A 60948-nucleotide genomic window follows, 5' to 3' on the forward strand; every position below is an offset into this window, starting at 1 on the left:
GAAAGAGGCTGCCATAGGCGGCCAGTTCCCAGAGCAAGAGCTGGGGAGGGGGGCGGGGAGGACAAATGAACTCCCCCCCCAAAAAAGACAGAAAAGCTGCAGGTCAGGGTAACGCCAGGGCCAGGCTTGGCCAATTCTAGGTAGGTCCCTGGGGGAGCTCCCTCCAGCCTTTCAAAACCCAGCCAGCTTTCAAACGTCCCGGCCTGGGGAACTGCGGGAGGAGGGGCTGGGGAGGGGGAGGCCTCGGGGAGGGGGAGGCCTCCGGGAGGCTGCGGCAGGCGGACCTCGGTTTCTCAGTCTCTGTGCAAACACCACATGTGAGACCAGAGCTGCGAAGACCTTTCCTCAGGGCAGCCCAACCGGGCAACTCTGGGAACAGAGGGAAAGCTGCCCCTTTCCCCGTCCCTTCCTTGAATTAAGCGGGGTACCCCGCCCACCCGCCGCAGCAGGTGCGCTCCCGTGCTCCTCGCGGGCGCCCCAACCCCAAGCAGGGCGCTCTCCCCGCTTGCACACCTGGGGCCTCCGCAGGGGCCCAGCAGGGCAGGTGACTGTCCGGGATGGCGGTGTTGGCACCATGGGCATCCGGGCGGGCGGAAGCCAGACTCAGCCTGACGCAATTGGCGGACATAGCTATAAATAGCCAAGGAGAGCTTGAAATAGAAGTGGGGGGAAGGGAGAGGGTGGGTGGTGAGGGACCGGAGTCCTGGAGAGCGGCGGGAGGAGAAAGGGCCTGAGCGCCAGACACCAAGGGAGGAAACAAAGCCCCATTTTAGAGCGCGACCGTCCAGTGGGTGTTCACACCCGGAAACATTTGGGAAAGCAGGGTGAAGTCCAGCCAGCCCAATGCCCACGTTGGCGGGGGAGGGCGGGGTGGGGGTGGGGGTTCTGGGACAGGATGGTGACCAGTGCCGGCCACAGCTCACGGCCCGGCTCTCAGCCTTCGGCTCCCAGGTGACCTGAGGGCAGAGCGGCCCTCCTCCCGCTGCCTCCCAGGACCGGCAGAAATGAGATTTCCTTCCTCCGCCCCTTTCCCAGCCAAGCCCCTGGCGCTGGAGACCCCTCCAACACCCCCCACACACACACACTCCGCAGGGACCCGGCATCAGGGGAAACTAGGCCTGGCAGGAAGGAGGCTCCGCCCCCTGCACCTTTACCTGAACCGGTCTACCAGAACCTCCCTGGCTCAGCGGCATTGCCCACCTGCCCCAGGACACGCCTTAGCTTATGGGGGTCCCACGTATCTCGGGCTCTGGACATCTAGGTCAATACTGGGCAACCACAGGCCTGCAGGACTAAGACCCCACGTGGGCCCAGAGGGGTAAGAGAGAACCCCAGGGCTCCCTCCCTGAGTATCTACCCTCCTCTCCCCGCCCCTGCAAGTGATTTCAGACCTAGTTTCAGACCTCACTCTCTCTGAGGTTCCCCCACCCAGGCGCCAGTCCCTCTGCTCCTGCCCTCTGCTGGGGGTCTGCCATGCGGAGCTGGGCGGCAGGCGTTAGGGCAGATCAGGAACAAGGGGGTGGCGCGGGAGCAGCTGATAAGGCCCTTCCCCGTGAGGCAACCCTAACAGGAAACTCCAGGAAGGGCAGGATTTGGGGTCGAAGGACGGGGTGGGGGAGGGTACGGTCGGGGGCCTCACCTCACCCAGCCGGTGGCTGGCTGCCCTGCTCCTCCCCGAGGGTAAGGATGAGGCTGCACCGCCAGTGGGGGGACCGTGGGCGCGGCCCCACCGGCCAGAGCGGGGTTGTCCCGCTGGGCGGTGACGTCAGCCCAGGTGTAGGGGCGCCCAGAGCCTCTTGGCTGGGGCGGGAGCAGCCGGCCTCTGGGCCCTCCGGAAGCGCCCCCATCACACTCCGGCCCCTGGGGTCCCTCTCGTGGGAGCCCAGACCCCACCCTACCAGCGCGCACAGCCGGGCCAGCCCCGGGCTCCAGGGACCGGGAGGCTGGGTGTGGTGGGTGCTCCGCGCGCTCGCACTGAGCTCACGCCGGGAAGGCCGCGCCCACTCCCGGACGCCGCCAGCCCGGCCCGCCACGGCGTCCTTCATCCTCAAAGCGCCGCTGCCCCTGGGCTCCCGCCCCTCCGCGCGCCCCGGGTCGCGAGTGGAGGGGGGCGCGGTGAGCACCTGCTTCGCGCCAAGCCCGGGGGCATCGCGCCCCCGCCCCCGGTCCGGCCCCAGGTGGGCAAACACCTGCCGGGCGGGGACGAGGCGAACGCCCTTCCCAGCGTCCCGGGCCGAGCCACACGAGAGTAGGCCTGCCCGCTCAGGGGGCGCACTGAGAGCTCCAATCCGGCCTCGGGCTCCCACCTCTGCGCTCCCGGAGCCGGGAGCGCAGCCCGGCAGCGCCACCTGCTGCCCGCGCCCGGGGAGGGGCGGCCGGTTCGCGGGCCGGGACTCCCAGCCTCCACACATCCCGGGGGCCCTGCTGGCTGGGAGGAAAGCGTGGCTTGGGAGTTCGGGTCTTCAGCGGTCTCCAGCACCACGGCACCCTGCCCCACCCTCCTTCTGAGGCCTCGCCCTTGACCCATCTGCAGCCTCAACTGCCCACAGCCTCCACCTGCTCGGGGCCTCCCAGCCCCACCGCCACACCCTCAGAGACAGCTCTGCAGTCAACAGCCACAGCTGTTTCTCCAGCCAGATTTCATCCTTGGCCTTCAGACCTGGAAAGGCCCAGATGCTGGGTGCCACCTACAGTCTAGCTGGCATCTCGGCTCCCTCCCCTGCCCCTTGCCCACACCCCCTCACCTCCCTTCCCTGCCCTCACTCCACGGCCCTCCAGTAAGCAACACAGGCTGTGGCTCTTGACTGTTACTGTAGCCCCACTCCCTGCACCCCTCATCTGGATGGTGACGCCCACGTCCAGGCCTCCAGTCTCTGGTCTCCTCCATCGGCCCCCACCCGCACTCACCTCCACTGAGCGGCCTACAAAGCACCCGCCTTTTGCCAGTCCCTCTCTCTCCCTGGAAGGTGCCCCTGCCCTGGTCTGCAAGTGTGCTCCATGCTCATCCATGTCTCCCCCAGTCTTAGGCGCAGGGCCTCAGTCAAATCCCCCCCATTGCTGAGCAGATATACACACTTGTCCCCCTCCGTTGGGGGTCTGCCTCTGCCCCCACTGCCCAGCAGGGCATGGCACTCAGAGTCCCTGATCTCTGCCTTCATGTTCTCGTGACATTCTCCTGTGTGTGTGTCTGTGTCCAAATATCCCGCTTATAAGGACACCAGTCATATTGGACTGGGGCCCACCTTCATGACCTTAACTAATTTCATTTGGAAAGAACCTACTGCCAAGTAAGGTCACATTCCGGGGCACTGGGGGTCAGGACTTTGACATATCATTTTGGGCGGGACACAGTGCAGCCCATGGCGGGTGTCAGCAGGTAGACGCGCACACTTCAGGACGACCAGGAAGCCCCTCAGACCTTGCTCACGGCACTGCTCAGCAACCTGCTCTGGGAACAAGGCTTTATGGCCACAGAGCCGGCCTCCCCCGCTGACTAACTGGGGTCTTTACAGATCAGAGCAGGCAGCAGCTTGATCAGGAAAAGCCACTAGGGGCCGTCTGGTCCAGGGCTCCTGATCCGGCTTGCCATTCAGGATCCCCTTCAAATACAGATCCCTGGGCCCCACCCAGACCTACAGAGTCAGACCCTAAGGAGGGGACAGGGCCCAAGCATCTGTATTCCCAAAGTTTCTCCGGGGAGCCTGCAGCGCCTGCAGACTAGGAGATCTAGCATTTGGAGACCCCCAATCTCGTAGCCTCTTCCCATTGGATGGAGAAGGGTGAGCCGAAGCTGGCTCGCGGCAGGGCTGGGAGGACGGCCCAGTCTCCTGGCTCTTTCACTGCTACCAGCCAGGGGCCATGGGCTAGGGGTCCTTAGCCTGTCCTGCCCCAGCCAATCCAGGGACTCGAGCTGGGGAAGGCTGGATGGAACAGGGCAGAGGCTGGGGGGAGGGGAGAGGCCAGGGGCCGCCGGCATTAAGCATTAGGATGGCCCCTGGCCAGTGGTAAGTGCCCCAGAAGTAATCCCAGGTGACAGTGATTCCTGGTGTCTCTATGGTTACCTGGCCCTGAGCACCAGTGTCCACTCCCTCAGGGCCTAAGCCAAATGCCCCACAGAGGGGGCAGGGGGAGGGGCACTGGAGCCTGAAGCTCTCCCAAGGCAGCTCAGCCCTCCTGCTACTGCCAGAAAGAAGGGCCGCTGAGTGGGCTGCTCCCACGTGTGACGTCCTCCACCATTCTCAAGTCCCAGGGAGGAGAGCCCCTCTGTGAGGCAGAATGTAGTGGGAAGACGGTGGGCTTAGGAACAGATGGTTCTGGAATCCCAGCTCTCCACTTGCTCACTGGGGGACCTTGGACAAGTTCTTGTCCCTCTAGGAGCCCTGGTCTCCTTCCTGCAATCACTGCCCAGAAGGGCAGGAGGCTGAAGTGAAGAAGCGTGTGTAGCGCAGCCAGCCCGGCAGCGCGGGTCTGCAGGAGGGCATTCTCAGCAGTATTGGCTGAAGGCTTGGAAGGGCCGATGCCTTGGGAGGACCTTGCTGCTCCCAGGGGATTGGTTTTCTGAGGTGCCTTCCCCAGAGCAGACCCCCAGGCTCCTCTGAGACAAGCGATGCTGACCCTTGGCCCCATGAGGCTGGCCCCCTCTGCTGCCCTGGTGCTGCCGTCGCTCACCCTCAGCCTCACTGGGGACTGTCCCACCCACGAGAACCAGCTCAGGAGGTGAGAGGGAGCCACTGTTCTCCAGCCCCCGAGGTGTAGGAGAAAGTGTATCCTTCTGGCCAGGCAGCCCGGCACTGGGAAGGATGCTCTGGACCTCCGACTGGCCACGTCCCCCATTGGCTGTCGGACACAAGAGAAGGCAGCCAGAGGCGGGCCCTCTGCCCACAGTATGGGCAGTGAGTGGGCCCATGGGGTGGACAGACAGGGTCAGGCCAGAGACAGTGAGAGAGAAGGAGGACCCAGCAGGGCTCGGCTTGTGCCCGGGGTCGCTGTTGAGAGTCAGCTTTCTCCGCAAGACTTGTCATGTGGTCACTGTTATCCTCTGCCCCACAATGGAGGACAACTTCCTCTGGAGGATTGCTGCAGGTCCTGCCTTCAGGGGGTCCCCAGTCTACAGCAAAGCATAATTGGGAAAACCAAGTCCCTCGTTTCCCTGCCCAGGAACTCCCTGCTGGCACACAGCTCCAGGCGCCCCTCTGGGCAGAATCTGGGCAATAGGCAGGTGGCTGGTGGAAAGGACAAGGTTGAGGGTTGGCGTCTGCATCAGTGTCCTGTGGCTGCTGCAACAAAGGACCACAAACTGAGTGGCCTATGACAACAGAAATCTGTTGTCTCACCGTTCTGGAGGCCGGAAACCAAAATCTTTGGTGTCAGCAGGGCTGGTTCCTTCTGAGGGCTTTGAGGGAAGGCTCTGGCCCACGCCTCTCCTTGGCCTGTGTCTCTTCACACCATCTTCCCTTTGTGATCAAATCGCCCCTTTTTATAAGGACATTGTTGGACTAGGTGCCCATGCTATTCCATTACGACCTTGTCTTAACTAATTCAATCTGCAATTTCTCCATTTCCAAATAAGGTCCCATTTTGAGGTGCTGGGGGGTTATGACTTCAACACACCTCTTTTGAGGGGTTAGGGGTGCGCAATTCAACCTGTAACAGCCAGAACTCCTTGTCCCCATCATTGGCGTCATCATTCTCCAGAGTGCTTACCACTGCCTAAAGTATTATATGTCTGGATTTTTTTCATTGACTGTGTACTCCCATTAGTCTGTAAGCTCTATGGGGGTTACTTCTTGTCCGTTTTGTCTGCCGTTGCATTCCGAGCACCTACGGAGGGCCTGGCACATGGTTGGCATGCAATACTTATTTGCCAAGTAGATGGATGAACGGGAAGAAGGGCTAAGTGGAAAACCCTGCAGTTCCACCTCCCTGCAAAGTAGCAGACCACAAGCAGAACTGAATCTCCAGAGAAGTCACAGAGGTTGGTGTCACCATCAGAGAACTGCAAGGTGCAGAGGTCCTGTCACATTCCAGTTTCACTCCCACGTGTTGTCTGTGCAGGAGAAGGAGGCCTGTCCGTGACTGACAGTGGGTTACTGCAAGTTTAAGGCCCTGATGATTCCAGCTACACCTGTCCTTCCAGATGTGGTATCCTTCCTGGAGTCAGTCAGTACAACAGTCCCCACCCTACTCCCACACCAAGAGCACCAGGAACGGTGAGCTGTCCTTTGCCAGGGTTAGGGGTGCACCTCCACCATCTCACTGCAGGGTCACATCAGCACTTACGCCCTCCACCATGGTTTAGTCCACGCAGAGTCTGATTATGTCAGGATGCCACACCGTTCCATCATATGGACGATGTCTCGTTGATAGGCTGCACAGCCCAGGGCTTAGTGATATTCTAGACACTAAAATAACATACATGCCATAAAAAGAAACGAAACTGAGCTATTTGTAATGAGGTGGATAGACCTAGAGTCTGTCATACAGAGTGAAGTTAGTCAGAAAGAGAAAGACAAATACCGTATGCTAACACATATATATGGAATTTAAGAAAAAAAATGTCATGAAGAACCTAGGGATAAGACAGGAATAAAGACACAGACCTACTAGAGAATGGACTTGAGGATATGGGGAGGGGGAAGGGTAAGCTGTGACAAAGTGAGAGAGAGTCATGGACATATATACACTACCAAACGTAAGGTAGATAGCTAGTGGGAAGCAGCCGCATAGCACAGGGAGATCAGCTCGGTGCTTTGTGACCGCCTGGAGGGGTGGGATGGGGAAGGTGGGAGGGAGGGAGATGTAAGAGGGAAGGGATATGGGAACAGATGTATATGTATAACTGATTCACTTTGTTATAAAGCAGAAACTAACACACCATTGTGAAGCAATTATACTCCAATAAAGTTGTAAAAAAAAATAATAACATACATGGTTGCCAAAGGGATAGATCCCATGAAAATTTAGGAACTTGCCACACCTAAGTGAAATTTTGGAGGTTCAGTAATCTTGGAATGTCAAGACATCCCCTCCAAAGTGAAGGACACCTGGAGCACCTCAACACTAGGAAGAACACACACATTTTGATGGATATGTCAATCAGACAATTGTCTTTAACTTCAAGTAACAGAAACTGGAAAGAACAGCGACTTGAGATTTTTTCAATTAAAGCAGTCCAGAGGTAAGAAGTTCAGGACTGCTGTGGAGGTTCCAGAGTTTCAGCAAGAACTCAAATTATTTCCATCTTTCTGCTCTGCCATCATTAGCATGCCTCATGGTCCCAGATGGCTGCAGAAGCTCTAGCCGTCATTTTCCTATTACTGGCAAGAACTAGGAGACTAGGCCAGGTTGGGGTGGGGAGGAAAGACAAAAAGGATTTCCTGGAAGCCACCCAACAATTTCACTTCCATCTCATTGGCCACCCTGTCTACATGGGAAGCTGGGAAAAAGAAGGAGGAGGAAGAGAAGGAAGGGAGAAGAAAAGGATATGAACATCGGGCAGTTAACGTATCATCTCTGACCAGTGCTCACTGAGGGTGCTATTCTTATCTAGTTAGCAAGAGACCTGAGGGTTTGCCAGCTTTGAATGTGCTCCAAACTGAGGAGAAGATTTAGCTGAGTCTGCAGTACAAGCAGTTCTACCAGTTGGCACTTATGACTCAATGGATCCAGTTGTGCTTGGTGGAGATTGTGGAGCTCTAGCGGGTGAACGAGATAGGAGGGCCCCAGGGTCTTGGAGCAAAGCCACATCCTCTTACAAAATAAACCATGATTCTTTGAGACGTGAGTTTTGACTTTCCACTGGGCTCCACTTCAGACCGTGCGTAAGACCACGGGACATCTCATGACTATGTGATCTGAATGGCCCATTATGGACTGGGTGACACAAAGCCATAAAGTGGGGTGTACCCAGCAGTAAACCACCATCGGGGGAAGGGGGATGGACCTTCAGCACAGGTGAGCAGCCTGAGCAGGGGGATCACACCCTCAATACGCTGAGTCATAGCTCCCTGCTTCCCCATCTTCAGCCTACACCTGTGACCTTATGAAGTTTCTTAGGGCACTATTATTCCCATTCCACTAATAAAGAACTTGAGTCACAGGGACATTAAACAACTTCTCCAAGTCACCCAGCCAGTAAGTGGAAGAGCAGGGACCCGAAGCCCAGGCTACCGTGGGGACGTGGGATGGGGGGGTGGGGGTGGGTGGGTCGCGGGGCAGGAAGATGGATGCAACCTGGGGGGTGGCCCGAAGCTTGGGTAACAGTTTAGGGAAGATTACAGCAGCCAGATGCAGGCAGGGTCCCCAGGGGCTCATACTCCTCGGGAAGAATGGTCTGGGTCACTGTCCTAGGTAGAGATGCAACCTGCAGAGTGGCCGGCCACAGGCAAAGTCCTAACTGTCTACCCTGGCCACTTGTCCAGCTGTGGCGGCGAAGGCCCTGGCCCATATCTGCGTGCTTTTCCTCCCTGAGATGGGACACGCGACAGGACTTCCCCTCGTCCCTCTGTCTTTCCTCATTATTTCATCTCAGGTGGCTGGTGGTCAAGTGCACAATTTTCCCCCACAAGCTTCATGATCAGCAAGGCACCAGAGAGAGAGAGGCAACCTCCGCACAGCTGGCAGCAGCTGATGAGACTCAGGTGGGGCCGTAGGGTGGGGCGGGACCAGGGCCAAGGGCAGCAGCACTGGGCGGCGGGCGGGTGGGCGGGGGGTGGTGGTGGGGACGCAGCGTGTCATCCGTCTCAAGCGTCCCATGTGTCCCAAGCACCGTCTCCTCCATTCTTGATCTCAGCCAGCGGTTTCCACCACCGATGTGGTCCCTGGACAGGCACCCGTCCCTCCAGGCATCTGCCCTGTAGGGCAACCAAAGCCCAGCGCCTGCCCCAGGCTCTCTCCTTCCTTGGGGAAGGAGACGTCCTACAGACCTCTGTTTGTCTCGTTGACTGTCCCCGCGTCCAGGGCCCCATGGCTGCCAGGAGGCTGGATGGAGGGGTGTCGCGGGCTGGTCTCCGCCGCCGGGACGGGCAGAGAGTGGGGCTCAGGTCACGGGAGAGGCCGCTGGGATGCGAGGGCGCGGGGCTCAGAGGGTCTCGCTCCTTTGGCCGAGCCGGGAGCGCCCAACACCATGCCGGTCCTGTCCCCGAAAACTTCCCCTGCTGCCAGCTGACGGCTCAGCCTGACATGCGAAGCTTACTGAGCCTGGAGAGAAGCCAGTGGCCGAGGGGACCCGAGGAGGGGGGAGGGGCTGCGGCGTTCTGGCGACATGGGGCGGCCAGGGCGTAGGGGGCAGTATGGGGAGCAGGGGGACAGCGAGATGGGAGGGGACATCCCGGACGTGGGGAGACATCCCGGGTGTGAGGGGACAGTGAGGTGTGAGGGGACAGTGGGGTGTGGGGGGACATCCCGGGGTGTGAGGGGACAGCGGCGTGTGTGGGGACATCCTGGGGTGTGAGGGGACATACCGGGGTGTCAGGGGACATCCCCGCGCAGGCTCCAGGAGGTGGGTCGGTGGGGGACAGGGCTGTAGGGGCGGCAGGGGAGGCCCGGACTACGTTTCCCAGCAGGCAGCGCGCTGCGCGTCACTTCCTTCGGCGCCCGCGGCGCGCGTGTGGGAGTGAGCGAGCGAGTGTTTACTTCCGGCCGCCGCCGCCGCGAGCTGAGGGCCGAGAGAGTCGGGCGGCGGGCGCGGCGGTCCCCGCGCAGCCATGGACTGGCTCATGGGGTGAGTCGGGCGGCGGGGCGGCTGGGTGGCGAGGCTGGCGGGCCGGGCCGCGGGAGGGGCCGCGGGGCGCGCCGCGGGCGGCACCGGTCAAGGGCGTCGGGCCGGGCGGCGCGGGCCGGCGAGGGGCGTCCCCGGGTTGGGCGCGGGGCCGGGGCTCCCCGGAGCGGGGTCGGGGCCGGGCCGGGAGCGGGGCCGCGTCCGGCCTGCAGTCGGCGCCCGCGCGGAGCGTCGCGTCCCGGGAGCCGGCCCCGGGCAGGCAGCCACACCTCGCCGCTGGGTGTCGGGCGGCGGGGGAGGTCGGACGGAGGCTGCTCTCGCCGGTCGCCGCGGCGAACTTGCTTCGGAAAGAGATAACTTTGACGCCGGCAGAGAACAGCCCCTTAAAAAACGAGGGAAAAGAAGCAAAACCACCCAACTCTGCCAACGTCCGCCGGGGCGAGGTCGGCGGGGCCGGGGTGCGATCGGCGTCTCCGCGGGCGGCCGCCGCAGGGCGGGGTAGGAAGGAAGCATCAGCACCGGAGCCTGGGCTGGGCCCTCCCTCTCGTCGGCGTGTGTGTTGGGCTTGCTGGAAGTTAGATAAACGTATAGGACGTCACGTCGTCTTCAACAAGTAATTCTCCCTAAAAACATCACTTTTTTTCTTTTCTTTCTCTTTTTTTTTTTTTTTTTTTTTTTTACTTTTTGAGGATCGAGAAGGGCTGGCACTTTTCGCCCAGTAGCGTGGTCCTCCATCCGATCTGTGCCCAGCTCTGGTTTGTATAGCACCCCTCTGGAATTTAGTTACTCCGGGAGCTTGGGGTGGGAGTGAGGAAGCGGTTGCTGTGTCCTTGGCCTCGACCGGTGGAAGGGCTTGTCTGGACACTGAAGTCCGGGAAGGGAGGTGAAAGGTCCGATGTACGTTTCGTGTCAGTGTCTGTCAGGCCCTTTCGGGGTGTAAGCAGAGTGGAGGGTGCTGTCTGTCGGTGTAGTCAGGGACATGAATGAGACCCATCCTTCCCGGCAGGTTGGGTGGAGTTTAGTGAAGGGGGAGACCAGACAGCGTGAAGGATGAAAAAAGAGGCCAAAGAGTTGCAGAGTGTGACGGGGTAGACCTGGAGCCAGAGCGCAGGGCTGAGGGCGGCATGTGGGTGATGCAGGCGGCCAGCCGTGGGGCAGGGCCGCTCACCTGGCTTCTTGCAGAGGCAGCACTACCGTCCCAGCCCCACTGCTTGTTAGCTGTGTGACTCTAGGTGGTTACTTCTTCTCCAGACCTGCTTTGAAACAGTCATTTGTAAAGTGGAAATCATGGTCCTTGCAGCATGGTGTTGTGGAAGGGTCCTCTAGAGCGTTTACCACAGTGCCTGGCATTGGTGGATGCTGGTTACTGTTAGTAAGGAGAGATGTTTGTAGGAGGCCTTCGTAACCCACGGGCACCAAGCGTTGAGGGCAGACAGCTGTGTTTGCTTTATTTTGAACCATAGATGCTTGCTTTCTGTGTTTATCAGGGGGGACTGCTCTGGAGGCTACCCGGCCTCCCGGGAGTCGGTTTCAGGGAAGTAGGCTATTGACTGGCTGAGTTGAATTAACAGGGCTTAGGGTCCGAGGGACCAGCCCGATCAGCTGGGTTGCCGAGGGGGCAGCTGACTGTATTTTGTCTGTGTGTGGTTGTTATGTGCTCACGTCCATAAGAAGCAGGTACTCTGTGCCTGGAAACTGACCAGCAGTCCGTTTTTTTAACTGCCTGAGGTCTGTGCTTTATGGACTTCATTGTCATTGTTGTGAACAACCAGAAATTTTCCACAGCTGTAGACTTAGAAGGCTCTGGCTCTCGAGGCGCTTGTCAGGGCTGTCTGGGTAAGATCAGCGGAGCCCTTACCTCCCCGTCGGGGGGAGGCCGGGCCCAGTGTTGGAGGAAGACAGCTTCGAAAGGGACGGGCTTGGAGCCGCTGCCTCTGTGGTCTCTGCGGAGGGAAGGGAACATTCGCTGCCGACTGGATGTAAAGTAGGCAGTTCTGAAAGGGAACTAGAGATCTCCAAAGAGGGGTTAGGATGGAGTTTGCTTACCTTCGTGCATGTGTTTTTAAACTTGGTGGATTGCATATCAGACTTGGTGAATCATGACTTCTTTAACAGTTCCTTAACTATGAACCACCCCCCTTAAAAAAAAAAAAGTGGAACAATCTCAGTAGTCAAGTTCTCATCTTGTCCAGAGCATGTTTCCAGGGTGGTGTCTGAGTATGCTAGGGCTGGGAGGGCCCCGGTGTCCCTCTGTCCCTCCCACAAGTTTACTGAGTATCTGCTGTGAAGTATGAGGATGCAGAGACCCCAGCTCTCCCCCTCTGGTCCACCTGCCACTCCGCCTGGCCCCTCTTGTGAGCAGAGCCAGCCGGCGGCACGTGAAGGGCCTGGCTCCTGCCAGACGCCCTCTACACGCTTAGTGCTGGGACCTCAGTTAATCCTTAGCCAGGTTTCAGCCTGGAAGAATTGAGGAAATGTGTGATTTTTTACTGTTTCTTGATATTTTTATTAATTCACATCATTCAGTGTCAACCAGTTTGTTTGGAATAGAGTTCTCATGTTTTTAATGTCTTTTGTTCTTTTTAAAAGAAGTTTCTTTGCATTTGTTCGTCACGGGGGACAAAGTATGGGCTCAGCTGTAGTGGCAAACGGTGCGCCCTCCTCCTCCTCTTCTGATCAGTGTCATGACCAGAAGAGCAGTTTACAGATGTTCGAGTGAGACCACACCTTCCCTGTCACCGTAAGGGCCTTGCTGAGTAATGCTGGCAGCCTTATCTTCAGTCTCCCTGCCGTGTGTGAGGAAAGGGAGGCCTGCAGGAAGCCTGCTTGAGGAAGCTAGAAAGAAAGCCAGCATGTTACAGCTTGCTGCTGGACTTTGCTGGGGCTCACTTGCAGGAGAGTTTTGCGACGGGCGGCTCGCATCCGTCATCTTACTGTACGTTTCCTCTGCTTGGCATTGAGCACCGAGGTGTGTGGTAATTATTTTCCTCTGTTTTTACAAAAGTAATTTCTAACTTGAAAAGGGTTGCGCTTCTTTTGTAGGTCACCTCTGGGGTCCTTGGTTCTACCCGTTCTGGACAGCAGCTGACAGGGTGGCACCCTTGCCCAGAGCAGAAGCTGCATGAGCTGGGGCAGGAAGGGAGCCACCCCGCAGAGCGTGGTAGTTTGGGGAGAACTTTTGTCCTGCCCTCAACTGGCCGTGGCAGGCATCTGTGAGCGGACGATAGGCGTGTGGTTTACATTTTACCCGACAAAGCTGGGTCCAGGAGCTTCCCAGCCAGCATCTGGGAATATAGAAGAGGAAACACACTTCCTCCACTCCTGGGGGCCTACGGGGTGAAGTTTGCAGGGACCTGCCCGCCCGCGCCCTCTAGCCCAGCCCGCACCCTGCGAGCCCCTTGCTGGGGCCGCTCGGGCCTTGACGTCAGCACCTCCTTTCCTCCCCGGGGCCAGATTGAGTTGGGGTGAGGCGCAGGGTAGGGCTTCCTGGCTCTGGCCAGAGGAGACAGGCCTCCTGGCCTGGCGATTCACTCCGCAGGGCAGTGGAGTTGGCACTCTTGGGCAGTGCCCAGGGTGTGCTATGCGGTCGGGGGCTTTCAGGCCTGATGGATCTGCCGGCAGGAATCTTGTGCTCAGGTGAAGGGGATCCAGCCCCGTGGATGCCACCTCTGCGGGCATTTGAACCGGGTGTTGATGACTTTCCCTTGGCACTTGGCCTCTGGGGAGGGCGTCGCGGTGGCTGGCAGTCAAATCCCATATGAAGGCACACAGGCTGAGCTTGCTCGATTCTCTAGGGTTTTGGGTTTTTTTTTAACAGCCTCATTGAGGTATAATTTACCTACCATAAAGTTTACTTGCTTTAAGTGTACAATTAAGTAATTTTTAGTAAAATTACAGAGTTGTGTGACCATCACCACAGTTTAGTGTGAGAATGTTGGCCTCACCCCCGAAAGAAATCTCTTGTTCAGTGGCTCCCTGTTCCCTCCCTGACCCTAGGCAATCACTGATTTACTTTCCATCTCTACAGATTTGCCTATTCTGGGCATTTCTTATGGAAATGGAATGGAATCACAACACATGGTCTTCTGTGACCAGTTCACTTCGCTTAATGTTGTGAAAGTTCATCGGTGGTGTTGCTGGTGTCAACTGTCCTTTTTGTTGACAAATGATATTCCATGGTGTGGAAATACGCATGTGTTGCCTCTCCACTGACACCTGGATTGTTCCTGCTTTTTGCTAATCCTGAAAGATGCTGCTGTGACCCAGCCTCTTCCAGCCGTGAGCCGGACCACTTCCTGCCGGGAGACCTCCAGTCCCGACGGCGTTCACCGTCTGTCCTGGGCCAGACCCCGAGGTCAGGATCAGTGTCCCCGACGGAGAAGACAGTCTGCGCTCTGTCAGGCTGGGCAGGAGGAGCAAATGATGCGGGCGGCAGAGGACAGGCCGGGAGGGCGGCTTGGGAGGGTGCACAGGAGTTTTCCAAGCAGAAGGGAGGAAAGGTCGCGGCCCAGGAAGGAGGAACGGCATGCGCAAAGGCACAGAGGCACGAAGAGAAAAACTGCGGCCAGTGGGCCCTGGAACCTGTGGTTGTAGGGCACATGCAGGGGCAGCTGCTTTCCAGGCAGGCAGTCACTGTGGCCTGGGTGTGTGGCAGTGCTTGCCTGGGGCCAGGGTGCGTTCAGATCCCTTTAAAGAGGGCCACGGTCACACGGAGCCCTTGCAGAATGAGCCCCACGTGCCTGGACACTCTTGGCAACACGTCATTTCTCATTTGTCCCCCTGCTTGGGGTGTCTGCAGGGAACCCTTGCACAAGTGTCCCCAGGGACCCACCGGAGCACCGCAGGGAGGCTCTGCGGGGTGGGCAGGGCCCGGGGCAGCCGCAGTGCCCTGTTCCAGCCTCTGTCCTGGCTTCTCATCCCCAGGTGTCACTGTCTGCTGGGCTCACTGAGGCCTCTTCTCAGGATGCTGGGATAGCCGGGCGGCACTGGGGCGCTGGCTGCTGGACTTGTTGTCCAGAGCTCATGGTGTCCTGGGAGGGGTTCCCTCGAGTGGGTGCTGGAGGCTGCCTCTGTGGGGATGCCTCTGTTGATATTCTCGCTGTCCCAGCCTGTCCCACATTGTCCTTGCTGTGGTCCTGGAAACTTAGACGCACCCAAGCGCACGTTCTTGATTGTGTCGGGGACGGGCCTGCATGGCCTGGGAGGGAGGCCGAGCCCAGGCATAGGTGTGCTCGGGGGGCACCCTGTTTGCCTGGGTTGGGTGCGTCGGCCCTGCAGGCTGGTCTGGGAGCTGGTCTCAGTGCCCAGTGGTGACTTCTGTGCGTGTCCCCCGCCAGCAGTGGCCGTGTCCGGAAGAGGCGGTGGCGCGGGCTGTTCCCAGCTGACTTGGCTGGAGGGCCTGCCGTTCTTTGTCTTCCTCGTGTTTGTTTTTCTTTCTGCACAGGATTTCTCCCGGCCCGGGTACCCCCGGCGGTGTGCAGGGCTGTTCTGTGAGATGGACCCTGGGGACATGGGAGTAGGAACAGTTGGAACCAGAGGATAGAAGGCGGATACTTAAGGAGAAGACGAGGAGGTCGTTGGTGGGTGACTGGGCCACGTGTGACCCATGGTCCTGTTTGAGCGGAGCCGTGTGGCTTTGGGCCGTGGCCACGTTCTCGTCGCCTGGTTTTCTTCTCTTTGAAGAAGTTTCTTTTGCCGGTGGGAGAGAGCTGCTGTGCACGGTCACCCGTGGTGGAACATGCGTGCGTCTCCCTGCAGTGGTTTGCATGTGTGTCCCGGGGATGATGCCGCACGGAGGCGCGGAGCTCCCACGGAGGGATCCAGGCCATGCTGGGAAGCAGGGTGGAATCTGGTGGGCGGGTGCTCGAGAGCCATTTTAGTAGGGCTTCTGGAGCATCTTTGAAAAGGTGCCATTTGAGCTAAGACCTGGGGAGGTGAGAGATGGGAACAGGGCTCGGGGGCTGGATGGTTTGGGGTTTGAATCCCGACTACAGCTTCACGAGTCATCCTGTTTTACCTCCCCAAGCCTCAGTTTCATTGTCTGTGAAATGGGCATAGTAGTAACCTTCCCAGCGGGTGGTGGTGGGATTTTATGAGGTGTCCACCGTGGAGAAGGCCCTGTGTCCCCTCAGAGTGAGGTGGGGCTTACCTGGCAAGGCGGCGCCTGCATGAAAATTGAGTGCAAGGCCTCCGCACCCTGCGGCCCCCAGGCCACCTTGTCACTATCACCTCTGCCCTGCCCTTGGAGTGCTGCTGTGGCAAGGACCCAGCCCTGTGTCCCGATGCACGGCTGCCCTCAGCCCCGCAGCCCAGGCTTCTGCAGTAGGTCTGGCTCTCAGGGTGACTTGGGCAGAAGGCGAGGGGTCGAGGGGTCAGGGGCTTGGCCCCCTGGAGGCCGCTTGATCCCATTCCCTGCCAATGGCGCCTTCCATCTGTAACCTGCCTGCTCCCGGTCCCCTGGTGGTGCCACACCCACCTTCCCCCGCCAGATGCCAGTGCTGAGTGTCACTCTGGCGCTGATCCCGGGGTGGCGGGAAGGGCGTGGCCTGAACTGGCTCACCCGGTCCGCTCTCCCGCCCCCCTGGGTGCTGCGGGAGCGCCCTGGCCACCCCTCGTGTCTCCTCTCCTGCCGGGATGGCGGAGCTCGGTATGGAAGGTAGAAGGTGCTGTGGTGGCCTGCTGTCGGTCCACGCCTGCTGCACTGAGAGTCTGTCCTGGGCTGCCAGAGGGCCATGTGCAGAGGGCGCAGGCCTGGCCTGCCAGGCTGGCTCTCCAGCAGCTGTGTCCTCCTCAGATCCCGCACTCGGATCCCCGCGTTGGTGCGGTCCAGCTGTGGTCGTGACAGGCCTCTTTGGCCTGTTCCCCGGGTTCCTCAGGACTGAGGGTTGCAGAGGGGGCATAGAGGAAGCGGTTATCACCTGTCCCAGCTGCTCATTAGTGAGACGCTTCCAAAATAAATAGGCCTCTGGGTGGTGGCAGTTTCTATTCCACAGGGTGGGGCTGCCTCCCTCTTCCTGCCAGCCTGCAGGCTGATGGGAGCCACAGACCCCCGGGCAGAGCCTCTTCCTGCAGGCTTCTCAGAAGTGATGCTGGGCCCTATCTCCCACGGGGAGGGTGTTCTCGGGGCGCGCCGGGGGCTGCAGAGGAGGCCTCCACGCTGGGTTCTCTAGCTGAGTGTGGACTCCTCCTTCCCTACTTCCAGGCTGGCTCAGCAGGTGTCACGGCCCGAGCAGGTCCTCAGCGTGGCCCAGGGAACGCCCTCAGGGAGGAAGAGTGTCTGGAGGCGTGGGGCTGCGCCCACTCTGGCCCTCACTGCCTCAGCCAAGGCTTCTGAGTGGAAGGAAAATGTGGAAACCTTACGACAGGGGCTTCGGAGTGGCCGGGCTGTTCCCACAGGACGGGGCTCACCGCGCCTCCAGAGTGCTCACTGCCTGCTCAGAGATCTTCGTGCTTTTCAGTGGTTTGGGTCAGGCCTCTCCTCGGGGCAGCTCTCCCTGTCGGGCCCTTTCTCTGCACCCCTATGGGCTGCTTAACCCGGCTTGGCTTCCTTGGCTGCTCATCAAAACAGACCCGTGACTTGTTTACAAGGACTCTTCTGATTCAACAGATGGAGATGCCGGCCCAGTGGCCCCCGGGCAGGGCGGGGGACGGAGGTGCCTGGAGGTGATGTTTACTGAGTGGGGTCCCCCCAGCCCAGCAGGCGGACGGGAGACAGCCGGACGCCCCCACCACTGCAGCTTTATCTCGGTGGGGCCTTCCTAACAGCTGCTGGGGGCTGGGAGCAGAGGCGTGGGGAGTGGGGTGGGCAGGAGGACCCAGCTCGTGGCCTTCATAACGTCCCTTACCCCGCCACCCGCGCCCCGTAGGAGTGGGAGGGAGCCAGTTCCCTTGCCGGGGCGGGTGGAGGGCATGGTCCCACACGATCCAGAGGCCCCTGACGCAGGCTGGGGGGCCGCCAGTGAGGACAGGCGAGGTTGGCGTTCTTTGTATGTCCCCGTGTGCATTAGTGCTGGTAGGGACCGGAGGAGAGGTGGGCTTAGCGGGCACTCGGCCCCTGCACTCTGCTGGCCTCGGTGGGCGGGGGGAAGACGGCACTCTCGGGGTGTCGTCAGCCCGCTGGAAACTGAGTCTCTGGCTGCTCAGAGAGGGGGACCTGAGGCTTTGAGTTCTCTTCTCAGACTGTTTCCTGTGGCCCCGCGTTGATGCCGCGAAGGGACCCAGAGACACTGAGCCTGGCGGCACCGAGTTGCTTTCCTCACCTACCGGGCTGTGCCTGTGAAGGGCCAGCGCTGACTCGTGCCCACTTTTGGCTCCAGGGACTGGTGCGTTGGCAGCTCGGGACCTGGTCCCTGCGTCAGGTGAGGGACCCTCCCGTTGCCGTCCCCACGAGCGGGCTGCCTGCCAGTGGGTCTCCACCTGGAGCGGTCTCACCTTCCAGGGACACTGGGCAGGACCTGGAGGTGTGGTGGGGCGTTGCTGCTGGCCCCTAGTGGGTGGGGACCAGGGATGCTGCTCGGCATCCTGCAGTGCAGGTGAGGAAGGTGTGGGTTAGTCTGCGTCTCCTCGCGGGAGGGCTGGAGCGGGAGCTGCTCGTGTGCGCGGGCCGCGCGGGCTTCCCTAGTGCGTCGTCGGCCTGCTCTTGGCTCCGTGGTCTAGCTTCTTATGCCTGGGGTGAGTTCTTTCTACTTTAACGGTATTAAATCCCAAGTATTAAGATGATAGAACTTGTTCTTAAAGAGACTGCTGAGAGCAGAGGGAGGGACTGGGAGTCGCTGGAACCCGGGCAGCGGGTGCTGTCTCACCGGCCCCTCCCGGCCAGCTGTGCTTCCCTTGGGCATGAGTTCTGCTGGCAGATGAGGGGACGGTGGGTGCGGCTGTGCTGGGAACCTGACCAGGGAACACAGACGGGTCGGGGCTGTCTGTGCACCAGGAGGCCCGAGTGAGCAGTGGGACAGCGAGTTGCATGTGCGTGTGTCTGGGCCAGGAGAGCCCCGGGACCTGTGTGTGCGTCTCTGGGCTGTGGCCTGGGCAGGGCTGTAGGGACAGACCAGAGCTTGTGCGCCCTGCCCTTTTCCTTCCTGGCTGCGTGTGAGCCCACACACGTGCACACACACACACACACACACACACACACAGGCGTGGGGACTGTGTGCGCCGTTTAGTTGATTCTGTTGGGAAAGAAATTCCATCCGTGCTGCCATCACGAAGTGTTCAGGAGGCCCTTGCTGGTCGGGGCTGCGTGTGGTTGCCGAGGCCGTGGAGAAGATGGCAGGCAGTGGGCGCAGTGGTGACACGGAGAGCTTGGAGCAGTGTCGTCCTCCAAGGAGCCCAGGTGAGCTTGGGATGCCCCCAGGCCCCTCTCGGGAGCTCTGCACGTCAGGAGTTCAGGGCTGAGCCGTCCCGAGCCTGGCGTTCACCAACCCTGCAGAACACTCACGCGCGCCACCCTCTTCCCCGTCCCACTGCCCTTGTTCTCTCTTAGCTGTTGAAAGTGACGAATGAACAGAAAAGGAGTCAAAAGAAGAAAATCCAGGCCTTGGATCACCCCCTGGGCTGCCGTGCCTTTCACTCCTCCCCGGGTGCCTTTCACTCCTCCCCGGAGGGCTGGCGTCCTCTCAGAGGAACTTCTTGCTGAGAGTGTGGGGCGGGTCATGCTTGGTGACTTTCCTTCCGTGTCCTGGATGAGCTGCGTGGCATCCAGGGGCCGGAGGGGCTTCAGCGGGCGTGCAGGGCTGAGCCTACCCATCTTCCTGGGAATCACCGACACGGGGTGTGCACTGGGGACCGCTGGGGCCGCGGCTTTTTCACAGGACAGGGCTCGCTCTCTGCCACGAGAGGAGTGTTTTCTGTTGGCCGAGGGTCCTGTGCCCTGCTCGCCCGACGATACCTGTAGCAGGTGCTTCCCATTTCGGGTGTTCGTCTTCTCTCCCAGACCCACAGGTAGCCTCGCTCCCTCGGCACGGGAGCAGGCGGGTAGGCACCAGGGCACCCCGAGCCAGCCTGTGGGCAGCTGGCTGCGGGGCATCAGCCCTGCAGGGTCCGGTCCCAGGAGGGGGTGCCGGCCAGGAGGGCTGAGCGCCCACTCCGTGTGCTGTCTGCAGGTCAGGTGATCTTGAGGTCACGATTGCTTTCCGAGCTCGGGCACCCGGATCAGGGGAGGGGGGGCTCCCAGCCCCTGCCCTGCAGACTGGTTTTGGCTGGGACATGTTTTCTGGGAGGTGCCTGGTATGTGGCAGGTGTTCTTGTGACCGCAGTCAGGTTTACTAGCTTCAGGGATGCAGACGTGCTCACGCCCCATAGAGCATTAAAAGCACCGAGTGCATGCGCTGGTGGTCTCGCGGGTCGTGCCCGTCATCACGCAGGCTGTCCCTGCTGCCTCCCTGCCCGGCCTGCTGCCTGCCTCCGAAGCAGAGCGTCGGATTGGATCCGGGTTGCCACCTGCGGTGGGCCCTGCGTCTCAGGGTGCTGTTTGCAGAGCGCTGCACCGCCCCACATCCGCTCTGTGCTGTCCGAGTGAGACCCAGGCGCTTCTCTGGACGTGGGCACTGCAGCAGGGACTGAGAAATGCCTTGTGGTAAAAAACCCTTGTTTTCTAGTACATTCTCATGTTCCCGCTGGAAGGCCTCCTACCTTTTTGGCTGAAGAAGTGCAGGGCTCAGCTGAGTTCTGTCAGGAGCTCCCGGCATTTATAATTCATGTGAAAATAAATGTGTCCTCTTGTCATGACCTTGCTGGCTTTCATGCACTTCCTCCCAGGCCAACCTAGTGCAGCCGGGTTTTAAGGATGCATGATCGTCAGCCCCACGAGGCAGGAACGATCCGTACATCCTTGCTCGTGTGAAGCCGCGGCGGGGTTGGGGGGAGCTGTGCTTCCTCTTGGGGTGCTTTGTTTTTTCTTGTGTGTCACCTCCTCATGGGACTTGTGGTTGTAGGTGGGAGCACTGGTCGTTTGCCGGCCCCTGAGTCTGAACTGTCACCAGGACGGCAGTGGGGCCTGTTGTTCACGGCAGATGTCCCCTCTCTCCTGAGATGGCTCCACGCCAGGGCGCAGCGCTGCCACCCTGATGGTGGAGCCTGTGCCCCTGGGGGCGTCAGTGGAGCTCATGTCCCACTCATGCAAGATCCAGGGCCTGCCCAGACACCAAGCTGGAGTCCCTCCCTGCCTCGCCCCACCGGGGCCCCGCGTGGCCATCCACACAGCACGGGGTTGGGGGGACGTGCATAACGCCGACCTGGAAGCAGGTCTGTGCCCCCTGGAAGCCCTCCCTTCTCTGCTCTGCTCGGGGACTGGGGCGATTCCAGTTTACCTCCCAGCTGGAGACCTCCCCAGGCTGCACGTGTGCTCCGTGGGACCTGCGTGGTCTTTTTCTGGATGGAGCAGCTCTGCTGTGTGCCGGGGGCGTGGGGTTGGAGTGGCAGGGGCCTGAGGGGTCTGCTGTCGGCATCCGCCCTGCCTCAGGTCCACCTCCTCCTGCGTGCGGATCCTCCCTGCTCCCATCAGCACAGGCAGGACCCGTGGGGACAGGGCTGGCCGAGGGCTGGTGTTGGTGGCAGTGCAGGTGGTGGTCAGAGACACTGCCTCTGCCATCTCACAGACTGGCCTCCGGTCCCCCGTCCACCACCAGCTGTGTGACCTTGGCTGCTGTGTCAGGTCTCCAAGCCTCAAGCACTCCCCATGTGTGGGGGCGTTGGCACCTCGCTGGCAGGCGGCGGTGTCCTGGTGTCTGTTCCTGTCATGCCTGCTGCGGTGACTATGTGGTGGGAACAGGCACTGCTGTGAGGGATGTGGTGGCCGCGTCTCCACGGTGCCCTCTCCCTGCGTTTACCCGCGGTGGGGGGATGTCAGGGCTGGGCGCACAGCTGTGCTTCCATGGCATACGTGGACCTTCAGGAATCAGCGCCTGTGGCGCTACAGGGGGGCGATGCCGGTGCTGGGCTTGGGCTGGCTGTCCCCAGGGGAGGGAGGCCATGGGACTGGACGGTGGGGTGGGGGTGTAGTGAGGGAGCTGCCCCGCCCTGTGACTCTTCCCAGAGCTGGGGAACTGTGGGGCCACAGGTCACTGGTCTTTGAGTCGGCTCTGATAGTTAAGGTGTAGGACCAGGACACCTGCACCTGCATATGTCCCCAGCTTTCTGCCGATTCGCTACAGTTGGGGTCACAGGATCCTCCTGGTCACACAGCAGATGGGAGAGCAGTGGTAATCACGGGCCCCTGCTGGCCTCCGGGAGCTGCGTGCACCTGCCAGGAGCAGTTCACAGGCAGCACGGCACTGCGCTTTTCCGTCTCTCATCCCTTTCCCGGAAGTCCGGGTCACTTGGTTTCTAACAAAAACAATAAAATGTCCCCTAAAATGACGTTTGGAGGGTCTGGGGTGGAGACTGCACTCTTTGGCCTGTGTGCCTGGGCCTAGAGCCTGACTGCTCACACACCCTACGGTCCTGGTCACAGGGCCTGATTCAGAAGCCAGTTGTGGGTGGTGTGACCACATGAGGGTCACAACTTCACTGGGCTCCCTCCAGTCAGTCCCATGGTTCCCTGGGCTGACCCAGCTCCCGGGCCACAGGCTCTTCTAGACCCGGGCACCCGTGGGTGGAGTTGGGGAGCGTGTCTTTGTCTTTGGCTCAGATCTTCCGCAAACCACCAGCGTACTGACCGTGTTGTACTGCTGCTTAAAAGACCCTCTGAGGCTTCCCTGGTGGCGCAGTGGTTGAGAGCCCACCTGCCGATGCAGGGGACGCGGGTTCGTGCCCCAGTCCGCAAAGATCCCACGTGCCGCGGAGCGGCTGGGCCCGTGAGCCATGGCCGCTGAGCCTGCGCGTCCGGACCCTGTGCTCCGCAACAGGAGACGCCACAACAGTGAGAGGCCCGCGTACCTCAAAAAAAAAAAAAAGACCCTCTGGGGCTTCCCTGGTGGCGCAGTGGTTGAGAGTCTGCCTGCCGATGCAGGGGACACGGGTTCGTGCCCCAGTCCGCGAAGATCCCACGTGCCGCGGAGCGGCTGGGCCTGTGAGCCATGGCTGCTGAGCCTGAGCGTCCGGAGCCTGTGCTCCACAACAGGAGACGCCACAACAGTGAGAGGCCCGCGTACCGCAAACAAACAAACAAACAAAAAAGACCCTCTGGACCTCCTTGCCTAAGGGATGAAGTCCCCATTTCCCTCCATCCCTGACCCCCAACCCATGGGTGCCCGTTGCACTACAGCCTGGTCAGGCATCTGATGTATCCTCTTCAGCCAAGACCCCTGGCCTGTGCTCACGCTGTCTCCTTGGCCTGGAGAGCCTGCCGTCTGCCTGCCTGACTCCTGTGTGGCTTTCTGGCCATGGGCTCCTAGAACATTTGACCTCCAGCTTCAGGGCCCAGTCACAAATGGGGGCAAGAATGAAGCTTCCCACCTGTCTTCTTAAAGATGCTTGCCCTGTCTGTTAGAAAGAGAAATTAAGAAAATGATCACATTTGCAATAACATCAGAAAGAATAAAATGTTTATGAATAAACTAAGCAGGTGAAAGATCTGTATGCTGAAAACTATAAGACATTGATGAAAGAAATTGAAGAAGACATAAAAGATATTCTGTGTTCATGGATTGGAAGAATTAATATTGTTAAAATGTCCACACTACTCAAAGCAGTCTACAGATTCGGTGTAATCACTATCAAAATTCCAATGGCATTTTTCACAGAAATATAAAAAATAATTCTAAAATTTGTATGGAGCCACAAAAGACCCCAAAGCAATCTTGAGAGAGAAGAACAAAATTGGAGGGATCACCGTCAGTTATTTCAAACTATATTATAAAGCTACAATAATCAAAACAGTATGGTATTGGCATAAAAACAGACATAAAGATCAATGGAACAGAAGACAGAGCCCAGAAATGAACCCATGTGTATATGGTCAACTAATTTACAACAAAGGAGCCAAGAATATACAGCGGGGAGAGGACAGTCTCTTTAATAAACGGTACTGGGAAAACTTGACATCCACATTGAAAAGAATTAAACTGGACCACTTTCTTATGCCACACACAAAAATGAACTCAAAATGGATTAAAGATTTGAACGTAAGACCTGAAACCATAAAACTTATAGAAGAAAACATAGGCAGTATGTTGACATTGGTCTTGGTGATGATTTTTTTGCCTCTGACACCAAAAGTAAAGGCCACAAAAGCAAAAATAAACAAGTGGGACTACATGAAACTAAAACCATCTGCATGGCAAAGGAGACCATCAACAAATGAAAAGACAACCTAGGGAATGGGAGAAAATATTGGCAAACCACACATGTGATAAGAAAGTTAATATCCAAAATATACAAAGAGCTAAAATGTACAAAAGACCTAAATAGACATTTCTCCAAAGAAAATACACAGATGGCCAAGAGGTATATGAAAAGATGCTCAACATCGCCAGTCATCAGGAAAACACAAATCAAAACCACAAAGCGATACCACCTCACAGCTGTCAGAATGGCCATCATCAGAAAGAGAGGAGGCATCAAGAGTTGGCGTGGGTGTAGAGAGAGGGGAAGCCTCGTGCCCTGCTGGTGGGAGCGTAACTCGGTGCAGCCACTGTGGAGAACAGGATGGAGGCTCCTCAAGAAACTACAAATGGATACCGTATGATGCAGCAGTCTCACTTCTGGGAGTACATCTGAAGGAAATCATTACCTTGAAGAGATTTCTGTACTTCCACATGCACTGCAGCACTATTCACAATTGCCAAGGTATGGAAATAACCTAAGTGTCCACTGATGGATGAATGGATAAAGAAAACATGGTACGTGTGTGTGTATATATAGATCCTTCAAGAGGGAAAAGGCCGGCCACCGGGGGACGCATAGTGCACACGTCAGTGACAGAAGGCGCATCCAGACCCTGTCAGATCACAGAGAAACGGGCAAGAGGCTCCGCGAACGGACACCTCACAGGAGAGGACACGCTCTTGCCCTGATCAGAGGAAGGGGCCCGGCCACGCTGCTCACCGCCATGGGCAAGGGGCTGCCCAGGGCTCAGGGTCGCCTGTCTCTGCTGACTTCATGTAACTGGACAACCAGACCTACGTAAATAGTCTTTCCTTTTAACCCTTTTACACTTAGTGTGCACACGTTTAGGTTCCACCTTTGCCGAGCTGTGGGCCGAAGCCCCACTCACGTCGAGGTACACGTGCACCTTCAGCTCCTGAGGCGCCGGGCGGTGTGGACAGAAGGGGGAGAATGCGGTGCCAGGAGAAGCCCGGCCGCTGCCTCTGGGGCCAGAGGCAGAGAAGCTGCAAAACAAGAGGGGCCCCAGACAAACGTCGGCTGCGTGACTGGCATGGCCCACGTCTCTTACTGAAGGATTTTGAAAGCAGCCTTTGTTCATGAAAATCAGTAAGATCCTTCCTTTTCATCTCGGCTGATTCTGGAGTATTTAGGGTGAAGTTGTCTAAAACAGAAGGCCCACTCTCCCCGCTCCTGTCTGCAGGCTCTGCCCTTGCTCCGTGTCGCTGGTCGGTCATGTCAGAGCCCCTTTGCCTGGCTGTGATGTCGGGGATGCCAGCATCCGCTGGGATTTCTGGACAGGCTTTGCTCCAGTGAGTGTCCTTCTCCATCAGACCTCACGTGAACACCTGGGCTCTGGTGGCCCTCCCGATAGAAATCTGCTCTGTGTCATGGTGGGGCCCACACTAGTGCCCATGGCATCCCCCTCACAGATTTCCAGAATGTGCTGGGCCCCACTGGTAGCTTCTCCCTCTGTTCCGTGTCCAGTGTCTTCTTCGTGCCACAGTCTGTCTGCTCCACTCCTCCACCACCGGGGTGGCTGGAGGCCGCCCAGAAAGGCCCCCGTCCCCGGTCTCCTGTGCTACCGCGGTGTTCTGGCCTCCCTCCAGCCTCTGTTCCTTCCGTCGGCTCCCCTTGCTGGCCATCCCTTTGGAGGCAGGGCAGTGAGGTCTTGGGTCTGTGAACCAGGGTCTCTTGTGGCCGGCCTCGGGGTGGGGGTGCCCGGTGCCGCATGCATCTCGGCCCCCTCTGCTGGCATCTCCTGGCCTCTTGCTAGCATCCCAGAGAGGCGGCGGCGCCCTTCCTGCACGCCAGCCTGCCCGTGGCCAGAGTGCCCGGCAAGACAGGTCTGCCTGGCCATCTGCCTTGGAGGAGCCCCAGCAAGGCACCTTGTGAGGCGAGTAGCTGGACACCCAGCGCGAGCTTCCTGGGTCAGGTGTTAGAGGGGATCCCGAGGCTGCCTTCTTTGTGTATCCCGTGTGGCTGTAAGGACCCAGCACTGCAGAGCTTCTTGTGAGCCACTGGGGTCTGAGGGCATGAAAGCAGCCACTTTGTACAGGGGACCGTGGCATGTAGTGGGCACCATGGCAGCTCAGGACATTGCGACCTTGCCCCCTCTCGCTCGCTCATCCACCCTGGGTGACTGGGGATTCTGGGGAGAGGGAAATAAACCCTTAGCCCCATCAGAGCTGACGGACAGATGAGCAAGGCCCCGTGGGACAGCTGACCACTTCCTCTTGCGCTCCAAGCATCCTCTGGGCCCGCAGAGGGCCCATCCTCGCACATGGCCCATTCTCTGCCCACAGAGGTGATGGGAGAGAGGCGATGCCAGGCTCTCACAGTGGCCACAGGCAGGCCAGGAGCTTGGTCTAGAAGACATCTGACACAGACCTCTCTGTGTGCTGGCCAGGAAACCTCCCTTCTCAGAGCTCACAGTCTTTGTGTGGTCCCCACTCGCCTCCAAGGTCAGCGCTGGGCCCTTACTTTTGTTTGCTTTGTGTCTCATTTCCTCCTCATTGGGTGAGAGGGAGAGGATAGGAAGATGTGAGCCTTCCCCTTTCTGAGGTGTAGACGCACCGGTGAAGGCTGCGTGCCGGTGTAACCCGTGGGAGTGTAGCAGAGTTTACCTGAGGTGGCTGCTTCCTGTGTGCTGGTCATAAACAACGTGGTGGGTCCATGTCTCTTTGCTACTTGTTTTGTAGGAAGCCCGTTGGGGGGCCCTCCCTTGATGCTACATCTTGTCACAGGCTTTCTGTTACCGGCTGCCTGCTGGGTGGCCCAGGCCCTGCCCTGGCTGGCGCTGTCTTTTATGGTCCTCCATTTGATGGGTGAAGTGTCAAGTCCACTCTCACCGTGTTTCTTCTTAGTGGGGCTGAGCCTATTTTGATGTCTTTTATTACCTTTTAAGAGCTTTCCTCTGTGAACTGCTCGGCACAGTCTCGGGATGCTGTTCAGGTCCGCGTGCTGTGCTCACTGCGGGGAAAGGGATTTTTTCTTGCCCGTGCTTCCCGCGCAGAGGGACTTCCCTCCGGTGCCAGGAGCTGGTGCCACACTCAGATGTAGTAAGACCTTGGAAGCAGCTGGGCTTGGCGCCTTCTCTTTGCACAGCAGGGAGATTTCACTTTTCTACCCGCAGACACGCTTGCCGGGGCTCTTCTTTCTCTCGCCGCGTCAGTTCCATTCATTTGGAAAATGCTCCCTCCCATCGTGTGCCCGAGGCTCCCGTGCTCTCCTGGCCAGGCCCGGGGTGTCCAGGAGCCAGTCGGCCTCCGGCCCGAGCCCCACACTCTGCGAGTGGGGACACGCTGGACTGGTGGGCAGCTGTCATTTCACAGACGGAAGGGGGCACAGAGTTGGGCAGCTGCCCCGTCCGGAGGCCAGGAAGTGACGGCCCCCTTTCTGCTCGGCGCCCACCGAGCCTGCTCTTGAGGCCTCTGGGCTGTGTCTAGGGCCCCCCAGGAGGCGGACCGACCCACCTCGCAGCCCCGGGTTCTCTCTCCAACACAGGCTCTGGGCTGGGGATGGGGGTGGGGGGCGGGGGGGGCACGTGGAGCGCTTTGCCGGACTTGCAGGAGGAGAGAGGGAGGCTCCGCAGGTTGAAAGCGCCGCTTTTTCTCCCCGCTTGTGGCTCCTGCGTCCACCAGAGGGCGCGCCGGGCGCGCCGGAGGCCGCCAGCGGGGCCTGGGGCCCGGGGCGGGGCTTGCGGCCACCGGCCACCGGGAGAGAGGAGAGGCGCGAGCTGGAGCGAGCTGGAGCGCGCAGGCGCTGAGTGGTCCCTCCTGCTGCCGGCCGCCCCTCACGTCCGCGCGGGCTGCTGGCTGCTCCCGGTCCGCCGGGTGGCCCATATCATACGGTGGACCGGCAGCGGCCGGTGGGCTTGGCTGGAACCGCCCGATCGCCTGGGAAGGTGGGAGCCGCGGGCGGACGCCGGGCCTGCACGTGATTCCCACTCCCACCTGCGCGGGGGTGGTGGGCGCCCCGCCACATCCCCTCTGATGCTGGGCGGCCTCAGTGTTTCAATCTCTGAGTGGAAGGTGAAACAGGTGTTTTGTTGTCTCAGGCGGTCCACTGCTGGCCTGTTCATTTTACCCTGCTTCCCGCTCCCCTGCCCCATGCTGGGATTTTGTTTGGGGGATTCTAGACCACCTGTGCCCACTCCGTCTGGTGGCACCTGTCAGGGTGACGGACCTCAGGGGAATGTGTCCATTTTGTGCCCGTGTTTGGTTCCCTGCTTAGCTCTGAGCTCTGGGGAGGCCCAGCTCCGGGCCCACCACCACTGTCTGGCTGTAATAGGTGCCATTGTTTGAGCACCTTTCTAAGGGGCCGCCAAGAGGAGAGTCTACATTTTGCTGCTCACTGACCTTGAGTGAAGTGTTTACTTCTCAGGGTCCTCATGAAAACAGCAACCCAACACAGAGCTTACTGTCCACTTGGCCATTCTGTCGTGATAGCCTGAGGCCTGGGACAGGGGCACTGCCAGGACCAGGGACTCTGCCTGTGGCCCCAGCAGAGGGGGTGGGGACCTCTCTGAGACACACAGGCCTTCTCCAAGGAGTGTCAGAATCTCGAGAGAGGATAGGGTGTGGCTGGTGGCAGTGCGGTCCCACAAACGCGAGGTGCCGTGTGCACCGGGGCTCGCCAGGGGCCCCCCTTTCTGAGCAGGCCTCCCATATGCCGCGCCCTCCCTGTGCAGGCAGGAGCCTGGGTAGCAGCCTTGGCCGGGCTCCGGGTGGAGAGTCCAGTGGGCGACAGATGTGTCCTTTGTCCTTGATCTCTGGGCACATCTCCACAGAGACAGTGGTGTCCGTTTGGAAGCCTTGGGCTGGGACTTGCGTTATATCCCATGGCCTTGGACAGGGTGCAACTCACTCTCAGGGTTGGGTCAACGGGTTTTCTTTATTTTATTTTATTTTTTTAAGGAGAAAGGTGAGTATATGATTCAATTTTTATTTTATTTATTTATTTATTTATGGCTGTGTTGGGTCTTCGTTTCTGTGCGTGGGCTTTCTCTAGTTGCGGCGAGCGGGGGCCACTCCTCATCGCGGTGCACGGGCCTCTCACTGTCGCAGCCTCTCCTGTTGCAGAGCACAAGCTCCAGACGCGCAGGCTCAGTAGTTGTGGCTCACGGACCCAGTTACTCCGCGGCATGTGTGATCCTCCCAGACCAGGGCTCGAACCCGTGTCCCCTGCATTAGCAGGCAGACTCTCAACCACTGCGCCACCAGGGAAGCCCCCAAGGGGTTTTCTGACTCCCTGGCATTGGAAGGTGGGGGATGAAAGGAGGGGTTATCCTGAGGTGCTGCCTGGGGCGGGGGGTTGGGCAGGGGCTGAGCTGTGCTGGGAGACTGTCTGGAAGAGGCCAGCCAGCCCCGCAGGCAGGGCAGGGCCTGCCTCTGTGAATCTGCCTTAGCTGGGTGGGAAGCCCTGCCCACAGACGGGCACAGGAGCTGTGGACATCAATTGGTAGCCGAGTGTGGGGGCCGTCAGGAAGGGGAGAGCCCAGGGGGCCCTTGACGGAAGGGGAGCCGGGGGCCACCTGCCAGTATCCTGTGTCGCAGTTGGCCCTGATGCCTAAGTAGACTGGACTGGACTTGTGTGTGGAGCCTAACCCCTGCCCAGGCCCACTGGTATGAGAGCTGAGAGTTCTGGAAAGGCAGAGACCCACGGGAACAAAGGTGGGAGACAACAGCAGACAGAGGAGGAAGTTGGAAAGCTGGTGAGCAAGTGGAACGCAGGCTTGAGGAAGCTGGGACCTGAGAGAGCTGGGACATTTCTCCTGAGGAACCTCTGGATGGCTTCCGGATCTGTGGGCCCTCGGAGCCTCCAAAGGAGCCAGTTGAAGGTCTGGAGGTGTGCAGGAGAAGCAGTTGGACACCCTGCTCCCTCCCACCTACCTTGAATCTGAGGGTCACTGTCTGGAGAGCATGAGTCCCAGCACTGCACCAGGGCCACCAGCATGCAGATCAAGCCTTGAGGACATCCCGCAGCCACAGTGGTGAGCTTCCCCAACCCAGTCTTGGACCCCAAGACCTGGCAACTGCAGTCCACTCTCCAGGTAGGAGAATGCCTGGAGTCTGACCCACCCAAGAGAAAAGACCTCCAGACACTGACAGTGGAGGGCCCGGCGGACATCACCCGTGCTACCTGCTATAGGGAGGCACACGGTCCCCCAGTGACATGCCCTGAGTGCCACCCGCGCACTCAGAAATGTCAGGGAGCTCTTCAGTGCCACCTTTAAGTATGAGTGGGTGGCCAGGGCCACCAGGTGTTTTGTGGAACGTGTGAACAGGAACGGCAGAGACCAAAACCAAAAGAAAAAGAGGGAGCAGACTCTGAACAACCAAGTAAAATGGGGCTGTCATTAGTTTCCTCAGAGACTTACAGACCATGGAGAACCCCGGCAGATAAGAACTGACTGGTACAAAGAAGGAACATCCAGAGAATTAAAAAGAATGCTTGCAGGTTAGAGGTGCGATAACACATTAAAAACCTGATAAAGGGACAGGGGATAAAATGGGGGTGTATTTCCCAGCAAGTAGAACAAAAAGTCAGGTATGGACACCGGGAGTGCAGGAGTAAAGACATCAGAGCATCAGTGCAGGGGGCTCTGCGGCCACAGGGGAATTCCAGAAAGAGCAGGAAACAGAAAGAGGGAATTTTAAGCAACTCAAAAATTTTCCAGAATCACAGGAAGTGAGTTCACCCCATGCCCCCCACACACAGTGAATGCTCCCTGTTCCCACAGCAGGGAACACGGTTGTGACATTTCAGAGCACAAGGGATAAAGAAAGGATTTCAGAAGCTTCCAGAGAGAGGAACAAAACAAAACAAACCAGGAATCCGAACAAAATTCCAACCCGGAAACTAAAAAATAATCATTAAGAGACTGTCAGAAAAGGACTTGCAACATGGACTTCTTTTCACATCAGCCAAACCGTTAATCCTGTGTGAGGATAGAATAAAACTTGCATGTAAATTCTGAAAAAAATATTGCATCTCATCAGCCCCCTTTCAGGAAACCTCTGAGGAGACCCAGTGCCGAAGGGAGAGGAAGGGGGTCTTCGGCCGTGGGCGCGACAGCAGCCCCGCAGAGGGCGGGGAGCCGCCTGGTCAGAGCTGGTCACCTCCGGGGCTGCAGGGAGGGGCCGCAGCTGAAGAGCCCCGGCTGAGACTTTCATGCCGGGCTCCCCGTCAGGAAACCACTCAGGAAATACTGAGGGTGGTTCACATTGGATCCAGTCGTATGTCTCGTTTGGGGCCTGTCCTCATACAGATCTCCCTCAGCCTGCCATGGGAATTACACCCTGACAAACCCATCCTAAGTTGAAAATACTGAAAGTTGAAAGTGCATTCAATACACCTGACCTCCTTGCCTACCTTAAATGTGCTCGGAACGCACAAATTAGCGTACAGTTGGGCCAGATCATCTCACACAAAGCCTGTCGTATCATAAAGTGTTGAATGTCTCGTGTGATTGATTGCATATTGTACTGAAAGTGGAAACTAGATGGTTGTGTAGGTCCAGAATGGTTGGGGGTCAGGTTCACCCTTGTGACTGCGGGCTGACTGGGGGCTGCACTGCTGCCCCGCGTCACTGCTGGGAACAGGTCAAAATGCCACATTCCACGTACAGTGTCTACTGAACGCGTTTTGCCTTTGCCCTGTCATAACGTCAAAAAACGTCACAACTCGAACCATAAGTCAGGGATTCTTAATTTTCCCAGTTACTAATCCCCGGCTTCAGTTTTCAGTCACGCCGCATTAAACCTAACCCCGTGTGCTCGGCGTGCCGTGCCTGGGGTGGCTGTGTCAGCTCGCAGACACGCGTGTCCACATGGCTCCCCCCGCATCTTTCTGTCCTTCCTCACCCGACGGGCAGTGCTTACTTTCTAAAGACATTGTTTGGAAAAGGCATGACCAGTGGAGGGAAGCTCACCCGTAATCCTGTATTTCATCGTGAAGTGAGTTCTGATAACGTCGGTCACCTGGACCCTGGGCGCAGGCATCCACCTTTGTGAACACCTTTGTGTTCACCTGGCGGGCGCAGGTCACAGGCTGGACATCCTCTAGGCCTGTCTTGGGAGCGATCAGCCCCGCTCTTGTCTCCGAAGTTACGGGATTGCATTGGAAAAGCGTGTGTGTGTGTGAGAGTGATATGAGTGGTGTTGAGGTGTAATTTACGTTGCACGGCGTCCTCCGAGTTGAAGTGCGCCCCTCGATGAGATGGATTCTCGTGAGCAATGGCGTTCCCTTCGAGGCGCTGCCTCCCCACGCCCTCCTGCCGCTCCTCTGCTTTCGGGACTAGTTCTGCCTCTGGTCTGTGGTCACCAGCAGCCGTGCAGCAGTTCCTTCTCTTGATTGCAGAGCAGAGTCTGTTGTGTGGCGGGGCCAACTTGCAGTGGTGGGCGTTGCCGTCTGGACCCCTGTCCCGCAAGCGCCTCTTCCCTGCCGCTCCTCTGGCCTGAGCGCTGCCCTCCTGCCAGCCGGGCCTCCCCCGGAGGAATCTGAAGTCTGGGCTGCGGCATATCTCGCTCTGGCTTTCCTCTGACTTTCTGACACTCCCACGTCGGATGCCTTCCCTCTAATTTAGAGAAGAAAACAGATCTCCAGTCGGAGGCGAATATTGCCATGGGGACTGCTTGACTGCCGGCCGCCCTTTGACCTTGGTGAGCCGGGTGTCCAGAGGAAGAGTCTCTGCCTTCTCCTGCGTGACCGGCTGCGTCCCCTTGTTTCTCCCATATAAACCCCCCAGGTCCAGGCCCTCCCCAGGCCTGATGGCCACAGTGGGAAGTGGACAACGCAGGACACCAGCCCGGCAGGGTGGCCGGAGCTCTTTGGTGATCGTTGACCCTCACGGCCTTCTGAGTGCCGTGACCCAGGCGCGGCCAGGTTTGTATGTGTGCCGTGAAGCTGCTCAGCTGGCTCAGCGCATCTTATGCGCACGTGGGGCGTGTGGACATCTTCAGGTCTGCAGCTCTGACAGTGGCCGCGAGTTCTCCCCAGACCCCCAACGGGTGGCGTTCCTGGTGGTGGTGAGGGAACAGCCTGGGGCCCGCAGGTGGGGGGCTGTGGGCAGAAACTCATTCTCCGCCTCCACTGGGCTCCTAGCCTGACCTCTCTTGGGGTCCTTCCCTCTCTGGAAACTTCCCTACAGCCCTTCCACGTGCAGTGGACCTCTTCCATCTCTCTCTGACGTTTTTCTCAGGAAAGGCTGTTTCTTGATTGGATTTTAGTGTTTTGGGTGGGGGGAGGTTCCCAGTGTTGGTGCTGGAGTGCCTGCGGGGACAGGCCTGTGCCGGGACAGGCGCAGGCGGCTCCCTTCTGTGTGCACTCCAAGCCTCCTTCCTGTGGACTGAGCCTGGGCTAAATCTTGCCTCCGAGCTTTTTATACCAGCGGGGAGGGCGGGGCGACTTGGCAGGACCCACGTCACCCTTTATCACCCTTTTCTTAGGCGGCCTGGGCTCCGTGCCAGCTTGGCTTGTGAAGACTGGGCGGGGGGGCAACAGTGTCCCAGTCCCTAGCCATGAGCTGGCCTCTCTGTGGGCGTGGAGCGCACTGGGGAGCGTTGCTCCTGGTGCCCCCAGGCCCTCGCTGGTCACCAACTGGCTCTGCATCTGCTCGTCTGGCAGCCAGAGCTGCAGGAGTCAGACGTGACTACTGCGCGGTCTGGGCGCCCCTGTGGTCGGTGGTGGCCAGGGGCCCAGCAGACCGACTAGGCTCCACCAGCCACTCCCACTGGGTGGCATTTGGCTGGACTTGAACCTGAAATGCCACCATGACGTGTGGGGCATTTCTCTGCCTTGTAACATTGTGCTGCTCTCCTGGCCCTGAGCCCGGCAGGGGTGCAGCCTGCCTCCCCCACTGCTTTTCCAGGCACTCTTCCTGCCTGGCCTCCGCCCTGCTCCAGCATCTGGGCATTTCCACGCTCACCCTGGCAGCTGGGCTCCAGGCCGGCGCTTGACCTCCACCCTGACCCCACAGGGTGCTGTGCAGGGGCGTTGGACAGGTGTGTGAGCTATGTAGGGTGAGCCCTGGAGGGCGATGGGCTGGAGCCCAGCCCCGTTCTCCCCCAGCCCCAGCAGACCTGGTCGCGCTCAGGCTTGGAAGGGGCGAGCCCAGCAGGGGTTTCTCACACCAGAGAGGAGAAAGGTGCAGCACCCCTTTCTCCTCTCTGGTATGAGGTGTGTTGGCAGTTTCCTGGGAGCGGTGGTGGATTCGGGGCTTCTAACTCCAGCCGCTTCCTCTGCCAAGCAGCGCTGGGAGAGAGGCAGGGATCCGGCCCTTGCAAGTCGGACTCACCCACCTGCCTCCTGAGCAGCTGCCTGGGCTGTTTGTGACGAGCCGCCGAGGGCCCTGCGTTCTGCCGGGGCAGCTGAGCTTTAGCCAAGCATAGAAATAAGCTTCCTTCCCTTCCAAAGGTGCCTTTCCCCTCGGGGGAGGGGGTTGGTGTTAAGAGCAGAGGGTCTGGAGCAGGTGGCCTGTCTCGGCTGTGCCTCCATTTCCTCCACTGCAGGATGGGGACGTAAGGGTTCAAGTGAGTGAACACTGAGAAGTCATCGGAGCACTCGGGGAGGCCACAGGAATGGAGTTGGGGCACCGAGGCCCAGGAGTTGGGGTTCCGGGCGGTCATTTCCTGTCTGTCGTCGCTGGTGCACGTGCACGGGGCTCCCGGGCCAGCGCCGTCTCGGGAAGCAGAGCGAGGCTCTTGCCACCCGGCTCGGGATGTAGCAGGTCCACTCACGAGCCGGGGGAGGTGAGGAGATGGCCTCAGCCCGCTGTGGGAGGGGCTTCTCCTTCCTCCTCTGTCCCCTGGGTGGTGTGGGATGGGGACCTCTGGCCTCAGGAGGCAGTTTCTGTCCCTGCACCAGAGGGTGTCGCTGCAGGAACCCTTCCACTCCTGCCTCTCCCACCACTGCCGCGTGTGTCCTGGGTGCTCTTCCCTTGATCCCAAGCTGGTTTCTTGGAGTGGAACTCTAGTTTTCCCCTCTGAGATCCAGCGTGGTTACCCCATGGAGTGGTGACCCCGCGGAGTGGCGATGCCATGGGGTAGCATTGGCTGCGACATTGGCAAGGCGTCCCAGCACTTCTGACTGAAGTCACAGAAGCACTTTTTTCAGTCACTCCCGGGACCTTTCCATTCATGAGAATAGTGACTTTACCCCAGCAGTTTTCCCATACTCCAGGGCATGAGCTGGCCAGGCTGTTTGGGGCATCTGGATGTGGCCCCAGCGTGGGTGGGTGGCAGTGGGGGATGGGCTCAGGAGCCTGCAGGGGGAGGGGCAGACGCTGTCTGCGGGCCTGTGCGCTCCTGGTGCTGAGGAGAGAGGGCAGGCCCGTGAGAAGATAGCCTCTGTGTGGCCGTTCTAGTCCCCTAAAACCTTTGCCTACTTTTTCATTTTTGAAAACATAGACGAAGCTATTTGTTACCGTGAAACGGATCAGTCCTACAAAAGGAGTTGAGAAAGTGGTGGTCAGCCTTGTAAGTGCCGTCCAGTGTAGAAATAAGGCATCCCAACGCACTTGTCTTCTTTTTCTTTCCTATATTTTTAAAGCGAATCGTTCACTGCAGCATAACACATGCAGAGAAAGCACAACTCCGAGTGCACGTGTGTGTGCAGGTCTCAGGTTAGCGCACCATGCCCTGCCCATGTCACAGAACTGGAAAGGAGGCAGCACGCAGAGGCCCTGCGACCCTCCTGTCCCCTCCTGACATCGGGCACCTGGTTGCCCTTGGGTGTTCTGTGAGTGGAATCCCGTGCCAGTGAACCTGTGGGCGGTGGCTTCTTTCACTCTCCGCAGGCCTGCGGGACTCCCTGCTGGTGCACCAGCAGGAGTTCCTGCTCTCTTGTTGGTGTGTGGTGTGTTTGCCTCTGGTCAGCTTTTACAGAGGTGTAATTTACATTCCACTGAGTCTAAAGCGTGAATTTCAACAGAGGTGCCTAGCCTATGACCACCCACAGGGACAGTATAGAACACTGGACGTCCCCTCAACACACCCTTGGGCCTTGGCAACCACTGACCTGCCGCCTGCCTTCTGTTCTGGCTAAACTCCACCTAGAGGATCCCCGAGTGTCTGGCGTGTGGGGTCTGCCCCTTCTGAGCCTGCTGCTTTGAGGCTCACCCAGGTGCTTGTGTGTAGCTGCACTTTCTGCCTTTTGTGGCTGAGAATTGGTCTCTTTTACAAATAAGACAGTTGGCTCAGGCGGCACCAGCGGAGGCCATTACCGCTGTTTCCCACGTGTTCACAGATCATGAATCACACTGCTGTGGGCACTGACGGTGTCTTCGTGTGCCCGACGCCTTCATTCTTCCTGCAGAAAGGAGAAGAGTTGCTGGGTCGCTGGGGAAGGGCGTGTGTGGCTCTGGAAGACTTTTGCCCTGTCCTCTCCATCCCCTCCAGCGGCTCCGGTTTCTCCACGTCCTGCTCAGCCCTTGTTAGCCTCCACGGTCGGACTTTGGCCGTCCTGGTGGGTGTGGGGTGTAGTTTCTCTGGGGAAATGTCTATTACAGTCTCTTGTCCATTTTTCAGTTGTTGCGTTTTGAGAGTGCTTTGTCTGTTGGGGACAGAAGTCCTGTATCAGTGCGTGATTTGCAGATCTCCTCTCCCAGTCTGTGGCTTGTCTTTTCATTTTCTTACTCGTGTCTCTTGGGGCACAAACATTGTTACGGTTGACGATGTCCAGCTCCCCATCACCTTCCGTGGACTGTGCCCTTGGCGACTTGCTCTGTTACGTGCAAGGACTGAGCGTTCGTTCCCGCTGCTTCCGAACAGAATTCCCAGTTTGGCATGTGGCCCTTTCTGCATGTCTGGGGCTGGCCTCCTGGAGGGGTCAGGGGCAGGCAGGCAGGGTGCCTGGGTGGACGTGAGCACCTGAGTCTGTGTCTGCGTCCTTTACTGGAGCTCAAGCGTGTAAAAGAGGTGCAACTGGGAGGGCGAGGAGAGACGCATTCTGACACCAGCCATGTACCTGTGAAGCAGTGGGAGGGCCGTGGCCCCCGGCAGCATGAGCTTGTTCACAGTGCCGTCAGGGGCCGGCGGGGCAAGCCTGGGGTGGGGGGCAGGGGCACTGGGGGTGGCCAGGGGAGGAAGGGTGGGAAGAAAGGGCACCATTGCCCGGCAGCTGTACTCACAACTCACACGTGTGCTCATAAACACGCACAAACACTCACAACACAGACTTACCCACATAAATGCACATACCTCACACATATGCTTATAAGTACACACATACGCTCACAGCACACACAACACACACTCGCATAGACACACAACTCACATTCATACACATTCGCATATACACACATATATACACGACTCACACACGTACAAATACTCACATACATACATACACACACACCCCTTTATTTTGTTTTTAAAAACCCTAGTTTTTCCCCCAATTTTTCTTTTTAATAAATTTATTTATTTATATTTTTTTTGGCTGCGTTGGATCTTCGTTGCTGTGCGCGGGCTTCTCATTGCCGGGGCTTCTCTTGTTGTGGAGCACGGGCTCTAGGTTCGTGGGCTTCAGTAGTTGTGGCACACAGGCTTAGTTACTCCCCGGCATGTGGGATTTCCTGGACCAGGGCTCGAACCTGTGTCCCCTGCGTCGGCAGGCGGATTCTTAACCACTGCGCCACCAGGGACGTCCCCAGGGTACCTTTTGTCTCAGATATTTTAGTTTCCATATCTACAAGTTCCATTCAGATCTTCAAAAAAAAAAAAACACGTTTTTTTAAAATCTCCTTATCACATGTCCCGTGTTTCTCTTGTCTCTGGAACAGATGGGATACAGTCATAGTGACTTTCTAACACCATTGTCTTCTGTGTCATTGAGCCATTTTGGGGTCTTTTTTGATCGAGTGATTTGATTCCTAATAATGGATTGTTTTCCTCCTTTCCTGAGGTTGGTGACTTCTGTTTGGATGCAAGGCCTTGGGAGCTTTGCCTTGTTTGGTGCTGGATATTTTTGTGTGTCTGTGTTCCTTGGACTCAGTTGGAAACGACTGAGTCTTTTCAGTTCTTGTGTGTGTTCTGTGTTGGTGGGGTTATGACGATGTTTCATTTCAGGCTGGATTTTCTCACCACTGACACAGAACCTCTGGAGGTCTCCACCTGGTGCCACGCTGGCTGGTGCGGAAGGAGCTCTTCTTGGGCCCATGCGAACCTTGAGGAGGGTCCTGCAGATCCTTTTGGGTGGCTTGTCCCTCCCGCAGCAGTTCCTTGTACATGTGCCCTGTCCTGAGCTCAGCCAGGGACCCCACGGGGCCCCTCAGCACGTCTGCCGAGTTCTCTCTGCAGCTCTTTCCGCTCAGTGTCCTGTCCCCCTGGTGCGCTGCCCCCTGACCTCTGGCTGTTTGGCCTCTCAGACTCCCCGCTGAGACGCCTCAACTGACATCCCTCGGGGCCCTCCTGGGTCCCCTCCCCAGCGTGCCGATCCATCCAGGCGGCAGCAGGCCACTGCAGCGTCCCCTCGCCGGTTCCCATCTTGCAGGAATCACCGCGCTCTATTGCCTGACGTCCAGTGTCTTGAAAACTGTCATACATTTGTCCAGTGTCCTGTTGTTTGAAGCAGGAGGTAAAAACCGGTCCTCATTACTCCCTCTCGACCGGGAGTAGACGTCCCAACTGGCGGTTTTAAGGGCTTTCTGGTTTAAAAGGTGAACTTGCTGACAGTCACCGCACAGGCTACACCATGGATGAGCCTTGGGGACATTACGCTGAGTGAAATAAGCCAGAAACAAAAGGACAAATCCTATCTGATTCCACTCACGTGAGGTCCCTAGAGGAGTCACATCCATAGAGACAGAAAGTAGACGGTGGGTGCCCAGGGCTGGGGGAGGGGAGGGGAGTGAGTATTTAATGGGGACAGAGTGTCCGTTTGGGAGGGTGAGAAGTTCTGGAGGTGGATGAGGGTGATGGTTGCACAGCAGTGAATATACTTTATGCCCCTGAGCCATGCACCTAAAAATGGTTGCGATAGTAAATTTTATGTCGTGTATTTTGCTACAATAAAAAGAGTATTTAGAAATGTTTGTTTTTTCAAGCAGCTGCCTTTGTGAAGCCCTCAGTCCCGCCGTCTTTTGGCTGTTGTCTCTTGGTTCCCTCACAGGAGCAGCGTTGAAATTAGCTGGAAACCCCTGCCGCTCCCCTTCCTCTTGCATCTTCTGAGTTACGTCGTGTCTGGTGCTCCCGTCATGCAGGGTTGGCTCTCCAGGTAGGATGTGCTTGGTGCTCACACCGCCCTCAGCAGGTGTCCTTAGAGCGTCGCGCGTGTCAGGTTTGCCTGGAGAGCTTCTTCATCCACATCCCGGCTTTTCTGCAGAGTTTCCGGTCAGCCGGGCTGGTGAGCCTGAGAACTGGCATTTCCGACAGGCTCCCAGGTGATGCTGGTGATGCTGGACCAGGAGCAGGTGGAGAAGCAGCCATGTAACTGTGTGGAGGCCTCGTGGGCGTGGGAGCACATGAGCTGCACGCCCCTCGCGGAGTGTCTGCCACCTGCACGGCACTGTCGATGCTGGGGCAGGACAGGTCTTTGGGTGGGGCCTCCACCCAGAAGACACCAGGAGCACCCCTCACTGAGAAAACTTCAGACATTCTTACACATGCTTTTTCAGAACATAGAGGGGGAAATACTACCTAACTAATTCAGTGAGGCTAAGATAAGACAAGAACCTAACAAGAAAAGGACAATTGTAGAGAACTGTCCTCCGTGAGCACAGGTGTAAAACTCCCTAAGGAAGTATTAGCAAAACGCATCCGGCAATGTATAAAAAGAATAACAGGTCGTAACCCAGAGAGGGTTTTTTCCCAGCAATCTAAGCTTAGGTGACCTTTGAAAATCAGTCAGTATAATTCACCACGTTAACAGAATAAAGGAGAAAAAAAAATCTCAATTAGATGTAGAAACAGTGCATGGCAAAATATTCACGTACACAATCAGCAAACCAGGAATAGAAGGGAATGTTCTCAAGTGGTAAAGGGCACCCGGAAAAAATCTAGAGCTCATATCAAATGTTCAATTGAAAGACTAGACTGAACATCTTGCCCTGCGATCAGGAACCAGGCAAGGATGCTCTCTCTCACTGCTTCTGTTCAGCTCTGTGCTGATGGTCTTAGCTGTGCCATGAGGCAAAAAAAAAAAAAAAAAAAAAAAGACGAAGAAGAAAAAGAAATAAAAGGTATAAATATTGGAAAGGAAGAGGTAGTTTGGGAAATAACAGGGTCGTATATACTTATAAAATTATAGGAAACTGCAAAAAGTCTGCTAGAGCTAAAGAAAAAGGTAAATTTAGCAACATCTCAGGATACGGGATACAAGCTGCCTGGGCTCACAGCTCCTGTAGCTGTTCTTCTCCAACCTGTGGCCCTCAGCTCAGTGGCTGGCCAAAGACTTCATGGCCCTCTCTCCACATTTCTAGAGCCCCTCCTCTGGGAAGCGCCGTCCCTCTGCTTCCCTGCCCTGTGCATGTCAGCAGCCCCAGCTTCTGTTCTTGCATCCGCAGCGGCTGAGACTTTAGGGTTTGTGCAGGCTTTGCCCCCCTGCACCACAGTTTCCAGCGGGCACCATCCTGCATATTGTCCAGCGTCTGAAACCAGTTGCTTGTACGTTGTACCCAGTTTGAGGTTATTAATGGTGGAAGTCAAGTCTAGCATCAGTTATTCCATCGGGGAAGTGGAAGGCTTTTCATTTCTTTTTCATTAAAAAAATCCCCCTTCCCGGGCTTCCCTGGTGGCGCAGTGGTTGAGGGTCTGCCTGCAGATGCAGGGGACACGGGTTCGTGCCCCGGTCCGGGAAGATCCCACATGCCGCGGAGCAGCTGGGCCCGTGAGCCATGGCTGCTGAGCCTGCACGTCCGGAGCCTGTGCTCCGCAACGGGAGAGGCCACAACAGTGAGAGGCCCGCGTACCGCAAAAAAAAAAAAAATCTCCCTTCCCATCTTCTGCTTCCCATGGCACTGCCTTGCTGTTTCTTCTAGTCTAGACTTCTTTTCAGGAACTTTCATTTGTGGTTCTTACTTTGAGCTCTTTTTTCTCTCTTTTCAAATCTTTCTTTAAATCACTTTATTTCTGAGGTTTTCAAATTCCAATTTATCGAGGTACAGTTTTCATCTGTTTTGTGTGTGTCTTTTTGGAGTGTTTTAGTTATTACTCTTCCTTACTCTTTTCTATTTTCATTGGACTCAACCTTGTAGCTTTTCCCACTTGCTCTTAAGTGCACCAGATTTTCCTGCACCTTCAACTAGGGTTCTGGGCCCGATGGCTTTGCTGCCTTCACAGCACGGGAGCCTCTTCTTCTGTGGTTTCACAAAGCCGCTCAGAACCTCCAGGTGTGTCACCATCAGTGGGGGAGGTCGGAATGATCCCCGGGGGTTGGATCAGAGATGGAGGCGTCAGGATGAACTCATGTCTAGCTTAATGTGGTTGCAGTGTACACACGTGAGTGGACATGTAAACGTATAGATTGGCATGCACACCCGTCTCCTTGCTCTGTCAGCTGAGAGGGTCTAGGAAAGTGACATCCCAGCAGCAGTGGGATGACCAGGTCAGGTCTCAGTCTTTATTTTTATTTATTCATTTTATGTTTTATTTTTTTAAATTTATTTATTTTTGGCTGTGTTGGGTCTTCATTGCTGTGCATGGGTTTTCTGTAGTTGCGGCGAGCGGGGGCTACTCTTTGTTGTGGTGCACCGGCTTCTCATTGCAGAGGCTTCTCTTTGTTGCAGAGCATGGGCTCTAGGCGCACAGGCTTCAGTAGTTGTGGCACACGGGCTCAGTAGTTGTGGCTTGCGGGCTCTAGAACGCTGGCTCAGTAGTTGTGGCACACAGGCTTAGTTGCTCCGCGGCATGTGGGATCTTCCCAGACCAGGGCTCGAACCCGTGGTCCCCTGCATTGGCAGGCGGACTCTTAACCACTGCACCACCAGGGAAGTCCCAGGTCTCGGTCTTTAATTTTCTCCAATAGAGGGACCCAGGGCTCCTTGAAGAAGCGGCTGGTTGTGGGACCAGGGCAGGGAATATAACAAGATGAGCCTAGAGGCACCTTCTGCTCAGTTATTCCAACTGCCCAGAGGCTGTGTCCTCCCAACCCAGGGCCTCCAAGTCTCACTCGCTCACTGGGTGAGCACGGTGCCTGGGTTCCTGCCCTGGTCCTCACGTGCAGCCGGGGCTCTGTCGGCATCCCAAGCTTTGCCTGGGCAGTCAGCCTGCCCCACTGCACGTCAGGTATTCCTCTCGGTGGCTTTGGAGTTGCCACCGCACAGAGCTGGCCTGAGCCTGGACGGATGGTTGGCCGGGCCCTCTGTGGGACACGGCCTCGGGGACAGAGGGCTGGGCTGAGGCCGGGGTGCTGTGTTGTCGCTGGACGGGGCCTCTGGACAAGTGTGGCCGTGCTGCCCCGTCGGCAGCAAGCTGTCCCCGTGGTCAGCCGGAGATGAGGGCTGTGCAGAGCGTCGTCCTCTTTCACACGTTTGCTTCTTTAGTCCCTGGTGGTCTCCTGTGTGTGGCCCAGCTGTAAAGAAGGCCTCGGCCACGCAGCTTCCTGTGCCCCCTTGGGAGGCCTCTGGCCGTGTCCGTTGGGGTCTACCGTCCACTGCCTTATGCCAGCTCAGCTCCTGATCGGGGCGCCCTGGCCTTGTCTTCCCAAGGCTGTGGATGCAGACACCACACGCCCTCGTCTGTGCTCTGCAGGTGCACGGCCAGCCTTTCCTTGCAGCCCGGCCGGGGCGCCTGCCCAGCCCCGCCTGCTCAGAGAGCTTTCCTGGCCACGTCGGAAGGGCCCTTGTGTCACGGCGGGGCGTCACTGACGGGTCCTCTCTGTGGGCTATGCCTGTCCCCTCGGCAGTGGCCTCGCCCCACGCTGCGCCCGCACGGCGCCACTTTGAAAAGGCGATTGAGACACTCCCTCGTGTAACCAGACTTGGCCGGCCTCCGCCTGTAAAAGGAGCAGCTGTTTGTCCCTGCTCGGCCAGAGCCCGTCTTCCTCCCCCGCTGTCCTCATTGGCTGGCGTGGCTGGCTCCAAGTCAGGGCGAGTCAGGGCTGCTTGGAGGGCAGGGCGGCGGGGAGCAGCGCCGGTGCCGGGGCTCCCACTTTCCCAGCCTGCTTCCACGCTGCACGCTGCCCATCATGCTGGGAGACCACAGCAGTGTCCCCACAGACCGGGCTCTGCTCAGCCAGCCCCCAAAGACCGGGCTCAGCTGCAAGATGGTGCTTCAAGCAGTCGGCAAAGTGCTCAGGTGAACGTGGCAGGGACGGCGGGGCTGTGTGACTGTCTCTAGTCCCTGCCCCAGGGTTCAGTCTGGGGAGGAGTGGCCGTAGTTGTCGTCTGGGTCAGGTTGCCATGGTGTGCAGACCCCTCCGGTGGGACTGGGGGGGTGATGGGCCCGGGGCAGACACGGCCCCACCTGTGGATGCCTGGGAACCAGCTGGACGCGGTCAGAACTTTGTTTGGAGTGAGGTTCTCCCTAGAGTCCTGTGCTTCCTGCTGTTTGGGGGGGGGGTGCTGAAAGGGAAGTGTTTGGCCCAGAGGGTCTGGGTAAGAACAGGGGGCGCCCATGACCTGTGTCCGTCTTTCTGATGAACCACGTCTCAGACCTCAGCAGACCTGCCTCGTGCCCTCCTGAGCCTGCTGGACAGAGCTTTCGCCGCCCCCGGTGTCTGGCCTCTGGTCCCCAGGCAGGATGACCAGAGTCTGTCCACCAGTGGCCTTATCTAGAGAACTGCCCTGGGCCTTGTCTGCTGTAGGGGCGTTACCAGAAAAGCAGGTTCTGACCTCTTTTCTCACCTCTTTTTCTGACCTGCTGCAGCAGAGCCTCCGCTGTCCCACACGAGGGGTTTGGAGAAACTCCAGCGCCTCTTCTGTCTCAGGGTGGAAGCGTCTGTTTCAGGCATTCGGGAGAGTGGGGGGGGCCGGGGAGCAGGCCTTCCTGGCCTTCACAACGGTCAGGTCTGTTCTATGCTGCAGGCCTGGGGGGCCCGGCTCAGCCCAGCGGGGAGGGGAGAGGGCCCAGGATAGGCTCCTGGCAGGGTCAGGAGCACTGTCCTTCCTCACCCAGGATGTGTCACAGTTTAAACTGAAATCAGGTTTCCTTCAATGTAATAATCTTGTATTTGCCTGTAATTTGCGTGGGTCGTAACTTTTAAGTGAAAGTATCTTTTGCTTTTCTAATCCTGTCTTTAATTGCAACCAAGCTAAGCAGCCTCTTGGTCAGGGTCAGGGGTGAGGGCCAAGTGTGGCTGGTGGTGGGAACAGCAGTGAGCTCTATGACCTGTGTCTCCGGCTTCCTATGGTTTGCACCCTCCTCTCCCACGGGGGCCGCCCTCTGCCACCCAGGGAGGACTCACGGGGTGTCTGCCCTGCAATGTAAAGGTGTGGGGCAAGCTGGCAGTGCCCCTCCAGGTCGTTGGTTCAGATCAGGAACGGTGACGTCCCCACAGCGAGTGGGGGCCGGTGCGTGCCTGTGTGCACATGGCATGGTGGGAGGGGCCCGGATGCCGAAACAGGTTCCACGGAGGACAGGAAGGCAGGGCCAGCCCTCTGAACTGTCTGCGAGAAGGAGGCCAAGGCCATCCCCCTGGGGGATCCGAGAAGACTTCCCAGTGAAGGTGGCGGTCCAGCCAGGTGTTAGAAGAAGAGCAGCTTATTACCTCATGGGTAGAGGAGGATGCGGGCTCTGAGCAGAGTGGCCGCCTCATGGCTGCAGTTCTGGATGGAGCACTGCCCCGAGCATCTGATGTGCGTGGACGGTGGGTCTCGGGTGTCTGCAGCCCCCGCTCTGTCTGCCCCGGTGGCTTCCCTCTCAATGGGTCCCTTATTTTGTAGGGGACACAATGGCTTGTGAAAGTGTGCTTTGTTTGGGTGCTGACTGCCAGGCTGTTAAACCGAGAAGTGACCTGCGTGTCTCTCTCCACAGCGTCTGCCTCATGCAGCCCGTGGGGATTTGACAGGGGTTCCGTGGGGGTCTTCCCAGCCCTCGGCCTCCGAGTTTCTGCTCTGGGAAGGGGCTGGTCACCAGGGCCAGTTAGGACTGGTGAGAACATGGTCCAGGCGGCGGTGGGGGGATGTCTCTAAGTGTCAGAGTGCAGTTTTCCCAGTCCCACTGCATAGAACTTGGGGTCTTGGGAGGGTGGGCATCCCTGTCTGTGGGCTCCTCCTTTCTAAGACCACCTAGGGCACCGCCCAGTGTTCCATGGGGCCTTCCTGTGGGACCTTCCCGGCACCTGTGTTTTCCTCTGAGTCCACGTTCACGCATCTGCAGGAGCCTCACAACCCCGCTCCCCACCCCAGACCTTCGACCCCCTCTGTCCCGCAAGGCTGACTCCAGGCCGCCCCACCTCCAGGCTTGCCCACCCTCCTTCAGGCCTCCAGGCTCCCTTGACTTCCTGCAGGTGCCCCTTGCCGAATCTGCCCCGCATCCCCCTCCTGGTGAGAACCTTGGCCGCTCTGTCATCTGTGCCAGCATCTGGGGAGCACTACGGGCCAGGCGCTGGCTGGGGGGGCTGGGGGGGAGGACAGCAGTGTGGGCGGGGCTCTGAGGAGAGGGGGAGCCGCCCCCACCTGCCCGTCTCATCCCCCAGTCCAGCGCCACCTCACTGGCTGCAGCCAAGCCGGCTCTGTACCTGGAGACCACAGCCCCTTGCCCAGCACTAATGATGCCTGGAGGATTCATTTGTTTGTAAAACCCGGAAGCTGCTTGCTACTCCCTGGAGGGCAGGACTGTGCCAACCAAGGCATCCTTGTGGTGGCCCCCAGGGATGGCCGTGCCTTGGGTCTGGGGGCTGGGCCAGCCAAGTTGCCTTTGGATGGAGACAGTGAACTGAGCTCGTGGCGTGGGCCTTCGGCGTTCGGTGGGTTCCCTTGGCCGCCGCCCACCCCAGCACTCGGGGCTGTGTGCAGGCGGGGCCCGCGGCGCACCCACGTTCCTTGGGCTGGACCCCTCCCACACGCTCCAGCCGGCAGGCTGCATGGCCGTCTGTGTCTGTGCCCAAGTCACACCAAGCTGCGGGGGCCATCCCAGGGGACTGGGCCGAGTGACCTTGGGCGGGGTCGTGTAGACAGGAATGTGCCAGGCCAGGCACGTTGGCGGAGGGACCTAGCTGGGTCCACGCCTCAGGTGTGGGGACCCTGCCTCCCCGCAGTAAAGGCCTCAGGAGCAGGGAAGGCTGAGGGGTGAGGCTGCGTGGGCGTCCACTGGGGAGACCGTCAGAAGGTGTTTCCTGCGGAGCCGCGGCCCCTCCCAGGTGTTTGGTGTCGGCCGGGTGGGCCTCGGCCACAGTAAGACAGGGGGTTCTCCGTGTGTGCCCACAGCCGCGTTCTTTCTCCCAGGAGGCGCAGCGGACCCTGGGTGGGCTGAGGCCTAGCGTGCACTCTCCTGCCCGCGGCCCAGGGGTTCCACAGTTGTCTCTTCACACCGGGGCCATGCCCAGCCTTCCCTTTCGTGGATTTGTGGGAGCCCCAGCTGGAAAGGGGGTGCCTGGGCCTAGGCTGGACACGGCCCGTTTAGGAGCCTGGTGCCTCTGGGCGGAGAGTCCCGTCTTCTCTGCCGACGCGGCCTCGGGGACTGAGGATGGGTGTCGCCGCTATGTCACACAGTAGCCTGTCCCACTTCCAAGGTCATCATGTGTCGTCTGAAACTCTGTGCTCTAAGGGGCCGAGCGTCTTGGCTAGGAGCCTTCACCTCTCTAGAAAGGACAGGACTTGGGGTGGTGGCACTCAGGTGTGGCAGGCTCTTCCACGTCCCCAGACTCGCCCCAGGCCGGCTTGTCACTCAGTCCTGCCACCACCTGGTCAGTGGCCGTCGTCTCCTGGTGGAGGGTGTGAAGGGAGACTCGAGGACGGTGCAGAGAGGTCCGGGCCGGCTGACCTGGCAGGAGAGCCGTTCCCAGCCGTGCTGGGTCTGGGGGCCCCATGCCAGCGCTGGGTGATGAGGCAGGGCCTGGGGGCCCCGGGGTGCTCCTACCTGTTGGTTGTAGGAGGGCAGGTGCGGACGGAGGAGTGAGGGGGGGCGAGGAGGTGGAGGCCTCTGACCACACAGATCATGGCCCAGAGCCCCCTACGCCTGTCGCACGGAGCAGAAACCCAGGTCCTCCTGGGGCTGCCTCCCCCGCCCCTCTGAGAACCAAACACGGAGGGTGCCCTCAGCCGGAGGGGCTCTCGGCCTTCCTGGAAGTGACGTGTGGGCATGAGGACACCACACCCTCAGCACAACGGCACCCCCGACCAGGCCTGTGCCCGAGACCCCGTGACGCCCCTCTGTGACGGCCACTTCCTGCTGCCGCTCTGCCCACGGTCGCTCATGTAAAGGCCACCTGGCCGCTGTTGCTGCCGTGTGTGCCCTGAGCGCAGGGCGAGGAGGCGGGTCTGGCAGTGGCTTCACAGCCCAGGCCCCCGCTCATCCCACCCTCACGTGTGGTGGCGGCAGCCTCCACACCCAGACACTGAGGCTCCGAGTGGATGGCTGGCCCGGGCCAGGTGTGCACTGTGGCGGGGGACGGGCAGGTACACGCTTGGAGCACAGGCGAGGGGGTCGGTTAAGCCTGGCCGGACTCATAGCTGGGAGTCTGCCCAGCGGATGGACACTCAGGGGTGACCAGAGCAGAAGTTGGCTTGCGGTTGGAGGTGCATCCTGTGTGCTTGGGGCTGTGGACATGGGGACCTTCCAAGCGGGTGCAGGCTTTCTGACTGGTGGCGCATGGCTCAGCAGCACAGACCCAGGGTCAGGAAAGCACCCCACCCACCCATCTCCGGGGAGCCCAGGGTGCCCTCAGCCCTTCTGGGGCCCTGTCCCCCTCTGTGTACACTGGGGGCGGCTGCAGGGCCCCCAAAGGCCCGTGCCCACACTTGTCCCCAGTGAACAGCCCCACCTGCCCCCCATGGGGACCCCCGGAGTGCCCCCTGCTTGTGGTTGTGTTTGTGCAGTGTTCACACCGTCACTCCAGCTCCAGCCCACCCGGGCCCATCCCCAGGACACTGTGGCCCCTGCCCAGCACTGGCCACTGCCGGCACTGCACCCAGAGGCCAAGCACACATTGCCTTTTAAGGCAAAGATCTGCTGTGAGAAGCTGAAGGGAAAACATTTCCCTGGCATTCAGGGAGCATTTTTCCTTCCTGTTTCTCTTAAATAAGCCACTAGCAACTTTTCAAAACAGAAGGGAAAAAACGGCAAGGTCAGGAGCTGCAGACCTTTCATCCCGTGTGACACCCCCCACGCCACCACATGTGGGCCTCAGCGGGGCTGGCGGGGGGCGGGAGGGACACAGAGCCCTTGGGACGGAGGACGGCAGTGTCTAGTTCGCGCCCCGTGCAGGGCCGCGGCGTGTTTTCACCCAGGCCCCGGAGGCAGCGACGGGAGCGCCTCTCCTAATGCGGGCGCTGGAGATCACGGGGGTATGAGCTGGTAGGACCCAGCCGCGAGCCCCAGCCCCCGGGCCCAGGTCCTCCGCCCACCCACCGTCCCCTGCAAGGCAGCGTCCCTCCGGCCTGTGGTTGCCCCTTGGGGTGGGAGGCCGCACTGGGCTTTGTGCCTGCCCTCAGTCTCCCTCGACCATCCTCTGTCCCAGGTGATCCCTCCTTGAGAGTCTACAGCCGAAAGTGGCCTCTTCTGGTCAGTGAGACTCAGGACGGTTTGAGATTTGCAGTTTGTTTTCTGGAAGTCGTGATGTCTGCCACTAAAGATTTCAGTCATTCAAGTAAAAGAAGCGAGAGACTAATCCGTGCTCTTAGGGGTTTTTTCCTTCAGTTTTTCAGTCCACGCCGGCCCAAGAACCCAGTCTTAACCTTGAAACGTCGTGGGCCTACAGGTGCAGCAGAGAGCAGCCTTGCTCCACACTGGCCGACGTGGGGCAGCGGCGCCCCGAAGGCAGCCCCTCGGCACGCCGCTCACTTCGCCCAGCTCAGGCTCCGGCCTGTGGCAGACATGGTGACTCCGGCTGGCGTCCCGGCCGCAGCCTCTGGGCCACTCTGTTGGGCAGTTTTCCTCCTTAGGGGATGTGCCATCTCCTTGGCCTGCCTGGGCTGCACACACTGTGGCCCCGGCTCCGGCCTTGGGGGCAGCTGGTGGGAGGCTGGTTCTGGGGCCACCGCCTTCTCCGCCAAGGTGGGGCCGAGGCTCCCTCAGCCCCAAAGAGCTTTGGTTCACGGGTTAGGTACTGACGCTCGCTGTAGGAGAACAAAGACGTTGCAAAAATACGTATTCGTGCATGTAAAAATAGCCATAACAGGCCCATTCTGTGTTCTATAACAGCATATTTTTAATGGAAAAGAACTATTTTCCTGACCAAGAAAAATTTTAGTGAAAAGTGACCATTTCGTCAAATCTCTGTAACATCTGCTCACGCCTACTCCTGTCTCTGCCTGGAACTTGCACCGTGCACTACTTGGGAGAGAGCGCGAGCCAGCGGGCAGGTGTCAGGCGGGTGAGCCATGAACTTGTGGTGACAGGAGGCCTCAGTGGGGTGGCCTGGGGCGTCGGCACACAGTGGGTGCTCGGCAAGGGCGGGCTGCTGGATCACCTGCGCATCAGGACGCGTGGTGGGACCACGCAGAGGCTCAGGGCCTGGCCGAGTGGTGCGCATCCCTGTGTCCCTGCAGCGGGACCCCAGGCCCAGGTGGGGGCCAAGAGGGCTGCAGGGCCGCGGTGTCGCATGTGGCGGGTGAGCCGGCTGGTGTGGCCACCACCCCACCCTTCGGTGGGCCCAGAGCTCCCTGCCTGCCCTGCGTTCCAGGTTTGGGCCCCTGACGGCGGCAAGGGAGGGCACGGGCGCAGGGCAGCTTCCTCCCATGCCTGGGCCCACAGGAGCAGAAGCCCCCGAGGCATCCCCCGGCATTGCTCGTCTCCCGAGCCGGCCCGCGGCCTCCACACCTGCATCTGTCGTGACCCCGCGCTCCCTTGTCTCTGCAGGAAGTCCAAAGCCAAGCCCAACGGGAAGAAGCCCGTTGCCGAGGAGAAGAAGGTGTACCTGGAGCCGGAGTACACCAAGTCCAGGATCACCGACTTCGGGTTCAAGGAGCTGGTGGTGCTGCCCCGGGAGATCGACCTCAATGAGTGGCTGGCCAGCAACAGTGCGTGGGGGCGGGCTGGCAGGGCCAGGAGGGCAGGCCCCCCCCCCGTTTCCCGCAGGACCCCCCGGAGCTGGTGCTCAGCGACCCCCCCCCCAACCCACCCACGTCAGCTGGAAGCCGAGGCCCGGGGTGGCCAGCCCTGCCAGGATTCAGGGTCTCCTCAGACGCGGGGACTCAGTGCGGGTCCTGGTCGCACCAGGGGACAGGACACCAGGGCCAGGGAGGCACCGTGGGACAGGAGCATGGCTGCAAGGCCGGCAGTGCTGTGGTGGCGGGAAGGCCATAGCCTATGGGAAGGGTGGCGGACTCACCCCCGCCTGCCAGACAGGCTCAGGGTTTGTGGGGTGCCCCACGCAGGGCAAGGCGCCAGCTCTCCTCCCGAGAGCGGTAGGCTTTGTGGCCGTGAGCTGGTGCTGCCGCCTGCTTTAGCAGTGTCCCTGATCAGCTGGTGACCGTAGAGCAGGGTGTGATCAAGGGGCTGGGGTGGGAGGTTTGCTGCCCCAGCCCTCGTGGAGGGGACTCTGTGTCAGTCCTCGGGCACCCTGCCCAACTCAGCACCATCTAGTCCGTGCCGCCCACTCCCGAGGATGCTGCTGCGCTGGGGCCTCGGTCTCTGGTCTGAGATAAGCACCAGCCCCCACAGGAGGGGCCCGAGGAGAGAGGCTCTGGTCCCCCTGGGCCTGCAGGATGCTGGAGACGCAGAGTGGCTCCACGGTGTGGTTTTCACGCCCGGCCTTTCTCTTCCCTTCCAGCCACGACATTCTTCCACCACGTCAACCTCCAGTACAGCACCATCTCAGAGTTCTGCACAGGGGAGGCGTGCCAGACGATGGCCGTGTGCAACACGTGAGTCGCTGCCCGATGCGGCCCTGCCCCAGGGGCTCGGGCAGGCTGTGGCCGTGGCCCTGGCCACTGCACTCCATCTTCTCAGACCCCACGCTCGCAGCCTCCACTCGAGGTCTCCCAGTGGCTCAGGGCCTTCCTCAGCAGGGTCCTCGCCCGGCTGCACCTCCTGTCCTCACGGGCCCAGGGCCTGGCAGGGTGACGGGAAGCAGAGCCCTGTGGAGGTTGGGACCCCGGCGGTGTGGGTCCCTCCAGGGCACAGGTGCTGGGAGCCGGCCAGGGGCTGACAGGACGCGTTCCTGGGGGCAAGGACATTTCCCCAGGATGTGCCCGCTGGGCTTCCTGAGACAGCAGGGTGTGTGTTTCTCTGCTGTGGCTCCCGGCCCCACCAGGTGATGGCTCTAACTCAGGGCTCCTGCTCTGCACGGAGGCCCTACTGCACCCCACCCACTGCTGGTCCCTGGAGCTGGTCCGTGGGGCTGGGCTGCCTTGGCACCTTCCCATGAGGTGACGTCCTGCAGGCCTAGTGCAGGCTGTTCTCTTCTGGAAGCACGTGCCATTCGTTTCCTCAGTAAGCAGGCATCCCTGAGGGGCTCCAGGGTACCCCACTGCCTCTGTGGCAGCTCTTGGACGCCACGTGGATAGGAGAGCCACCGCATGGCCCTGGGCTTGCCACCGCCCCAAGTAGCAGAAGCCACAGAAGAGGCCACAGGCAAGAGGCCAGGTCTGCAGGGGCTCAGCCGGGCAGGGTGTGGCCTGGGGGCACAGAAGCTCCTTTCTGACGTCTCCTCTGCAGGCCAGGGGCTGACAGGAGCGCATGTGAGCAGGGGGCCTCCACTAGTGGACATGTCAGTGCTGCCATCCTGAGTTCACCCTGCCTGTAGGCTGCGGGCAGACCCAGCTCAGGCCCAGACATGTGGGCCCTCCTCTTGCTGAGAGCCCAGCCAAAGCCTCAGCACAGGCAGAGGGTAGGGTTCCCCTGCCCTTCAGAGGGCACAAGTGCAGAAGACAGCTGCTCTTCACCCCTTACTCACCCAGCGAGACCCATTGATGGTATGCTCAGGTGTCACGTGTGTCCCCAGATAGCCACCGCCAGGCATGGCCCAGGGAGGATGGGGCAGTGTTGGGTGGGTAGTGCTGGGAGCAGGCTTGAGGTGAGCTTGGGGCAGGAGGACATCAGCATGGGACAGAGTGGCCTCTGTAGAGCAGACATGGCCACAGCAGCTGGAAGTGGGCAAGGGCAGTGCTGCAGAGCCATGTGTGTGGCATGCTTGGAGGACGTTTGCCAGCTGTGTGCCTGACCAGGCAGCATCACAGGTGGCCTATGAGCTGGCGAGTGGAGAAGCCGGGGCCCCTCCATGGCGTCACATGCCCTTCCAGTATCGATGTGTTTGAGAAGAGGCTCCTTGAAAGAGCATAGGATTTGGTGTCAGGCAGACGTGTGTCTAGATGCTGGCTCTGCCATGTAAAACTTGGAGATCTGGGGATCTTGAGAATTCTGCTGTTCATTCGTCTCATCTGTAACCTACTTTGTAGATTTATATGAATTGATATGTATATAAATGCCTTCCTAGGAATCATTTGAGATCAAGGAATGGAAACACATGAATTAGTTTAATAGGAAAAGGGAGGTCTGTCAGGGTCCACAGAGCCACTTGCTCTCCCGGGACCATCCAGTCCACCCGGCGCCTGGAGTGGGGCTGAGGCCCAGGCCAGAGGCCCTTCTCCACCCTGCTGGTGCCTGAAGGACAGAAACCAAAGGGTAATGTTGGAGTCCCAAAAGAAGAGGAGAAAGGGCCATGCCGAAAACATATTTGAGGAAATATGGCTGAAAACTTATCAAATTTGGTCAAGACACAAACCTGCAGATTCAGGAAGCTTAATGAACTCCAAGCAGGATAAACCCAATGAATCCACCGCAAACACATCATCAAACTGCTGAAGAGAACACACCTTAGGAGCATCAGAGCCAGCAGCACTGCACCTGTGGGGACGTGGTGCCGGTGGCTGTGGCTCTCCTTCCCCCACGGGGGCCAGGAGGAGGCTCCATGACATCGTTCAGGTGCTGAAAGGAAAGAGCGGTCCCCCTGGGAGCTCCACGTAATGCTCCTCAAGAATGAAGGTAAAATAGAGACATTTCTCAGAGGAAGGGAGACTAAGAGGGTTAACTCGCAGCCAGCAGAGCTGCGCAGGGAGCTCTTCACACAGGAAGGAAGTGGTGCTAGAAGGGAACGCGGGACAGCAGGATTCGGGGAGAGCAAGAGACGGTAGATGTGATAGGCCGCTCCACTCTCCTTCAGCTCTTTAAAGCGTGTCTGGTGGGTGAGCAAAACCCATCACCCTGTCTGATGGGTCTTCAGCGTGTGTGGATGGAACACTGAAACAGTAGTAGTGTGCCGGGGCAGGCAGAGAGCCCTGTGTGCTGGTTGGCTCCGTGATTCCACTTGTGGAGGTGATACTTGGCTCCAGGTACAGCATGGAAAGGTCATATGCGTTTTATAATCCTTTGAGCAATCTCTTTAAAAAGTTACATAAGTGACATAGTCAAAATCATAATAGATAAATTAAAAGGAGATAACGAAGAATAACGCAAAAGAAGGCAGGAAATATAAGGAGTGAAAAACAAAAGGAACAAATAGTAAATGATGGTAAACTTAAATTCAGACAGATCAGTAATTACAGTGAATGTCAATGGTGTGGACGTGCCAGTGACAAGACAGATCATAAGAATGGATTTCAGTGTATACAAGAAATTCACTTTTTTTTTTTTTTTTTTTTTTTTTTTTTGCCGTGCCACATGGCATGTGGGATCTTAGTTCCCCGACCAGGGGTTCAAACCTGCGCCCTCTGCAGTGGAAGTGTGGAGTCTTAACCACTGGACCGCCAGGGAAGTCGCAAGAAATTCACTTTAAATGCAATGACATTGGTAGGTTAAAAGTGAAAGAATGGGAAAATATATACCAACAAAGATATACCAAATCAGAAGAAAACTAAAGTGGCTATGTTAATACCAAAGTAAACTTCAGAGCAAAAAATAACTAGGGATAAAGAAGAAGATTGCATTATTTACAAAAGAGTCAATTCATCAAGAAGTACTGACCTTGAATGTGTACGTACCAAACAACAGAGCTTTTACACAAAGCAAATGGACAGAACCAAAGGGAGAAACAGACAAAATCACGTTATGGTTGGAGATTTCAACATTTCTCTCTTGGTAATAGACGGAACTAGTAGGCAGAAAGTCAGCAAGAATCTGGAACTAAATAACACCATCAGCCAACTGGACTGAATTGATATTTACACAACACTCCACCCTTGGCAGTAAAATGCACAGCCCTTTCAAGTGCACTGGGATTATTCATCAAAATAGTGTAGATCATATCCTGGCTCACAATACAGACCTTAGCGAACTTTAAAGAATCAGAGTGATACAGAGCAAATTTTCTGACCATAATTACATTAGAAATGAGTAACAGGAAAATCTCCAAACATTTAGAAATTAACATACTTTTAAATAATCCATGGGTCAGAGAGGAAGTCTCAAGGGAAATTAGAAAATGTTTTAAACTGAACACAAATGAGAATGCAACATATCTGAACTTGTAGGGTGCAGCTAAAGCAAGGCTTAGAGGAAAGTTTATAGGATTAAACCACTTGTTTTAGAAGAAGAAAGATCTCAATTCAACCTAAGCTTCCATATTAAGAACCTAGAAAAAAGAAGAGAAAAAAAAAAAAAAACCCTAAATTGAGCAGAAGGAAAGAAATGGTAAAGTAACAGAAATCACTGATGTTGATTTCTGAAAACAGTAGGGAAAAAATTAATGAAACCGGAAGCTGACTCCTTGAAAGGATTGGTAAAATTGAGAAACCTTTAGTAAAACTAACAAAGGTAAAGAGAGAAAAGGTACAGATTATCAATATAAGGAATGAAAGGGGAAATAATGATAAACCCAGGAGATAATAAAAGGATAATAAAGAAACATCACAAAAATCTCTGCATACATTAAATTTGACAGTTTAGATTAAATGGACCAATTCCTTGGAAAGCACAAAATATCACAATTTACCCAAGATAGGTAATGCAGTAAGGCAAGAAAAAGAAATAACAGTCTTTCAAATTGGAGAAGAAGAAAATAAAACTGTATTCGCATACAACATGATTGTCTATGTAGGAAAAAAAAAACCCAAGGATTCTAGCAAAAAGTCGAATGAATAAATTTAGCAAGGTCAGCACGCAAAAATCATAGTTTGTATACTGGCAGTGTACAATTGGAACACGAAATTGATAAAATTATATCATTTACAGTAGCTCCAAACACAATGAAATACTTAAGTACAGACTTAAGGAAACATGCACAGGATATTTATGCTGGAAACTACAAAATGCTGGTGAATGGAATCAAAGAGTGGCGTAAATGGAGAGACATACTGTGTTCATGGATGGGAAGACTCAGCACACCAGAAGTGTAAATTCATTTATTGCAATTTCAGTTAAGATCCTAGCAGAGTTTTTATTGATATAAACAAGCTGATTCTAAAATTTATATGGAATAGCAAAGTCACAGGAATAGCTACAATGATTTTGAAAAAAGAACAGTCAAGTTGGAAGAGTCCCACAGCCTATTTTTAAGATTTACTATAAAACTGTGGTCATCAGGACAGCGTGGTGGTGGTGAAGGAAGAGACACAGAGATCAGTGCAACAGAATAGAGTCCAGAAATGGACCCCCACAAACATGGCCCCTTGATGTTGGACAGAGATGCAAAAGGAATTCAATGGAGAAAGGACAGACTTTTCAACCAGAGCTGCATGTCCTCTTCTGCCAGAATTAACTTGAAGTGAATTCTAAATCTAAATATAACACATGAAACTTTTAGAAGAAAACACAGGAGGAAACCTTCACGATAGCGTTAGGCGGAGAGTTCTCGGTCGTGACACGAGCCACAGTCCACAGGTGAGAAAGAATCCGTAAACTGGGCTCCATCAACATTTAGAACTTTTGCTCTGAGAAGGACGCTGTTAGGAGAAAGGGAAGACAGACTACAGAATAATCCCATATCCGAGAAAGGACTAGTGCGCGGAATGGATAAAGAGCCCTCACAGCTCATCAGTAAGAAAATCTGGTCACAAGTGCACAAAGGACTTGGACAGACCATGGAAGAGGACCCAAGCGGGGTAGATGAGCACCTGCGAGGCTCTGCCTCATGAGCAGGTGGAGAAATACGAATTCAGACCACGCTGCAGGAGCGCCTGATAAAACGCGCCGGGTGCCAGCGAGGGTGGAGGGGGTCCCGGCAGGATAGCCGCTCCGAGAACGTGTTGATGGTTTCTCAGGGAACAAGACATTCACCTACCATGGGCCCAGCTGTCCCGCTCCTGGGCGTCCACCCTAGAGAAACGAGAACTAGTGCTCATACAAACACCTGCCTGGGAGGGTTTTTTAACAGCCTGACCCATAATTGCCCCAAACAGGAGGCCACACAGGTGTCCTTCGGCAGGTGAATGTCTGGACAGACCGGCGCGTCCACAAGGTGTCAATCTCAGTGGCATGGATCGCAGAGCCTGGCCCAGGACATACATCACGTGGCGTTCCTGAGGACATGTCACTAGTGTGCTGGGGACTGACCAGCAGGCCGGGGGCCAGGGTGGGAGCTGTGCCCCGTTGTGCGTCTTCTATTTGGGTTAAAATGCATAAGACTGCATGCCAAAACCAGTGAGCTTTACTGTGTGACAGTTCAAAAATAAAATGAAAACGAGAAAGAGGAACGTTGAAAGCAGAGTGTTCCAGCTGTCACGCAGGCAGGGCGACCACAGTGCCCCTAAGGGGCTGGTCTCTCCGGGCCTGACATCATGAAAACGTTTCCCATTTTCTAGCTCTGGTGTTTTTTTCTGACTGTGGCACCCGTGGCCAGGCACATCCAGCACCAAGCAGGGGTGGGGAATCGCTGGGGCAGGTGTCTGACCTCTGGCTGGGGCCCCTCCCGAGCTGGTCCGAGGACCCCAGGGGCTGTTGTGAGGAGAGGGACGATTCATTTGTCTTTTCACTGAGCATGTCCTCAGATGGTGCCGATGTCCGGGCAGGGGAAGGACGGTCAGCAGGGCCACCTTGTGGTGGGGAGGGCTCTGGATCCCTGCTGGGGGCCGGCAGGGAGCTCGGCAAGCTTCTTGGGGCTTTGTCTGGCCAGCTCGGGGGCCTTGTGGGGCAGCCTGGTCTCCCTGAGAGGTCAGCAGTGCCTAGGGGCAGCCTGGGAGCAGGCGTGGCAGGGAGGGCTCTGCTGAGGTGGCACTGCAGGTGTAGTCTGCCTGCTAGTGGGTGGGGTGGAGCTGGGTGGGAGGAGCAGGGGTGGCAGTGGGCGGGGCCTGATACCCAGTGGCAGTCAGGGCTGTGTCCCCTTGTCCACTGAAGGTTGGCCTTTTTCCTGGTGGCCTGTCCATTTGTGTGTGGGCTGTTTTCCCTCTCTTGCAGCCTGACCCCCACCCAGCCCTGCCAGGGGCACAAATAAGCTAACCGGTCCTGGGGGCGGGGAAGAGCCTTGGTTCCTGCTAGAGGCAGTGGGGGTCGGGCGCAGCGGGCAGCAGGGCTGCCTTGAGGTCACGTGGGCAGGCCGTGCCTTTTTATTTTGGCTGGAGTCAGGCTGGCCACGAGAGATGGGGACCCTGCTGTCCTGACGACAGGCCTGGCAAGGTGGTGGAGGTGGGTGAGCCCACGTGGCTGTCACCCAGGGGTGCTTAGTGAGCTCAGGAACTCAGGGCAGGGTGCTCAGAGCCAGCCTGGGGTGCTGGCCTGGGATAAGGTGGGATGGTGAGGTGTTAGGGGAACCTGGTCTAAGCCAGTTCTGAAGCCAAGTAACGTCAGCTAACTGGGGGCGGGGATGCCTGGCGGAGGTCTCCATGAAGCCCGTCTGGCTGGGGCAGGGGTGTGGCAGGGTTGGTGGCTAGGCCATGGAAGGGGGTGCTCTCGTCACTCGCTCGCTCACTGACAGATGCAGCCTGTGTCCCCCCAGCCCCCCTATGGGCTCCGGTGCAGCTCTTGGCGAGCCAGCCTGCAGGTACAGGGCCTGCTGCTGAGAAGACTGGAGCCCTTGGTGGGAGGGATGCTGGTGGCTGCAGGGGGAGCCCACCAGGGGTTTGTGTTTGTTCCGCTGGAGGATAGGTCATGTTTACACGAGCTAGGATACGCGCTTGGTTTGACGGCTGGGCTTACGCAATGAGAAGAAAGCCCAGGTGTCTGCACCCCGAACACCCTGGCCCACTCCAGCCTGAGCACTGTCTGCCCCACACCCACCCCCGTGTACGGGGCAGGTTGGGGGCTGTGGGGAGCATCCAGGGGCCAGATTCCCGTGTACAGAGGCCTCCTCACCCCACCCAGCCCAGGGCAAAGATTTGGCCTCTACTGGTGGCAGCAGGGATGCTACTGAGGGTCAAGGCCCGGCTGACAAGTCACAGCAGGGCCTCCGGGAAGGGATAGGCGCAGAGCGTGGATACCTGTAAAACAATGTGTAAAACAAGACGCGTTCCTTTGAGAGAATGAAGCCTGAGGCCACGTGTAGAGCAGAAGGTGCGCGCTGGTTTCCTGATGCCGCGCACAGCCAGCTCTCCTGGCCACGGGCGTCACCGCCCCCCTCTGTCCCCACAGACAGTACTACTGGTATGATGAGCGGGGCAAGAAGGTAAAGTGCACGGCCCCCCAGTACGTCGACTTCGTCATGAGCTCCGTGCAGAAGCTGGTGACCGACGAGGACGTGTTCCCCACAAAATACGGTGCGTGGCCCCTCCCGCCCCAGGCTCTGGACCTGCGGCCTCCACTACCACCCCTCCCCCCATGGCTGGGCCCCCGAGGTCCCCCTGCCGGGGAGGGGGGCGCTTGCAGCACCCACAGCTGTGTACAGCCCTGAGCGGGCCCGGCGGGGCCCCAGACCCATCCTGAGCTGCCGTGGGCAGCAGCCGGCCGGCAGGAGGTGCCCGTCTCCCGGGTCCCCCCTCCTCTGCGGCCCAGGCCACCGAGAGCGCGCGCCCTGGGCGCCTGTCCTGGCTCCAGGCCATGCGCGGCGGGGGCCGGCGGGGTGGCGGGCCCCGCATCGCAGAGGCAGCCCGTTCCGCTCGGCGAGCTGCCGGGGCACCGGCTCACCCGGGTGTTGCGGTGGGCGGCGCAGTGAGGGCTGCGGGGTCGGGGGCGGGGGCGGGGCGGGGCGGCGCGGCCAGGGCTGGCCAGGGCTGGCTGGCTGACGGCAGCGCGCTCGCCGCAGGCCGCGAGTTCCCCGGCTCCTTCGAGTCGCTGGTGAAGAAGATCTGCAAGTTCCTGTTCCACGTGCTGGCGCACATCTACTGGGCGCACTTCAAGGAGACCCTGGCGCTCGAGCTGCACGGACACTTGAACACGCTCTACGTGCACTTCATCCTCTTCGCCCGCGAGTTCAACCTGCTCGACCCCAAAGAGACGGCGGTCATGGACGACCTGACGGAGGTGCTGTGCGGCGGCGGCGGCGGCGGGGGCGGGGGCGGCGGGGGCGGGGGCGGGGGCGGGGCGGCGGGCGCACAGAACCACGTGAAGGAGAGGTGAGCCCGGCCGCCGCGTGCGGAGAGGCGGCGCGCCGAGTGGGGGCGCGGGCGCTCTGCGCCGCCGGCACCGAGAACTTTGGGACTCCGCTCGTCTGCTCAGCGGACACTTAGGGACCGCCCCCATCCAAGCCCCCTTCGGCGGGTCCGTCTCTCCCGGCCTTCCGCGCCCGCCCCGCCGCCCGGCTCGGCCTCCTGGGAGACACGCGACAGGCGGGGCTCCTTCCCCCGCGGCGGGGACCGCAGGCTTCGCTTCCACCACGTTTCAGTCTTGGTTCGGGCTGGGGGTGGCTTTCTCCTCCTCTCTCCCGCTTGGTCTGGACCTCGGCTATTGGTGGCTCAGGGCGGGTGGGGAGGGGGAGGCTGCAGAGCCCCGAGCCGCGGCCCTGTCTCCCTGCGCTACCCACGCTGCCCAGGAGGGGCCCCTGGGCTGGCCGGCTCGGATCCCGGTGCCCTGGTGGGCGGCCTGTGCAGAGACGCGGCCAGGGGCAGGGGGAGAGCCTGGCTTCCCTGCGCGGGTGTAATAAAAAGACTTCTCTCAGGTCAGCGCCTGCGTGTGTCCTCAGCGTCTTGGTGCCCTGCGTGGAGGGCGGTCTGGCCACACACCCCTCTCCTCTACCCTCCCCCGCCCCTCTGCGCCCCTGGGGCCGCAGCGCCCTCCCCTGCAGTTCGGCCGCTGGAGCCCTCTCACTGACCAAGGCGGTGCTGGCCAAGGGCAGGTGCCACCCTTCCTGCGGGGGCCGTGCATTGTGTCTCGAGTCTCCAGGGGCCCTTGACCACTCACTCTCTGTGCTATGCCCTCTCCACGCAGGCGGCAGGGACCCTAGAGTGTGGGCTGGAGTCTGCTGGGGGTGCTTCCCAGCCAGCCCGCCCGTCCCGGGGCTCTGCTGCAGGGACCACCTCTGGACAGGGCAGCGCTGCCTGAGGGGTGGGCACAGGGAGAGCTCGGGAGAGGGGTGTGTGCCTGCAGCGCAGGCTGGGCAGGGTGGCCGTGGCGTGAACAACCCTGGAGCTTTTCCAGCCCCCTGTGGGCAGAGGTGAGGGGCTTCTGTAGGGCCCTGTCCCCCGACCCTGACGTTGCGCCTGGGGACGCAGGGACAGCCTTCTCTGGTTCTTAATTCCTGTTGTGCTAAGCACCCACCCCGCCCCCCCTCCAGCCCTTACACGGCAATGGTGGGACCCTGGGCCCTGGTCTCTGTCCCCCAGCTCACTGGGGCTCCTGCGCCTTCCTTGCCGGGTCCTGGGTTTCCTGCCCTCCTGACGCTGATCTGCTCCTCAAGCGCAGCTGTGGCCAACAGACCCTTTCTCTGCTTTCCTGGCACGTCACCAGCCCCTGGGGCCTAGCGGGGCCACCTGCTACCTCTGTCTCCCGGAGTGGTGGCTCCTGGCTGAGCACCGTGCTGTGTCCCCACACCCTGCTGCCAGGAGCCCTGCGCCTCTGGGGAGGCCACAGCCCCTCCCGGGCCATCCACCCGTCCGCTGTGCCTTCCTCCCCTCTGCCTTCAGGCCTCGC

At 58.5% G+C, this 60948-nt stretch overlaps 1 protein-coding gene across 1 annotated transcript; it reads left to right on the forward strand.

Annotated features, from left to right (window-relative positions):
* The first annotated feature begins 9628 nt into the window (after positions 1 to 9628).
* On the forward strand, positions 9629 to 59976 carry MOB2 (MOB kinase activator 2). The gene is made up of 5 exons (XM_081241235.1): positions 9629 to 9721; positions 49876 to 50036; positions 50789 to 50882; positions 58516 to 58640; positions 59126 to 59976. Exons 1-5 carry the CDS (start codon positions 9705 to 9707, stop codon positions 59437 to 59439), a joined length of 711 nt encoding a protein of 236 aa, XP_081097361.1. The 5' UTR covers positions 9629 to 9704; the 3' UTR covers positions 59440 to 59976.
* The last annotated feature ends 972 nt before the right edge of the window (positions 59977 to 60948 follow it).

Source organism: Mesoplodon bidens, assembly GCF_964165515.1.
Source record: "Mesoplodon bidens genome assembly, chromosome: 7".
NCBI classification, from domain to species: Eukaryota; Metazoa; Chordata; class Mammalia; order Artiodactyla; family Ziphiidae; genus Mesoplodon; species Mesoplodon bidens.

What these genes read in the sequence shown, in the direction of transcription:
- MOB2 (XM_081241235.1), top strand. An exon ending in TGAGTGGCTGGCCAGCAACA is followed by an intron (nt 50,037 to 50,788) that starts GTGCGTGGGGGC and finishes CTTCCCTTCCAG; the next exon opens with CCACGACATTCTTCCACCAC. An exon ending in CGTGTTCCCCACAAAATACG is followed by an intron (nt 58,641 to 59,125) that starts GTGCGTGGCCCC and finishes CGCTCGCCGCAG; the next exon opens with GCCGCGAGTTCCCCGGCTCC.